Below are 70,748 nucleotides of genomic sequence, written 5' to 3'. Positions count from 1 at the left end.
GAATATATATATATATATATCTTCATTCTGCGGTGATGGATATAAAAAATAAAAAATTTCTTGTCATAAAAAGTAAACTTTCGTTAAATTAACTTTACCTAAACTTGATATTCTTTTTTTGTTTGTTTAGTTGATTTTAGCTATATTCGGAAATCTTATCACTTAGCACTACAAAAAAGCCATGCAATTTAATTTATACCTTTCCTAGTTATCTCATCTAATTAAAAATAAATGTATATTAACAGCTTGATTGTATCAATATAGACATGAAAAAAAAAAAAAATAAATAAATAACAAGAAAACTATATTCGCCTGAAGCTGACCCTTATAAAGCCACAATCATTCACTTAACATAATAACTGTCCTTCATCCAATTTTACCCATTTTCAGTATTGACTTGGGGGCAAGCATTTCCCGCAATGTTTCTATCAACGAGGAAGTGGACAAATTCATTTTTGCGAGCAGGGAATTGTCGACAACATGTACCATAAGGACGAACAGACATGGCTATGTCGATTCACAATTTGATACTGATCAAGTATATAGAGATAGGTGGATAAGAAAATAGGTGTATGTTGTTTTGTGTTGTTGTGTATTTCTCTATTTAGAGTAGGAACATTTCCATATATATAAAAATGTTTTCGGAATTATACATGTTAAGTACAAACAGAAACCTAGAAGGAGTTTAGCTCGAAAATATTACCTGTTTCCAAGTGGACTGTAAAATAGGTCTCTGTACGGAAACTTGAAAAAAACGCAATATTTGGTATTTACAGATAACCATTTTTTATAGAAATCAAGTTAGACAGTCGATAGCCGATATAACCATCATTATTTTAAGGATTGCTTCGACTCTTCGGGGCATTGATTAAAATAATTTATGGCAAGTCTCTCTCTCTCTCTCTCTCACTCTCTCTCTGTCTCCATACTTTTTGAGCATTTTCTCATAGTTCTTGTTTACCACTACAGAAGACCTGACGCTTTAGTTTCCCCCAAAAAATTCTCAACAGGTTTGAGGTCGGGAGACTGATTTGGCTATTCAGTGATATGCAAGTTATGCCCTCGGAACCACGCGATTGCTTCGTATCATTATTCTGCTGAAATTTCTGTAGCACTTGCATATTTTCTTCTATCCACCTGTGTATATAATTTACGCCATTTATTATGAAGCTTTCTTCTGAGCGTTGTAAACGTTATAACAAACTGAGTACATCCCCAGAAAAACCTAAGTCATAGATAAATAAAATTTACATAAAATTCGTTCGTCATAAGTCATTTAAAGTGTTATCGAGATGTGACTGGCAATAACTGATATTGCGCGATATTGGGAAATTCAAAAAAATATTTATAATGCAGACAACAGTAATCCCCTCCCTACAATACGGTAGTTCGTATGACCCCGTATCACGCGTTATGTACGTTTACTTTTCACATTTAACGTTTCTCGTTGAAGAGGGTTTAAATCGCATATTACGGAAAACCTATACTATGAACGAAATATGTGCGAAACGCACGCGAAGCTGATTATGAACTGTAGAAATCATTATAAATTGCGCTGGCGGGAAACACGTGCTATACGCGGGACATGAAATCGCTTAATATAACAACGCGTTACCTTATATACATAGATAATACAATGTGTATAGGATTTTTCAAATATCCGTAGCAAATAAAAATGTATTTTTAGAATTCCATAACATGTTTACGTACGATGATGGTGATGCGAGAACGATGATTGTGTGTCCATGTGTTTGTTTGCCTGTTTTCGATCTAAGTATTTTTCTGCTTATCATAGATGCACCCGTAGGCTAAACAAGCTACTTCTTCCTCGGTGGCTGTCACCTAGAAACATTATTGTGTTAACACTTAATGATCGGGGACACAACCACTCGGTTGCGGCCGTCATCTCCTTATTTGTTTCTCTCCGCCCCACTTTGTTCTGCCGCATATACCAAGGGCAAGAAAATTGCATAATACCTATAGCGAGCCCCAAATTGATAAAGATGTAAGTAACACTTGCCTGCCTATCTCTTTATCTTTTCTCAGTTCTTTCTGCGCAGACGACGAGAATAAAAGCGTAACATTTGTCGACCGGAGGTGCACTTATTGGGCAGCAGCTTTGTCTTTTTAGTTGACATAGCTAGATAAATTTCACCTCGATCAACAAGTGTGTGGTTCTGCGATACGTACTTCTGGCCACTGTATCCCTGTGTTTCGCGATGATAAATACGAGGTCTTTACTCTTAATATTGTGAAATTATATTTAAGAATTAATCAACTCTATACCTTATGAGTTGAGGGAGCGTTAGTGAAAATGGGATAACTTCAGTCTCGTTTATAATAATTTTTGTCCATTTTTGCAGACTTGCGTCTACATTCGTACATATGTGTGTGTTATTGTTGCGCTCTGAAAATCCTATTGTGTACACTTTACAAAAAAATATATAAGGGTTAACTAAAAACTTAATTAAAAAATACCCATTGGATCCTAAGGATACATTCTTGATTGCCAAGATGGGCTTATATATGTCCCGTTGTTTGTCTTCCTCTAATGGCATACACTCATCGAATTAAATTTGGAAAAATATCAAAAAATTTACAAATTAAAATTGCTATTGTATTAGTGCAATACATAGGCTTTTCAAGTCACTAGACGTAAGAGAAAACGATGTGTTTTCGTTTGTCATAGTTTTGGGTTCAGATTTGGTATTCCGGATCAATAGTCAAAAGTATTAATTCCGTTACAAAACATTGATGTTAAGCCATAAAGATAAGTGAAAATATTATAGTCAGGTCGACTATTAAATACGCTACACCATTTCTTCCAATACAGTTATTCACTCATTTTCTTATTAATGCACCAAAAATTACAGATTATGTTTATGTAAATGCGTAATTTGCATGGAAGCTTTCATATTGGAGGCCAACTAACGTTAGCCAAATTTAGCAAACTTAGACTTGCCAAAGATCTTATTATTTTCCAATTGCGTCCATCATAACAATCTACAAATTCGACCTAGACGCTATAGAAGGTCACGCTGCCTTGACAGCCCCTATATATGATGCAGTCTAAAAAATAAACCTAAGTAATCTAAATTCCCTAAGGCCAATTTACTAAGAACCAAATTCCATCGCAAAGCCTTACAAAGGCTTTTATTTATTAGAATCCTTATGGTGGGTAGGATCCAAATAATAGGCCTGCGTAGCACAAACTCGGTAAGGTTACCTTTTATGTCAAATTATTATCGTAAACGAATTTTCATCAAGAAGTATTGGAAATTAGCTCTTTGTGCCACACAACGAATCAATTTCGTTAAGATAAATATAAGACAAGCTCAAAAAGTTGCCCCATCCGATCCAAAGTTTTCACATCAATTTAGAATGCCGAAATACTAGTACCAAGTGATTTTTCTCGCGATCTTCTGAAAATTGGAGAGCGAAAAGGTCGGTCCGATCCGTGTATGGTGCGGGGTATAAAAGCGCTTTGTGATTGGTGGAGTCTCTGTAATGCTATTCACAATATGGCCCTTAAAGGAAACATTGTATACTCAGTACTAGAGAAATTGGAAGCTTTTTTTACCGAATAGTCATTCAATTCAATGAGTGATTACAAATATTTTACGCTGAGTCCCTGAAATCCGTAAAAATTTTAAATAGATATTAATATAAAAGTATATCATGATATATAAGACATAAGTTATTGATAAAAATATTTATAAAAAGTGTCATACCAACTTCCCTGGAAGGTAGCTATAGTAAATTTAGCCTCGCATACGTAACATTCAGAAATGTTCGCCTGCAAGATCCATATCTGTGCCTACATCTAATTTTCAATTAATAACGACGCCTTTTCGATTGAGGAGGAGGATTGATATATTTGTATATATGTGATATATGTAACATAATACCCTTTAATTACTTTGGATAGACTTGTTAGGAGCTATAAAATACGCTCTATGAAGTATCTCTCGGAAATTGATTAAAAAAGAAAAGTTCAAGAATGTCAGAAAATAACTTCCTTTGATCGAGAAAAGAGTGGAGAGTGTGTATATCGTACGAAACTTTCCAATCGGGTCGAGTTTTTTTTCTTTGACCGAAGGTTTATGGTTATAACTTTGCCCCTTATAAGAAGCCGTTCGAACTCAAGTGTGCGTTGATCGCATTGTTTCCTTTACTCTTGCGATTGAATATAGATATGGATAACGTTCAGATAGCTTCAAAACTCTGTCTGATGCTGACATAATTTTCGGATGAACGTTGAAAACTTTCTACATTCAGTTCACTGAAGGTTTTCTTCTGCTCTGAAATAACGTCATTTAAAATATCATTCAAAACAATGTCAATGAAGTTTCGATTTTTTGTTGCTGTCTGTCTTAGTCATAGCAGTAATCCAATATTCCTGCACTTAACCAACGATAAACATTATCGAAGTAATATTGTTCTCCATAGCTCATTTCAATAGAGGACGGGTAGCTTTACGTATTATACCCTATGCCACTTGCGGTACAAGGATATATTAAATTTGTGCGGATGTATATAACAGACAGAAGGACTTGAGATCCACCTTTTATTACACCGATCGATTCAGATACACTTCTCCGTCCGTCTTGTCTTCTTTTGCTCAAACCACTGGCCGCAAACTTTTTGTTATTTTAATGGAGTTTGGTGCGCAGGCTTTGTTTGACCCAAGACAAACGCTATTGAAACTGATTTGGAACTTTTTCGGCCACTTCTCGCATAACCCGTCATTTTGCAAAGTCCTTACATGAATAACTGTAAGGTGGTCTGAGGTATTTAATGGTGAACCGTGATTTACTATAGCACTTTTGCTTGTTATGTGTAACTGTATTATCAGGGATGGTCTACAACTATCCACATGCGATTGCCAACGTGATACGAAAATTTGGTCGGAATATTTTGAAGGTTAGTGATATCTCCTTAAAGAATAGAATTTGATTCATTTGTGAATACCGCGACTTTATAAACTCTCTACAAAATTTTTCATAAACATTTTTTATATTTATTGGAATTGATTCGATTCGAAACTGGCATTTATAATATATTTAAAACTAATTATTAATAAAAAGGAATATGATTCTATCCTGCTGTAAAGGAAGAAAATTGTTACACACGGAATTAAATGCCAGACTTGTGTAGGGTATCGAACGGTCGTATTCGACTTACCTTAATAATAATCGAATTTTTCATATAATCTATCGTTCGTACCCTTTATTAATCTTATCTTTTGTCTTAATCGTTAAGTAATTGTAATTAGTTGTGATAATGTTCACCTACCTCATCATTTATATATGTATGTATATAATCGATGATTAATATATTATTTAAATGATTCGTCTTTCTGACATTATTTTAAAAATAGTTTCAATTGTGTGTAAGGTTTTTATTACTACCGCGTAATTTAAAAATTTAAAAGAAAAAGAGATGAATTTTTTGTCATTAAAAAAAAAAAAAAAATTATTTTTTTAAAAGTTTTTCTTTAATAAATATATTGTGAGTGTTATTGATACCAAAATCAAAAATCACAATCGAAGAATGGATATACTCTTAATATATATCTCAACATTTTTTATCATCTTTTTACTGATTCCATTTGTTTTCATATTACTGCGGGTAATAATGAATATTTTTACGCAACTTACTTATTAATCAACAAAATGAGAAACATTTTAAATTAATTAAAATTAATTAAAATTTATAATTAAAATTAAAAATTTCTTACTTTAAGTTTAGTATATCTTATGGTTCATCCTGGATTCTTGGATATGTTGTCAAAAGATTCAACGATATTTTCATAGACAAAGCCGTCCAATACGTAGTGGTACGTTCAAAAAAAAGAAATAAAGAAGTTGTTTACAAAAAACTTTGAAAAATATACAGCGTAGAACACCCACCAAGGCATTGTTTTAAAACTAAACGCCTAAAAATATTCTAAAACACTTTTCGAATTGTTTTCTATGGAAAGTACATAAAAAATTGTTATCAAGTACACATTGCTTGGCGCGAGTATGTTATTACTGTTTTTCCATTTTTTTTTTTTTTTTTGTTAACGAGGCAAACAATAGTGATACATATCATTAAAAACTGCTAGCAGAATCCGAATCATTTTCAATAGCGCACGTCGTTGGGCCAAAACATGTATTGATCAAAATATCTCAACAGTACTTTGTGAACACCAGATAACAAGGAGTATATATAGGTGGGCAGATGAACTTAGGTCGATTCAGCAAACCATTCTGAAACCGACGGTAAGAGGTGGGTCTATCTCAAGTCCTTTTAAATGTTGCATACATACCTATGAACTTAATATTCCTTTGTACCACAAAAGGTATAGGGTATAAAGAAATTTCGCTCTACATTATCATGTGTCCACTACTAACTTACTTTGAGGAGAGAAAAATCAAAGTTACATTAAAAGCAATTAATGACTAAAAGATTACATAATACTTAAATACAAGTGCTGTCGCCTCATAAATTATTACATAAAAAGTCATATATTTGTTTAAATAGGGCGTTTGAAAAATAGTGCACTTTAGTAGCGTCACCTATTGATGAACGTCTGATTTGGAAAAACATTGCTCACTGCAACTTGTATGGCAACTGTCGCAATTCTAGAAAACGAGTATAGTGTCGTAAGTGATAAGAGTGTTTAAGTCGTAGAACTCGTTTGCATGACCTTCACTTTGACATGGCTTTTGTATTTATTATTAAATTGAGAGCATCAAAGCGAAGACGAAAATAATGGGAGGAAGAGTTTTAAAGCCAAGATGCCTCTTCAACGAAGCCTTTCATACATTTTTCGAGATATGCAAGGTGTAGAAGCTTTGAAACCTAGATGATGGATAGTGCATTAAAATCTATGTGAGCTGTATTCCTTATTGCATATTTTAAATCGATTTTCTAATAAACCGATAACATCTTTCGAACATAATATTTATATGTATATGTATAAGTATATATATATATACATATATATATAGGTATGTAGCCGTAGCTACATAATCTTATCTTGTAAAATATTACAATCATGTATTAGTTTTGGGAAAGAAGTGCAAAAAAAAAAAAAAAAAAAAATCAAATATGAGAACGAAATGACTAAGATAACTACGGTCACCTTGAGACGAATTTTGCATACCCACTAGATTTTTTTTCTTTTTCTGTTTTTTTTTTTTTTAAATTTGATAAAATTTTAAAACTCAATAGTTTGCAAACTTATAAAGTCAATCGCTTTTGTTTTATAATTATTTTATCTATTATGACATATTCTTATATCAATGCGGGAATCAAGTCGCATTATATAGGACCTTTTTTTATTTATATATTACATCAAACTAAAATTCTGACTCGATATAGTCGCACTAGTCGAAAACTTTATTTAACGTATATTCTTTGAAATCCGATACAACTGAAAATTTAACCTTAGTTGATATTTCCAAGTTCATATTCGCCTATAATAGGGAGCATATATTAAAGTATTAGAAAAACAAAAGCTCATAAAAGCACTATCAAAAACATCCTGACCATAACAGAGATTATCCTAGAGAACAAGTATTGCGGCTATCCAAAAGTTTGTTAGGGAAATGGTCCGATATTTAGGTAAAGCCAACGTACACATTGTACTTGCTTTGATTAATCCAAGTTAACCGCCAAAATCCACTATAAAGTCAAAATAATATTAAACGACTCGCTATTTATCTTATCTTACGAAAACCAATAAACTATTATATAAACACATGGCTAATACAAGCACTACTCCGATAATCTAAAATATATGGAGTGTAATGATAAACATGGCTTTAGTTAGTAGAGTAGGAGTGGATTGTAATTCACATTTGCCAAGTTTCGGTTTTCGATGTTCTATCTAGGCCTTCTACACAGCCTTAAAACACACACCAGGTTGTCGAGGTACTTGTATAGACTAAGATACTTGTATAGGCTGTCAGGTGCTGTGCATTTTTTTATTTTGAACTTGTTTATAGAGTATTCTACAAGATAGTCAGACTATAGTAGATCCATTTTCATAGTTGATATGAAGACATCATCTTCATAAGACTTTGTAGGCTCCCTCGTACAAAGAGCGGACAGAGTGATTCTTAGTCTTACGAACAAAGACCTAATTAAAGTTTTTTAAGTCTTTAAGGGATGTATAAATCGTTGACAAAATGGAATTTATATTCGCTTTATCTCAGTTCTTTCAGAGTTAAAATTAAAATGGCTTTGAATGTTGCGTCGAATCATGACGAGTTTCCCTAAATGTTACAAACGAAAGGGCAAATATGGTTTACCCTTATCCCTTGCTGGTGGATGATATAATTATATAAAAACTCTTTCGATTAAACGAATAAGTAACAAATCAGAAACATTTCGCTTAGTACCATTTTGGTATTAATTCGAAGCACCCACTTTGTCATATACACGACATGTGTTAAAAGAACAAAAAACAAAAAAAAAAAAAAAATAAAATAATAATAATAATAATAATAGTAAGAGCAAAGAATGTAAAGTATGTAAATTTTTGCCTAATTATCTCTTTTAAAAAAGAAAAGACGGCAGTGAAGTGTAAACACTATGCTTAGCATACTTTATTTCATGATAGTATTGGTATTGCTTTGCCTTATAATGCCAATTGTATGCTTTTATGTGAATGTGAGAAGTGCTAAACTGGAGAAAATATGCCGTCCGCACAATCGTCGTTGTCGTCGTCGTCGTCGTCCCGCCTTTTATACGCAATCCCATCAAAGTTGGCTCAATAGCTGGCAAATACAAACTACATCGACGACTAACAACAATTGTTCGCAAAATGGTATGATAAGCAACAAAAAGCAAGAAAAAAAAAAAAATAATAAATAAATAAATAGAAAATAAGAAATATAAAAAACAAAACCAAACAATGTGCGTAGAAATGCAAATATAAATACATTATAATTTGGGCTTTATCTTATCTTGATTTTTTTTTTTTTTGTTTTTAAGTGTTTGATATATATAATGCTACAAGTGCTTGAGAGTGTGTTCTATATACACGGTCTGCTTTACTCTTTTTCAATTTTTTTCAATTTTTTTTTTTTTTTTTTTTTTTTTTTTTTTTGTTCGAGTTAATTTTAATTTAATCAGTTTCATTAGCACGCACCTGTGTAGTACTTTTCAGTCTTCATAGTTGTTAGATTCGTTTATTTAAATCGATTCACCTTCAAATAATGGTAGACAGTGTTTGTTTTCTCTATGAAAGTAAAAGTTGTTCAGCCGATTTATACGCTACGTGTACGTTGTGTGCGGAGATGTCAGTCATAGAAAACTTAATTGTTTATATAATAGCTTTGGCTATTCTTTACGCTATCTATCAATTTATAATTGTAATGGATACAAAAAAAAAAAAAAAAAAAAAAACGAAAAAAAAAATCCAAATTCAAATAACAAGTGAATTGTACAAATTTTGTTTACATTTAAATTTAAATATTTTCATTTTTTTTTTTTTTTTTTTTGTTTTATTAATATTTTAGCTTATTATACGCGTGTGGAAAGTTTGTCGTTTAAAGCGTCGTCAAAGTTCAGAGAGAGGTATGATATTATTGCTACACGTTTCGTCAAATTTTTTTTCAAGACTTTTCGCACCTCTCAAGAAAACTCTAATAGAAATCTTGTAAAAACAATATTTTGTTCTCAGAAATGCACTGAGTAATCGGAAGATTATTCAATCTTTCAATCTGATAATAAAAATTCAGTTATTAATGTCAATCTATCAGAATTTTAGCAAAGATGTCTCCGCGACGTACTTGGTTTGGCCTAACGCCGCGTTTTCCGACTGATTAAATCACTAGGTGGATTCGTAGCAGAGATTTTTATATGAGCTGGGTCGATTCAAGATATAGTGCATCATAGTCAATAGAAGTATATTCTGGCGAGAAGGAGTCCATCCCTGGAAGACTACTTGCTACAGTTCCAGAGCTGATTAAAGCAAGCCCTATAGAAAACTTCAGATTCTTATTGGAGCAAGGGGCTGCGTGTACTGTAACTCCACAGTCATGCACTGTCATATCCCCTTAGCCAATTTAGGTTCAACTGTAACCATTACAAAGCACCAGGAAAGACGTTTCCTAAATATGGTCTTGAAATATACAGCATTGAGTCTAAGCTGCCAAATCCTGTCGGCAATGTAAAATTCCTCATAAAACGTTTGTCAGAGATTTTGCAATAGCTAAAGAATAGATGTCCTCGCCATTCTGCCATGCCCGTAATGCCTGGCGCGTATCTTTAGCTTGAAGACTTCCCCGTAGCAACACGCAATAAGGGAGAATATATCCTATCGGATTCTCAATGACAATTCTTTTCGATGGCAAAAAGACACAACAGGTGTCAATGTTCGATGTGTTTTTCTCTCTGATTGCTTTTGGTGAAATTAAATAAACACTCGGATAACTTGGAACCATAAATATAAAACTAGAATCCACAAAAACATAATTAAAATAAAATCCATGGCGGATCTTTACTTTTACTTTAAGGTTATCTGAAAGACTACGACAAAAATGATTTAAATTGGCATATAACCAACAACTTTTATGAGTTTCTTTGAAATAGTCTTTATCGAAGACTCGCCCAATCTTGAAGTCAAATTTCTTATTTACTATTTAGACTAGTTATCGGCCTAAATATTAATTTTTGTAATTCAGAATTTTCACTTTCTTAGAACGGGACTTATTCGAAAAACGAATCTAGTGCTTCTGAGCTATAAACCGATATAATAGTAGAGAAATGTTGACAATGTCAACATGTTTACAGATATATACTTTATCTAAAGGATGATCTTAAGAAATGAAATTTCCATTTTTTCCATGATGGTTTAATATTTCTTTTAACATCACTATAGTTTACCCAATTCTATCAATTTTAGCTTTAAGCAAAGTCTGTAGTAGCAACTCGCGATTGTGCACCTCATCATTTCATTTCATTCTATCATGTTGCGAATCAGCGCAAGCCTCGAAAGAGATCTGTAATTATACCAAAAATTTATGTTTTTCAATTCAACTTTGCGTTTGCTTAAATCTATCATATATAATTTTTAAAAATCACAAAAAATTCAGCATTAATCTAGAATAGATTTTTATCTGGGATAGTTCACTTCAAGCATATAATCTATATCTAGCAGTATTACTACATTTAGACATTATTCTTATTCTTGGATACAAAAGAGAAAAAAAAGGGAGAAGTGGAGCATAATCATCCGAGATACGAATCTTGAGTAGTGTTTCGATTGTTTCTTGGCTCAATGTAATCGGAAACGGTACTATTTTTTTTTAACTATTGGAACGAAAAAAATTACGTGAAGTAATTAAAAATCGCTTCCATAAAGACCATTCCAAACAACCACATTAAAAATTATTAATTGCATGACAATTTCAATCATTTTTGCAAATAATCTCTCAGGAATTTTACATTTTTTCAACAACCTCTCAGGAATTAGATAAATATAAGTTGTTGTATGAAATTCAAGTTCAGTCCAAAGTCAATACATGTTTGCTACGTCTAAAGCGAATACATTTGTTTCGGTGTAGGTGGGGGAGGGCAAACTAAGATATTACTATCACTAAGGCAACAGCTTCTGACGGCCTGCCTATAAAAGTTAATAAAATAATTTAGAGCACAAATTGAAATGATGAACCAGCGATAACCGAAAATAAGAAAAGATCGAGCACAACATTTGCACAAGGTTCTCTAGTTGTTTTTCGAAAACCCACTTTGGCTTAATTTTCATCCATCGTCTTGGGAAGGAAGAATCACTCAAAGAAAATTAAAACAATTAATTCTGAAGTTGCAAACATAATTTCAAAGTAAACGACATCTAAAATGACTTTTTATGTATTCTAAATCTTTTGAAAAATTTGAATTCATAAGTATTTTGATCATTACTTTTACACGTTACTCACTATGAAAAACTGCAAAGTGTTGTTGATATTTTCGAAAAAGCGATGCACGTTCATATTGAAGTTTGATGTGCGTAATTCGTTCAGAACACATGTAGGTGATTTTAATTTTCTATCTTGATTTCCGAGTTTAAGCGAATGATCACATGAGGACAAACTTTACATAACAGGGTGTATAGTGTTTAAATCAATAAAGCAATAGATAGTCCAGAAACACTTGACAATCTATCTTGTAATTACACGAATCAAAAGTGGTGCTAATGCTCCCAATAGATTAGGCTATTATCATCGTTTAACCGTCGAATAATATGTTTATACTTTTCGAATGCCTTGCAAGCATGTTTTGCAATTTCATTTTGTTTTGGGAATACTGGAATAAAATCCATTAACACTTATACCGTTTATGGGCACATAAAGTGCCAAGAACGGCGAACATAGTGTTAGAAACTTCAATTTTCAAGATTATTCCCCATTCGTAGAAGGAAACCAATGAGATTCTGTAAAAGTTGCCAAAGATTTTTGATGCAAACTGACTTCGAATAATGCGGATGTGACATTTTGCTGCCCTCATTGCCCTCATAGTCATTGCTAGGGCTCGTTGAACGGAAAATGCTTCTGAAACACAATCCACAGGATATCAAGAACGACGGTATTAAACTTCATCACTTTTCAAAGTTTTCTTAGAGCTTGTTAAATTTGGTTTGTTGCTGAAACAGATTTCACAGGATTTTACGAGCGATGAAATTAGACTTGATCGGTTGTTGGGAAAATCTTAAAGCTCGCTCAATACGTCTTGGTTCTGAAACAGACATCACAGGTTATTAATTACACGGGATTGGTTGTTGGGAAAGTTTTAAATCTTCCTGAATGCAGCTTGTTTCTGAAACAGAAACCACAGAATTTTACGAGTAATGAAGTTAAAAATTTTTACCAACAATAGCTTGTATGTCAACAATTCGATATATTTTTGTAATTGATTTCTTTATACTACCAACTCTTCAATACACGTATATGAGAAAGAATTAATTAAAATTCGGATTGAAATGAATCAGTTAATTCTTAAATAAATCCTTTCGCGCTGTTATCACTAGAAAAAATGATACATTTTATTATGTCGTCAAAGAAGAAGAAGAAGAGACCTTGACTAGATAATATCTCAAATACGTAAGCAAAGCAAATGAATGAAATAGAAGCAAGAGCTAAAAGTGCCGTTAAACTTACGTAGAGAATAGTGGTAGAATTAGAAAGTATTCCCCGGAGTTGGCAAGCAGCCAACGTTGCCGAATAATTTCAAATATCAAGTAAATCAAATTCGAATAAATCTATTTTCTCTCATTTCTTTTTTTACAACTCTATTATTTTGTACTTAATCGTGTAAAATAAAAAAAAAAAATTGTCAAGTATTTATAGCTTTTGCAATTTTATTAAAACTTTGAAGTTTGCGGGTGGTGAACTTCTTGCCTCATCGCATATTACGTTCTGTAATCTTATCTAATTTACTTTTTTTGATGCGATAAATAATAATAAGTGTGGAGATTTTCTTTTTTTTTTGCGAAAAAGCAAAGAAAAAATGTCTAAAAAAATCTTTGTTTTCTTGTAATGCTCTTGACAAAAATAAAGGGGACTTTCCATTTGAAATCCATTGCCTTCGGTGACAAGTGTTAAAATCGCCACAAAAAAAAAGAAGAAAAACACGGAAAATAGATAAAATTATCTAATGTGGAATTTTAAATGTCCGCGCGTAATAACATAATGGACGCAGTTATTAATGTTATAATAATTTATTTAACAGTAGTTGTGGTGCTTTTCTTAATAATTCTACCGATTTTATGTACGTACAGCGCTTTTTTTTTTCTTCTTTTATCTAAACATTTAAATTTATATTAATTGCGATTTATTTCTTTTATAATATACATGTTTTCTGACTGATAAAAACGGAATACAAAAAATATACTGTGTACGTGTGTGTGCGTGTGTGTTGTGTGTGCGCTATATGTAATCTTATCGTTTACTTCAAATCAGCCACGAAAATAAACCACTTTTCCTGATAACAAGTCCTCTGTCGACAAAGCGTTATTATTAGTCGGTCGGTTGATGCGATTGTCACTTCAACTGGTTATCACTCGTTTCTGTTAAATTTATCTTTTTTTTTTTTTTTATTTTCCCTCTTTTCGGTGAATTTCAACGTTTTGTACGAAATGTAAACAAACATTTGAACATTTTTGCAAAATGAACGTTGAATTATTTTATGGAGTTTCTCTAATAACGTTAAGTTGTGTTTTATTTCTAGTCCTTGTAGTGAGATGTGTATACTACTATTTTCGCAAATTAGTGGCTGAATTTCATGTTTCACCGAATAATTCAACAAGACACGGTTCGTATAAAAAAAAAGGAAAAGTGTATTAGAATTGTAAGAAATTGTAAATTAGCTTCTTTACCACTTTCAAGCAAAGTGTAACCACATTTGAAAGAGGTCAACGTCTTGAAAACTGGTTTTGTCTGAGCATACTTTCTTTTTTGTACCTACGCGATCTAGTAGTAGCATTTGTTTTGAAATCACTTATATGCATTTATTTATAAAATCCGTTCACGTAGTGCAGTAATAAGTTAAGCAAACATATTCTGATTCCATTTAACAATTGCAATCGTGCTATTGGTATTGTCATCGTTGTATATAATTGTGATATATCGTAAGCAGATTTAGTAATTCTTCTTTGCCAACCGATCTACTTTTAGCATTATGAAGCAGATCTGAAGAAATTTGCAATAGTCAGCTTAAAGATTCCTACTCCTATTTCACATTGAATACGTAGACTGCCAAAAATTGCAAACTTTTGGTTTGTTATTTAGGAAGCTAATGACCAAATCAAAATCCTCTGGAAATTGTCCGTTGTTGCTTTTTAGTTTTTAATATATTCCATTCGGTGCAAATTAAGTCTTTTGTTAAATTATTCTAAATTTAATGAAGACTGCACCAAAATCAATTTCTAAATTATTTGCGGATATTAGTTTTACGTAGCATCGATTTTAGAACGCAGAAAAGTGCGCTATTTTCCAACTTTATTTTCAATTTCGCTCACTGCGATCGCAAAAGTTATACATACGTTGAAGGTAAAGCGTTGCCCTTTCTTTTCATTGTAAACATCATTGCAAATAACGATGCGGAAACTTTGTGCAAATGTAACCTGAATGGAGCAATTGAAAGCTCTAGAAGAATTAAGGTTGAAAAATTTAATTGTGTTTGTTTACCCCTTATCAAGCAAAAATTGCTTAGAGTAGGTTTGCTTTATGCGCGAGCATACGATTTGCGTAATCAATATCTTCAGCAGCTCTAGTGTACCAAAATCAATCAATGTTATATGTTCCATCTGTTTTGAAATTTAACCTGGAGAAATAGACGCCAATAATCCATACGTTCAGCGGATTCTTCCAATTTTCTACGGGGACTCCAATTGAATAAAAAACGTGAATAGTTCAGCATTCTCCGCGTTCAGATGAATTTTTCGTGCTAAGCTAAAAGCACATTGAGTCTGTTAAACCTTTGAATATTGCAAATGGTGTACACATTGGTACATGCATCCCTCGTTTGGCAAAATGCAAGTAATTGGTACTCAGTTAAATGTAAGATAATTGCGAAACTTTTTCTTCTAATTGTCGTAGAAAGAATGTGTTTGCATCAAAGTTTTGATCTTGTAATTCTGTTCTGCAAGAAAAAATCAAAAATCTCTCTACTCTGATATCTCGGTTGTAAAAAAAGGGAACAATTCTCAGTCTCCTTTATTCCTAGAGCGACTTATGTGTCGAATTAAGCTATTAATGGATTTAATGTGTGGAGATTTTGGGTTATTCTTTTAAACAAAGATCCAAAATCGTAATCACGGGCAGAGAAAGAGAGATGGCTACATTGATTTAGTTCTGCACGACAATTAAGGAAGGTAAATGGTTATTCAATGTGTCCTGTAATGCGTAACGAGCAGAAAAAAAATTTTAATACACCTTGTGGTGGGTATAAAAAAACTTGAAAGCTTATGTTTAGTATGGGGCAACCCGCATAAGTTTCAAATATTAGAGGAAGCACGAGGATTAAAATCTCCATATTAATTTTTGCGGTTTGGAGAACTTCGAGAAAAATACATATCGAATATCACAAAAGTTGTTGTAAAACAAAAAAAAAATGTCGGACGGAGCTTCTAATAGTAACAATGCTGAGTCCAATAGCGATAATGAAGACAAGAAAAAAAGAATGTCGGACGGCGCTTCCACTGGGTCCAACAGCGATAATGAAGACAAAAACGGGGCAGTATTCAAAAAGCCCAAAGCTAAAGTTCCTCTTAACGAGAAAACCAATGATAATGATGCCAATACCAGTGCCATTTCACCAATGCACTCAGATAACAGCACCGCAGTGGAAGCTTTAATACAATCGTATCTGGAAATTACTCATGATCAGCAGTCCTTAGACGAGGCCACTAATTATATGTATGACTCTATTTTGGATGATGCTGTTATGGGCGTGTTGTTAGAAATACATCATTTGGCTAGGACTGGTAATTTGGCTGCATTAGATGGCGTAAATAGCGATGATGATGAGGCATCGTCGTCAAGAACTATTGTTAATATGGAAAATCATGACATATTTGGTGTTCCTATTGGTAAAAAACCTATGGATTGCTGCTGTCCTAACTGTGATAGGACCGTAGCGGCAGTACGTTTTGCTCCACATCTAGAGAAATGCATGGGAATGGGTCGATCCTCGGCGCGCATAGCCAGCCGGCGTATTAACGCCGCCAACGCTGCATCTTCTTCGTCCTCGTCTTCGGCGCGCCCGCAAGCAAATCAGGAAAACAAGGAAACCACTGACCCATCGTCTTCAGATAAACGTCGTAAGAAGGTAACACGTAGTACAACGAAAAAAAAATAATAGCCGTGATCAGCTGTGGTTTAAGAATTGAATACTTTCTTTCCCTCTTTGCTTAAAATAGTTCTTCAATAGATTGGTTTTTTAAAGTTCGCAAAGCAACGTGAGGACTGCGCACAAGCCTTTTTTTCTTTTTTTTTCTATCATTACACACAGGTCGAATTCGTCTTACATTTCATGAACATTTATTTCCCTTTTCCATTATTTAGAAGCAAGTTTATATAATAATACAGCAGTAACCAGATCAAAAGTTGAATAAAAGAATCGTTTAACAATTGGTGATCGTGTCTAAATTCAATTGCAAAGAGCAGGTGTATATTGCTTAAGAATACAAATGCATGCACAAGTAGGTAATGGGTTCTATGCTGCATCCTTTCATTGAAATTTAATTAATACAAATTCTTGTAGGTTCTCGAAACTTGCCGACTTTTGTATTGATTATTGTGAAATTTCGAGAAGATGTAGATTTAAGATTTGCAAAAAAGAATATGAAATGAAAAATTTGGAAGATTCAAAACATTTTCCATTCCCAAATTGTGTCAACAATGAATTTCTAGTTTACAGCGTTGCAATTCCAATAAGTCAAAGTAAAAACAAATGTGTTTAGTACGAAACAGGTTATAAGCAAATCCAATCGGGTGTATATCAAATTGTATACCTTGTATGTCTTGTACATTGAAAGTTTATGTACCATCAGCCATTTTTTTTTTTTTTTTTGGAAAGGAAGCGAAGAAAGAATCGAGCTTTTATCGTAAATCGGAATATTAGAACACAATTCTAGATTTCATGTGTCAACAAAGTGGGAGTAAAAATCAACACTTCTACAACACCTTTGCAATAGCAATAAAAACATTGATTTATTAAAATAATTTTAAATTAAATATAAAACTGGGGCAGAAACTATATGATTCGAGTCCGGTCGCATAAATTGCGACCACAATTCATTCTTTCTTTAAGCATTTTGTAATCCACGCAACTCCTAGGTGGATTCACTTAAAGTGTTTAGGTATTAGTGGTTTTATATGAAGACAATATTCGATAAAAAAGTAAGACAGTCACAGATACGATGAAAGTTAATAAGTTAATAAGATTAAACATTCACTTGTCTAGAGTGCGAACAAATGCAAAAACCTTCTAACCTTCTTTTCTCAGTCTATATGCTGACATGTCCGCTTAAGCATATCTTATTTTGATTGAAATCAAGTCAACTCTCACGAGGAGCGACAAACTTTTCTGTTAGAGGGTAACAAAATCACCACATTCTTGCCTGGCATTACAAAATCCATCATTGAGTGGTTGACTAACGTGGTGTCGATGGTATTGATAATTGGGGTCATTTCGACACTGCGCCCCCGGCATGTTATAACTTCTACTTCTATTGACCGAATATAGCATCGGTTCTAAATGCAAAGTAATTATAATTAAATGTAAAGCTTAGAGAGATAGTACGTTTGACATTAAATAAAATAGCAAGTGGTGAATTGCCGAAAAATTAATGAAAATTTCTTTAGGTGAATGAAAAAAAAAAAATGAAGAACCGCCTGAAGTCATCTTCGTATGACGTATATGACGCTACTTCTCTGCAACCTGTACAAAAAAAAAAGTGAACAAAGGAAGTTGCTAGTGATCAATCCATATTAAATTTGCACTTTAAGCTTATGGTGTTAGCCAGAAGACAAACACAACAACATTTATATAGTCAGTGAAACCCCTGCAATGGATAATCATACAGATGATATATAACGGGACCGTGGATATAGACTGCATGATCATCATTGCCCATTGGATATGCAATTTAGCAGTAAGAGGAATTCTTCCCCAATAGCATTCGTAAATAATTTCCTAATAAAATATGGCGACACCTGTCCCACGGGGAGATACTTCTCGTCTCAAAAATGAGACCGAATGAAAAGAAAGTAGAAATTTTGTGTTCAGCTTTTACTTTAGATATCCGTTCACTATCCTCAAACTGCATGAGTTAAATAAAACAATTATTGGACAACATATCATAAACTCAAGTTAAGTAATTGATGTTTTTTGGTAACAAAGCCACGAATAGTAAGCTTTTTTAAATAACTCTGTTCAGTTGTCTTGTGTCGTGTATTCAAAGTTCCGAAAATATCTGTGCATTTTTTATTCTTTATATATATCTGGCATAAAGTCTTACAAATTTTTGGTCATTATAGATCTAAATTTGTTTAAACGTCTTCTTCTTGTCTCTCCTCGTCGTTACCGCATTTTTTTTTTTTTTTTTTGGTTTTTTTTTCTTTGAAGTTTTTTTCTTTTGACATAATTCTCGTTGATGAAAAGCAACGTAACGTAATAAAAGTGTATTCAAAAAGTTAAAAAGAGAAGAAGTTATTGTAAAAATTTGAAAAATTCATAATGTCATTGGTTTTCATCCCAATTGCTATAGCGATTTCTTTATTACTGATAACGGCTTGTTGTATGTGTAGTTTTTGTTCTCTATCTCATATATTATAACATTATTTATTCGAGTTCATTGCACTGTAAGTTTGTACTAAAGTTGAGGAAGAAAAAAGTTACGTTAGCTTTGAGGCGAGAATCCTTGATACCCACAAACTCAAAGGGAAACAATTCGTTATATGTAGATGGGTCAATCGATTTGGATCGGAATCGCACTTTACGATCTAAATAGAAAAAAAATTGATCATCAATATTTCCTACCTACTGACGGTTTCGATGATTGTTTATATATATGTGAGCCAAGTTGCACATTACGTTTGAAACTTTTTCGTTAAGGACATAAGGAAACGTAATCACGTAAAACTTGAACTGTAAGCGTCAAGTCATGAAGTTCTCAACTTGAATCACGATATTTCCAGCAGCCGGGCGAACGAGGGACATATAGATTTTGATGGTTTAGTACAAATCATTCCAGAATTCAACCGTTAAGTCACCTACAAGGTGTTTTCTTTTCATATATTTTTTGTTGTTGTTGTTGTTGTGAAACGTGTGTCACAGGAGTGTAAAGATATAAAATATTTATTTGGTCAAATTTATCGGTTTTTGCGATAGTTACTCCAAGGGACGGAGATTCATTACTACTTTGCTGGACGCAAAAGCTTTTAGTTTAAATAAATCAATAAGTTCCAAAGGAAAACTTTTCAATTTTTTTGTAAATTTTAATTGGCCGTTTTTTTTGTTTTCAGATTTATTGATACAATTGCTGTGTGACATTTTTAGAAAAGGTGACGGCAATGCACGCCGTAATATTGAAATGTCTGGTTGGTATATATTATAACCTTACGATTTCTAACCCGTCGTTGGTAAATTGGTGTTCTTTAATTTCAATTTGTATGACTCACTTAAGATGTCAGGCTTAACAGATATAAAGACTTCATGTTGCAAAAAGAAAGGAGAAAACGCTTGACTTATTTTGAATTTAAAAAAAAATTTCATTTTTTTCTCTTAATTTTAGTCCATCGAAAACGGTCCATCAACTCGCACCTAGTGTTCGCGTTAAATCTTTTTGATATGACTGCTACATGGAACATGAAATTTAAGAACAAGATTTCACCAAGTTACACAATTCCCGACTCATGAAAGCCTAAGCCATTCTGTGTACAACACTCCCATGAAGTTCACATGAATCCGAACCTATATCTGTGATAGAGTTAGAGAATTAAGTCGTGAAAAATAACTAATTTTTATTTCATTTTCATGATTAAAATTTCACCGGATCTCTGTTAAAAAGTTGGTAAGAGGTATTTCAAAGCATTTTCGAAGATTTTGAATGAATTGCTTTCCGTTTTGAAACAAGAAATTTTTGAGATAAATAAACCCTAAGAACCGCTTCGATCGCCAAAACTACGGTTGGGGAAGCAACTTTATCTCAGATTTATCTACTCCTACAATTCTTGTAAGATTAATTTCAACACTAGCGACTAATGGTTCTCCTCAAGTACACTTGAGAAAAAAAATTTTATAATCTTCGTCTGTCTCCTAACTCATAGGCTAAAACTTGCAAATTTTTTTTTAATTTGGAACTTTAAAATTAATTTTATTTCTTCCTTAGAGACCGAAACTTACCTGAATCAGGTCAAAAAATTCACTCATGACTATTAAAACAATCACATATATGAGCAAAGCGCTTTAGATAATACCTTGTAGCTTCTATTTTAACGAAACATTTCAAAACCTTTTGTTAAATTGCGCAAAAATATGTTTTTGAGATATATTCATAAACGATATCTGTATAAACGGACTTTACGCTTCATTTGCAATCGATTATCAATTTAATAATAGGTGTTAAAGCGTCCATCGCAAGTTGAATATAACTTTTCCCTTTTTATATCGATTATCGAACAATTTCATCAAAACGTTCGCAAGACTTAGAAAGAGTCTTCACGGCCCCTACACAGTAAATATATTCCTGATCAATGTCAAGCATTGAACCCTTTTTAAGCACTTGCCTGTCGCTCTGCCTATGTAACGTTTGTGATGAACATTCTTCTAGTCACAAACGTGAACGTAGTCGTTTCAACTTTAGCAAGTCTTTACGCGCAGCCTTGAGAGAAAAATAGGATGCGCCTACAATTTTATTTATATTTCTCATTTCAAGTATGATCAAAAATTTATATATAGATTATGAGGTATTTGAAGCTTGTTTCTGCGCATTAGAAAAGTACTGGAAAAAAATTAAATTTTGATTCACTATAATACTGGGTGAGCGTGTTCAATTATTCCCATTGCATGCAGTTGCTACAGCATCGTGTATAGCAAATGCGTTAATTTTTGTACATTTATCTGCTACAGTTTACGAATAATGAGCGAAAATGAGCGAAAAACAGTAGTGTCTTCAGTTTGAATAGTCATGGAATTTGGCCCATTTGCAATACCAATGTGCGTGGAAGAACTTACTATGTTTCTATAACTAATAAAATAAGGGGAGCACCTATCATAATTGCATTCTTTACTCGTGTAATTTATTTAGGTTACCGGGAATTGCAAAGGGGCGCTTTGCATATGCGTCTTTTGTTACTGTTCTTTCTTTTACAATTTTTCTTTAAATTACTTCTAGCGACTTATGGTATGTGATTAGGAAAGATTATGGAAGGATTATAGGTTTAGGGAAGGGAAAAAAGGAATTATTTCCATACAATTGCAAAACTATTACGGACAGACGGACGGACATGCTTAAATCGATTTAGAATTTGCCGATTCAGAATATAAGCTGATGATGATCAAGAATATTTATACCGACCGTTGCAAACGTTTTGACAAAATCCGTATGCCCCCCTCATCCTTCGGTGCTCGGTATAAAAATACATAATTAAATAGTGCAGCAATCATGAGCTTATTGTCTTTTGTCACCTATCAAACTTTTCTCTTTCTCTCTCTCTCTCTCTCTCTTTCTCTCTTCACACTTACTTCTGACCACTTCATCTTCTCACAGGTCTTTTGTCATCTACTCCGAAATTTATTGGATAATAATGAATTTAAAATCTTAAGTGGTAAATATTTAAACCAAATTTAAGTCAATTGACGTTTATGCAAACTGAATTTTCTGACCATTGCTGGAGATAATAAATCTTATTATACTTTAGCCTTCGGATTAAATTTCAGCTTTATGTGTTAATTTTCTAAAGTGAGTTAAATATTGGTGTGATTAGGAAAAATGTATACTTCGTGGGAACCTCCGTACAACTGATCAATGGCAGTATACTCTAATAGGAATAGCCAAAGGCTTATTCGACTTTTTCGATTCATTTTCCGTTTATGTGGGTGGGGTATGCACTTTTTGTTCTAAAGTGAGTACAACATGCCTCGTAGTTTTTTTTTCCTTATAACGTTTAAAGAGGTGGTTTCTAAATAGCGAAAAGTGTTATCACATAATGCTCTGATATCGGAAAGAGTGGCAAGCCAATGGTAGGATAACTTTAGATATATTTTTACCGTTTAGTTGCTCATTTACCAACGTGAGAACGGGCGTACTTTATTTATAACAAAAACACTTCTATGTATGGAAAAACTGAAACTGATTAAACTCTTTTGATTTTTTTAGGTCGAGTGTAGGCAATAAAATACCTTCAGAACACCTTTCAATATTAACGGAGTTAGAGAGAGAATAAACGAGTTTGCATAAGATCACTGGATCAACTTTGCATACTTCAAATATGCCAGTTACAACAAAACATAAAACCAGACAAACGGACGGACAGCCAGACAAATGTACATCGATTAAGAGAGAGAATGACTCGGTCAGTAGAACAAAAGGTGGGTCTATCTCGAGTTCTTCTGGGTGTTGCACCCATCCGCACAAACTTAAAATGCTCTTAGTTCACAAGTGGTGTAGGGGCTATATAAACCGAGTAGATTAAAATCGAACCGGTTAGGAGCTAAAGCAGCAAAACTTTTCGCTTGCATTCAAGTTGATGGTTTTTCCATGCATTAAAGACGTTATTGAAAAATTTTTCAGCTTTTTTTTTTTTTGTAATTTTAAACAATCTTTGTCGTCGTAGCCTTAGGACCAACAATCTCCATGTAGAGTTTCGTAATAACTTTTTCTTCTTGGTGATTGTTCCTTAATTGTCCTTAACTGTCAATGGCAAAAATCAAAATAATTTTTATGAAAAAATTTGTGGCAATAAATCTCGAATCCAAAGATATTAAGTATATATATATTGCAAAATGCATTTTGGATCTTTTTTTTGAACTTTCAGGTAAATATAATTTGGTATTTTTGCAATTTTTCCTTTATCTTAATACAAATGCGAATAAGTTGTTAAATATTATTTCAGATTTTTAGTCAAATTATCTATGTATATACACACAATCACTAATACATTGTCAGCGGAAAGAATTTTCGTCGATATCGTCTAAAAATCAAATTCGAATTAGTTTTGTGTTAGGATGGGAAAGGAGAATAATCTGAAAATGAAAGCAGATGTAAAGCATTTTTCCTTTGCCTATGGCCATCAAGCTTAGGTCGATGATTAAGAAGGAAAATTGCATACAGTTCACCTTTTTCCACTTTTCGGCATATACATAAGTGCTTTATATCACTCTACCTGATAAGCTCCTCTTTTCTCCAAATCCGACCTTGAATTTATATGAGCCCTTTAAAGATATTAATAGATCAGACAATTTTCTTGTTCTTTTTCTTTTTTGTTATCTGTGTAATTTTATAAGATATATGGACTCGAGTGATGATAATTTGCTGGGAATTTCTTTCTATAGAGTTTCGTTGTAGAGCTCCGAATTGTGTAACCCATTCCAAGTCAATTACGTTCTTATCGGTCGATTGTGGTCGCCGGGAAGAATCGCTAACTAACACAAGGAAATTAAAACGCTACGAAACGATCCTTTAAAATGATTATTCATTTAAGAAAATATCTGCCTTAAATATTCCTAGCATCCCCCTAGCAATCAGCATGAAACGAGTAGAATTCTCAAAAATTCTCAAAAGGTTCTCTAAAGTAAAAAACAAAATTGCTTTAACATGATTAAAATTATGCCCTTAGTAAAAATAATCACATCTCATCTCGGCCGTGTTTCCATTTGGCTAGATGGCCCAAATTGGATTCATATAAGACCGAGAATAGACTGTGTGATGCGATGAATGCCGCTATAGCGAATTGAAATGAGTCAACTTTGTATTGTATATAAGAATAGAAGAATATTCTTCTAAATGAACCCTTCCTCGTATCATTTCATATTGCAAGATATGTTACTTTCAAGTCATCACATTGCTCGTAGACATCAAATAAATGTTTTTAATAAGCTTAACAGGTTTCCTCACCTCGCAGAAAATGATTATAAATAAATGAGATCAGTGGATTTCAAAACTTTTTATTCCAAGTCCTTTGGCTAACGTCTTTAATACACTTTTCCGTTTTCTTTTTTGTATGTTCTTTGTAGACCGTCAAGGCAACGTTTTTACGATACATGACGAAAATAATCAAGTGAATCGATACAACGATATTTTTTACATAGAAACGAACAATGCAGATGCAGCCCGTGCACGTGCTCAACTTGAGAAAGATGATAAAGATTTGCCCACTTATGAGGAGGTAATGCGTATCACATCTGCTGCAAACAGTGCATCTACTTCCATAATGGCTGCGACTTCTACCTCAAATGTGAATACCACAAATACCATAGATTCTACCCTAGCATTGCCACCGTATTCGGCTATATTTTGCAATGACCGGACCGGAGCGGTTAATAGTTGCGAAAGATCAGCGGCATTATCTTCACCAAATGTTGCTTCAACATCAACGGAGCATACCACAATTGCATTATCATCATCGTTAGGCTTTTCAAATACCATCTCCACGCAGACACAGACGGCGGCGCCACCATCCTCATCATCAAATGTATAACGGCGTACTAATGATAAGAACGCACTTGGTTTTACGTAATGTGTGTTCGAGTATATATATATATATATAGATATATACCTATGTCTGCTTTTTCAAAATGCTTAAAACTTAATAATAACAAAATTCCGAATATATATATATATATATATATATATATATATATATATACATACATAAATGCATACATAGAAATATATGTTTATTATCTTCATGTATACATACTTATGAATGTATAAAATATTTGGAAAAAGGTGTAAATATATTTATAACGTAGTAGAGATATTTACAATTTTTAACAATTATTTAATGTAAACGTTTTATTTTTAATCGTGTAAAACATGTTGGGCTAGAAATAGGCTTTATATTTCTAATGCACTGCAGAGAATGAGTGGTCGAGATCTATTTATTAGAAATATGTAGACATATTTTATTATGAAATTCGTAACATAATAAAGATTAATTGCTAAGATTAAAAAAAATAAATAAATAAAATATTAATATGTTTAATAAGAATATCGGCCAAGGTCAGGAAAATAGGGTTTATACATTTCATACCCAGAAATATATCTGTTAGAGACGATCATACGCAACGTAAGAAACTCAACCGAGTCAGATGCATCTGTTTTAAGAAATTACTCATTTACCTGTGAGGTAGGTGGGGATGTGATTTCTTAACTTATTAAGAATGCAATTTTTTCCTTGTTCCGGAAAATTTTGCTATTTAGGCTAACCTCCTCGACTATTCCAAGGCCTCCTTAACTTGCCTATTTATTTCCCTCAATTCAATTTCCTTTCATTAATCAACTGATGTCACTAACTAGCATAAATAGTTCGAATAATAAAGAAAGGGGTGTAATTGATAATAAGGGACATATGGACTAAAAATTAAAATGCCTGTACTTAACTTAAATAACTTATCGTCAGTAGCCGTTGAATGGCTTTCTTTTAGAATATCCCTGATCCGGTACCTATGGCTTGCAATCCCAGCGAATGGTGAGAGATTTTATTTCGGACGTTTGTGTGTTACCTCGGCAGGGCGATCCAGAAAGAGGAGGAGGATATTCAATTTTCTTCTCCATTATGCCTCTGTTCAAAATCCATTCGGTTAGCTGATCTTATTCGAATCATGCCAACTAACTTATTTCGTAGGTGATATTCCGACTCCAGTCCGCTCTTACTTATACAGCATCCTTATAATATTCACAAGAGAATAACAAACTGCTTGCTGTAAAAGGAAATGAGTGGAAAGTAAAATATACTTATCCTTAGGCATAACGTATAAGGATATGTTGGCCGAAAGAGGTCTTGCGACATTGGTCCTTACAAACTAAAGAAAATATGTTACACATCCCAGCCGTGTAAGCATAATTTTAGAACATAGCGGACCATTCATGTTCCATCCCCTAATCATTACCGCAATATGATACAGCAAGCAAAACAATGTGGATGGGGCTTGTCGAACGCCCTTCTAACATGCATTTCATTGAAACGCTTAGCTGATCAAGTTCGATAAAAATATTAATTAAGTCCTTGAACAGTACTATAAGGCTTTCTCAGCGTTTTCACCCACTTGCTCTGGAATTACTTGCATACCGCACAACGCACTACCGAAATTCGTTGCCCTTCAAGCCTACTGCTCGCTCCCTCCCTTTCTTTACAATTTTCTTCCTATAACCCACCGGGCCGCTAAGTATTGCGGCATCCCCTGAGTGATTAGTACTAGAAAGAGGTTTCGAAACGAAACGGTTATTTTCCGCAGCAGTTCACGTTCGAGTCCTAACGATTTCTCTATAAAATTCTCTTAAAAAGGTGTGCACCGCGACATATGTTTAAAAGGAACATTCGAAATTATGGCTCAGGAAAGTATCACAAAATTTTAAAAACGGATAAACCGATATGGATAGAATAACATAATGGTGGGACCAACACACGTGCTAACGTAGAGATGCTGTAGGTAAGGGATTTTAACATTGCTATTAATTTCTCTTTACTGGAACTCTTTCAAACTTTTGCAAGTTCAATCCACAACGAATCCGTTGAAACTCCGTTCCTCACAGGGTTCTAATTTAATTTTATTTCTCGTAATTCTTTCGTCCCAATACAAGAAAAATTATTCTGGATATTTTTGTACTCTACGTCACTTCTATAATATAAGGTCATGTTATGTTTGTGCGCATGTATGCAATGCCTAGAAGAACTTGTGGATAGACCCACATTTTAATATGGGTATAATAGAAGCTTGTTTGTCTGTCTATCGGTCTTGTTTCGTTTTCCTTTGCTCCAGCTATAGGCCATAAATTTGGGACATTTGAATGAAATATGGTATGGAATTTGGTTGGATAGACGCTATTAAAAAATGGTTTGAGTCGGACCACTTTTTCGACCACTCCCCTTATAAAGACTTGTCGTAAAAACTCGTTTTGTGAATAACGAAGCGTTAAAGGGTATTTGGTGGCGCTCCACGTCTCATTGTAGTTTCACTTGATTTCTTTTCGTTTTCGTAATAAGTTGAATAATAAACGATCGTCGATTCAATATTAAAAACTCAAATGCAAGTGTCGTTTTTGATCCTGTTTTTTTTTAAATTGATAAATGATCCGTAAATAATTTAATTTTTTGAAATTTTGCAAATTGCGAAATTTATTTTACATTAAAAACGAATAATCGGCTGGGATGCAATAGCATAAGTTCACTAAGATGAATTACGCAGATTGCATAGTTGTATGCTCTTTCCGAGTAATATTCGGAGATTCTTTGCATGCAAATAGTGTTCTTCGAACAGTGCAGAAAACACTCGAACTTTACATCCATACCCTTATACACTTGTGGTACTAGAAGTGCTTAAACTAAACCCACTTTTTATTACATCGGTCTGTCTATCTAAATTTACGTTCAAACTACAGATCATTGGTTTTGAGATGTTTTGCTAAAATTTGGTATACCGTTATGTTTTGGCTCAAGGACGAATGCTCTTGGAAATGGTGTGGATGGGATTGCTTTCTCGATCATTTCTCATACTACAACTCGTTATGAAAAGTCATCATGTGAATACCTACAAGGTGGGGCAGGATATTTAAGAGTAAGCCATTGCGCGCTATCGCATACCCATTTGTAGCAATTTAAAAATAATAATAAAATAAATAATTAAGTTACACTAACAAAATGTCAATTTTTAATTAAAACTTATTACAAGTGTTAAAGACAACCAAACGAACATTTAAAGTTAAAAGTTTCATTCAATGTATTTTCGATTAAGAAGCAATTTATCCGTTAGATCTTAACAAAAAAAAAAAAAAAAAACCATTCATTTATAGGAATTCATTATCTGATGCAACTCTGCATTTACTCTGTATGTGCTGTTACTTTTAATAAAAATCGTAGTTGGCATTGAAAAAATAAATATATGTTTGTATGTGTATGAGTTTCGTTTTTATTAATCAAAAAACTAAGGGCAAATATTTCAAATTTAGACGATTCGTTTGCATTAAATTGAAAAGTTCCTGCGCGATAGCGGATACGATCTATCTCTTAGCTTTTATTGTGACAAGTAAGTTGAAAATAAAATTTAGATAGAGATTCATTTTAAAAGAGCCTGATGTCTATAACGTCCAACAATACTTAAATTGTTCCCGCATTCCTATGGTTTTGTTGTTTTCTTCGAACAAAGTTTTATTTAGCTTTGGAAAGTTTATAGTAAGGAGGAAGCTATTGCTTACCTTATCTGAATTCCATGAAGTTTCGAAATTAATATAAAATTTTATGACATCCATTGGGAGAAAAAGAATATACTGCCAGATAGTGTCACACACACACACACACACACACACACACACACATCAAACACATATCCTCTGTATTGTATTAGTACAGTGAAGATGTATCATGTACTGCGTTGGATGACTTCTAGAATCAAGAGGAAATAGTCAAAAATAATTTGCTAACTGAAATTCTGAAATTCTCTATTTTTAGTATTTATTTTGTTTTTTCTTCTTTTTTTCTGTTTTTTTCTTAAGTTAACCGTAAATCGATTTCATACGAATCAGTAGTAGGTGACAACAGGGCAACAACGAGACAAAGCAAATGGAAAAGACATACGTAAATCCCGATCTCTTCAATGCATCATTAACTGCTTTAAATCTATGGCGTTCCAGTCGTCGGGTAATTAGAAACTATATGAAATCTACATACACTGTATATACACTGCTGTAAATTGAATTAAGTTTTTATTATTTAATTATTTCATTTTATTTTGTAGTATTGCGATTTTAATTTTATCCTCGAAGATGGCGAACAATTGTATTGTCATCAGAATATCTTGGGTGTCGTATCGCCCTACTTCGATGCCATGTTTAATTGTAAGTAATGCTGCGAACGAAACTTGTCTAATCTTTACATTTACACTTTGCACGCTTTGCTTACCATTGTAGCTGCAATGGAGGAGAAATCGAATAAATCGGCAAAAATGCAAGATATAGATGCAAATGTTTTCCGGCAAATTGTTGACTATTGCTATACTGGTGAAATTTCTTTAAATGAAGATAACGTTAAATCAATATTATCGGCATCGAATTTCTTTCAAATCGATTGGATTGTCAATGAATGTAAACAGTTTTTGGTTAGCAACTTGAAACCAACAAATTGTTTGGGTATATGGAAGTTAGCCGGTCAGTTTATTTATTTACTTGTTTATACGCTTTACTTTCTTTTGCAAAAAAAAAAAAAAACAAAAACTTTTAAATTGTAATTAAAATTTCAGGTATGTACTTCAGTGAAGAATTGCACAACTATTGCCAACAGTATGTCTTAAGAAAATTTAGCATATTAGTCGATGTTAAGGACTTTTCGTCATTGTCGCTCGAAGAGGTACGTTTGCACACTTGTAGCATATAAACAAGCAGAAACATTCTAGCGGGCCACGGTCCACCATAAAATACGCTGCTTCACATTTGAATTATTAATGTAACGACTTTTCAAATTGATCAGATCGATACGATTTTTATTCTTTACCGAATCGTGGAGCGACACTGAACGTGAAAAAAAATTTAATTTAGATATGAAATAATTTCCGCAGAATAAAAGAGATAGAGAGATAAAAGATATATAAAAAATCCAATCCGTACCACACGGATGATGAAGTTAATAGATTTAAAGGTAGAAAGTAAAAAGAGCGATAAAGAATTTGGATTGAGCTGTAAATACGATGTCGAATTGTGCAAAGCACGCGGAACATAGTAAATAGTTCATAGTTCAAATTGTACCAACTTTCATGAAAAGGTCCAACCTGCTTGCCTCTCTTTAAAAGAGATAAGTTAAAACTAACAACTAGAAACACTATTGTAAAACATGGCCCACCATTAAATACCCTACATAACTTTATTTAGTACACTTATCCATATAAGGGCATTTCAAGGCAAGCAGCATATGGGGAGTGTCCAAAAATGTGATCCGAGCCGAACCATTCTCAATAGCATTCGGCCGGGGTCTAAATTCCATCAGTGTACTAAATTTCATAAAAATATCTCAAAGAATACATAACGGACAGACGGGCGGACGAACTTAGATCTGTTCAGAATCTCTTTCGGTATAATCGAAGATGAGTTTACCTCAAATCCTTCAGGTTTTGGCATTTTGGCATTTACAAGAACCTATGCTACTTTTGTGTACCACAAGTGGTGTAAGACATTTTTCTTCTCATTCTCTTGCCTTTTCAGCTCATAAAGCTCGTATCAAGCGATAACCTTATGGTACCTTCGGAAGATTTTGTTTACCAAGCAATAACAAAATGGATAAAAGCTGATTTCACGGCACGTGAATCTCATTTAGCTCAGCTCATTGATCATGTGCGTTTACCGTATGTGGGCAAGAAATATTTGCTTAATCGCATTCTAACTGAAGACGTAATAAAGATGAAGGAAACAAGCTGCGAAATGTTCCCAAAGGAGTCTTCGAATTACAAGCTGTCCGGTAAAAATACCGATGAAACTCAAAATCAATTATTTAAGAAACGCAAAACTATGCGCTGTAATGTGTTACTTGCGGGAGGAGATGAGAACCGCTGCATGGTTTATAATACTTTAACTCAGGAACAAGTTAATATTGCGCCAATGAATGAAGTTAGATGTTATAATGGCGTTGTAAGATTGAATGATACCGTTTATTCAATGGGTGGACTCGACAAAACCGCATTGGAATTGAAGACAGCCGAGTCTTACAATATATCAACAAACAAATGGACGTATATTCCTCCCATGGATAAGGGAAGGGCGGGATTTGGAATTTGCGCATTAAATGGCTTAATTTACGTATGCGGCGGTTATTGTGGCAATAACAGCGTCGAATGTTATAATCCCGCTACGGCCAAATGGGGATATGTCGCAAATTTGACGGCCGCTTGCGAAGTGCGTGCAGTTGTTCTGGAAAATTGCATTTATTGTGTGATCTCTGGTAGTTTTATAGAACGTTTCGATCCAAGGGAGGGGAAATGGTATGAACTGCCAATGGTAGAGTTGCCAAATTCTTGCGGTTTCTTTGATGTGGTTGCTTGTGGCGGCCACTATTTATACCGCATCGGCGGTTTCTCTGATGAGCAAGAGACCTCATTATTTAGCGTAAATCGTTTTAATTTACGCAATTATATTTGGGAAGACGTAGCTCCTATGAATTTTTGCAGACGAGAACACTCTGCGGTGGAAATAGATGGCGACATTTATGTATTTGGCGGTTCAAATGAAAGGGGAAGTATTAGCAGTGTGGAATGTTATAATACCCGGTTTGATAAATGGTCCGCAGTTGATCCAATACAAAAGGAACTTTGTTGTGGCGGGGCAGTGGAAATCCCCTCTGTCGCTCTAAATCATTAATATACTGTGTAAGGATCGCAATAAGCGATTTTTATATCTAATTTTACTTCTCTCGACTATCTATACAATAACACAAAATTGTTAATTATATATATTTTATTAATTAAAATATTATAATTTTGTTTATTTGGTTTTGCTGATAAGGCTTTTTTAAAGCAGACACGATATTTGTCGTTTTATGTAAGCAAGCTCCCATTAAACGTAAAAAAAATATTTTGAAATTCCTTACCAAGTTTACCAAGCGAATCCAAAGTTCCAAATCCTCATCTTTAAAAATCTTGTTTGTTATCTTTTAAAGAAATCATAAATTTATTGCTTTGTGGAAAATGAATTGTACTCGAAAACCGAAAATTTTCTTCTTATTGCTGCGAGAAGATCATGGAAATACAAAAACTGCCCTGCTTAACTATGATGTAATAACGACTTTTTATTTTTGTAGCATGAATTAAATAACATAGGATTAGCTAAATTAATTTCCTATAAATTAAAAAAGCGAATTTGTTATTTTTTCGATAGTAACGCTATTAAAGGTTAATAATAACAATAATAATAATATTGACAGTTGTTATAATAGGTTGGAGGGAAAGTTCTGTCGTATTTTATTCGTGTACTTTGTTTTAACACAAACGCAAGACAGTTAATGTGGATCTCCGACAGTTGTATGATGAATGTCTAAACCCTTCTGCAATTTCTCGACTTGTTAAATGTGGATTATTTTCCAACATGGATCGTGAAACAACATTATCGATCACTTTCTTGTAGGCTCAGATCCACGGAACGAAATTTGCTACACCATCTTCGACAAGTACGAACATTTACAATATCTTTTCCAAATAGCGCACATAAATTTTTACATGCAACCGATGCGTTGCTTCCTTTTTGGAATTCATACCAAATGCAGTGTCATAAATGCACTTTATCTACTGACATGTTCTTCACTTTAAATATCGCAAGTAAATGATGAGCGGTAAAAAAAAAGACGACTTTTATATTATACACCAGCTGAAAAAAACAAAAAAAAAAAAAATCCGAATGACTCACTAGCCAGATGTTTCTTTTTATTTACAAGGAAAATTATCTGCCTTTTTAAAATACGGCAGAACTTTCCCTCCCAACCTATTAACTATAAATGTATGCACATGAAAATTTTTATAAGCCTAATGGTTCCGTTTAATCGCGTACAATATAATAATAAAAATGTTAGTAAAAGATATAAAATACAAAATAATTAGAAAAGGAATTATTATTATTATTATTTTAATTTTAGACTAATGAAATGAATTCTTAGACCAAAAAAAGGACATTGAGCACTAGCAACATAGGCTATCGGCTCTAAAAAAAAAAAAAAAAAAAAAAAAAAAAAAAAAAAGATTGAGGTTCACTTATGAACTTTCAACACTTGCGATAGTATTAGTTCTCTGTAAAAAATAAATAATTAAAAAATTAAAAAAAATCAAATGAAATTTTAAGAAGAATTAATATCTTTCCTCATTTGCTGATTGACGATTATTTTAAATATCACGCCGAACTGTGATAAAAAGACCCTGTGGAAGTGTGCAAATGTAATAACTTAATAACTCATCTACAGTTGAAATTTAAAATTCAATGCGAAATCATTTCAAAAGCGAAAGCAACAACAAAACAAAACAAATAACTGTTTGTACAAAGCAAGAGACACAAAATGCGTATTATATCCAAATGGGAAAAACAGCAACTGAAACATCTGAAAAAGTGAAACATGGCATTTTTGGAATAGGAACAACACGGAGCTCATCTCACTCAAATAACATCACTACGCACTCAGACTTCATTCCATTTCACAAACTGTCTGCTTATTATCTACAAAACTAAATAAGTGGGGACGTGAAAATCCCCGGGGCCGCAGCTTATGCCCGCGCCAGAAGTGAGTATAGTGTGTTTATCCAGATCAGAGAAAATGCTTTGCCAATAATCAATCGAACTTGGCCGAAATTTGTACCAATTATTTCCATAACTTAAGAGATCTTTTTCGTCTACAATAAAAAAATCAATTTGTACGCTTCCGGTATATGACCACATGGCTGGTGTTATTATGAAAAAATTAATAAATCGACTTAGTTGGGGTTCACTGTATTTATTTATCATTGTAAGGTTTTAGATATCTAATTTTTGCACGGATATAATTATTTTCTTAATAATACCATGAAACTAACGCACGTTTGCTGGCCTGGTTCGTCGGATGGGTTGCGTAAAAATTAAATGTAATTGGTTCATGATAAGTTTTCGTATCGCTACAAATATTTCATTATTTTAAAAATAATTTCGAATATTTTCTAAGCCCTATCCTTACTACTTCTCCCTCGCGCCTCAGTCACCCCCAGGAGGGCTTACCAGTATTTTTATATTTTTAATAATAATACATTTTATTTTTATTTTTCAAAGAAAGAAATAGAAAGAATTAGAACAAACAGAATTTAAAGGTAATTAATTTATAATTTAAGATACTCATTTTAAGGTCAATTATGTTATTTATTTTTTTATTTTTTTGACAAAAAAAACTTCTCCCTTTCCTTTTTTTTTTTTCTTGTCTATTGATTTATTTTTTTTTTTTTATACTACAGTGTCTATTACAATATATTTCCATGTAAGGAATGTAGAGAATAATTTTCAACATTTGTTCTTGTTTATCTTATGAGTAATAAGCAGCAGAGAAAGCTTTTTTTCATTTTCGACACCAATCTGCATGCAAGAACAATAATTGCTCTAAGTGCTCATCTATTACACATTCTCCATTCTATATCATACATACGCCCATTCATACTTTGCTTTATAAAAAAAAAAAATAAAAAAAAATAAAAAAAAAAAACAGAGTCTAAAAAAGCAATGGCGCATATCATATCATAAAAAATTAATATGGCGGTAAACATACTTGGTATTGTAGTGTCGCCAATATGGATAACGTAGCTGTATATGTCATGAGGTTTTAACTGAAAGTTTCATTTAATTTTAGCAAATATTCGACGCATTTTTTTTAAATATTTACTCCAAGTAATCTATTATCAACGAGAATACCTTCAAATTTCTTTCTTTTTTTTTTGGATTTACGCTTATTTCGCTAACTTCATCTGTGGATATTTTCAAGCATAATGCTCGTCTTTGGAAACTTTAACAAAGAAAAAAAAAGTCGTAGTTCGCTAATCAACTTTTGTATTATGTTGACTTTATTCGTTAATTAACTAATTAATTAATTCGTTCACTTCCGCATGCTTTCATTCATTTATTTATTCCTTCTTATATTCAATCCTTCACTCATTCAATCATTCACTCCCTCACTCATTCATATTCGCACATTCACTCATTCATTCATTCATTCATTCATTCGTGCATTCATTCATTAATTCAATAAAATCAAATGCCAATATTTTCAAAGAGATATAACAATTGCTAAGAATTAAAGAGACCCCGAAAAAGTTTCTAGACAAACTGTACGATTCTTAGATAAATCTTCTTTTCAATAGATTGTGTAAATTAATTTTATACTCTCTGTTAATTTGTTCATTTTCTTCAATTTAGAATTAACTTTTAATTTAGAGACTAAACTATCTATTTACGTATTAGCTATCGACAAATCTTAAAAAAAGTTAGTTTAACGTTAGCTGAATAAATGCTATAAATCATTAGGGACTAATGACGACGAATCATGACTTTTTTTATTTTATCGATTTTCTCAACTTGTGCGTTCATTTTTGATTGAAATTAGTTTTTGCTTTTTTTTAATTTTTTTTTTTTTTAGCCATTATTATTTTATTACTAGTAAATACATTTATTAGGGAAAAAGAATTTGTGGTAGGAAATTATGCGAGCCACCCTCAACTTCAAAAAAAATTTGCGCTTGAGAAAAGGACGCCTTTGTTGATAAACATTCAAAGTTTTCTTGTAATGTTAAGAAATTCCCTTAAGTAAAGTGTGAAGCGAATCGTATAGTACTGAAAATATTGAAAAGTATAAGAGAAATAATCACCTTAGTGAAAAGTACATAGTGTTATAAATTGATTAAGTGATACGTATACTTTTCAGGAGGCTTAATATATTATATCGTTTGTAATACAGGCAGGCAAATACGTCCATATATTCTTCATCGGCATCAGATTCTCAATCGGTACAGGTGGCATGCTTTGTTGGCATTTTAAAAGTCGAAAAGCCATTCTGGAAAGGTAAAGGTAAGTTGTCCATATATGATAGATAGTCACGCCAGAAAAAACAAGGGCGATGTTTACCAAATATATTCTCTTTTATAACGATTATATAATGCCTGTTGAAAATTCTAAAACCCTCAAGCGACTAATCTTTTCATATTTTAAATTTTAAAGGGCGCCTTGGAAAAAAAAATTGAACTGAAAGTTACATGAATTCAATATTCACTTAATACACAATGTATATCATGGCATTCAATTGTTCTAATTGGAAATTTTGCTGCAAGATGAAGAGAAACAAAAAAAATTTTCGATAATCTGTTTGGAAAGTCTTTCGAGAGGCGGTCATTTATATAAGTATTATGATATGTGCAGCTGCGTTATACATATTGGCGGCACTATAATTTATATGATATTCGCCATTGCTTTTTTAAACTCTTTCAACGTACATACATATATACATATATATATATATATATATTTATATATACAAGTAAATATTGTTCTCAGCTACTTTGTGCTACGAATCATTATTAAATTAATAAAAATTCTTTATTAAAAATGATAAGCATGTGCCGTCATATTAATTTGAAAATTTCTCATTTTATTTCTATGATATTCGCCATTGTTTTCTCTTCATACATATACATATGTATACATATATATATATGTACATATACTGTACTGTTTGCTATATCATACAACTAAGAAAACATTGGGTTCCCTTCAAATTATTGTAAAAAAAATCCATATATTATATAGAAAAACATTTAACATCAGCAGATCTACTTTCGGTGAACATACGGCTGACAATAAAACATTTTATTCATCTAATAGTCAAGCTGGTGGAGACTTACCCTAACATAACTATTGCGTCATACAGGGTAAGCCAAGACTTGTTGGAAAGGTTCTTTTATAACATGACTAACGGCGCTAGAAGAAGGACTCAATTATCAGTGGAAATTGGGGCATTAATTGAAAAACTGATAAACTTCCATGTCTCCATGTGGTAGATGATTACTTTCTTGTCAACACCATGGAATACGAACTTGGAGACAAGATCGAAGAAGAGTACTATTCCACCATGATGGGAGGATCTACATATAGCCTATCTTAGCATGAAAGAAGAAGGATACCTGCGGCTGCTCACAGGATACAAAGTCGCGCTTTACATCGGTGAGAAGCTAGTATGCCAAGCGTTTCTAAATGACCTAACCAAAGAAGAAGACGAGATTTGCGAAGAGATGAGTGATTGAAAAGTTGCAAAGGGCTAGAGAGACAACTTGACCGTCACCAGCAAATACCTAAAGCTGGCCTTTCCAAAATGAGAGGTCCACGAAGCATTCATTAAAGTCTACGACATCTTCTAAGCGGTTATGCAACAACATATGGTGGAGCGGAACATAGGTAAGCGCGAGCAAGCGACAGTGGTGTCACAGCTTGCATTCTTCATGGCGGCAGGATACTGCAGTAGCAGTAGTATCCATCCGATCAATTTACTTGGATATGCTCTGTTTACGCTACTGACAGAAAGAAGAAATTTCAGGGACATCAATGTGACCTCATTCTAAGAAATATTATTTCATATTTCAATATTTATCATTTATTCATTTATTTGTATTCTCTTTTACTTTAGAAGTGATGCAAGTCACCGGCCACCATATGTTGAACAAAGAGGAACAATTGCATATTATATACAAAATAAAGTAAAAGTATATATTACTTATTTATTAATTTCTATTTTGTTATAGGATAAAAATAAAGTACAACTCTCTGCTCGTCGCCTCTTCTTAATGTAAGATTCGCTGTATGCCATTGGTAAGTTTGAGCTTAAACTTACTTATTATTATTTCCAATTTATTCATTTCCATTTATTTTATTTTATATTAAAAAACAAGCATACGCCTCCACTATCGCTTCAGCGAAATGCTATACTCCCATAGGCCAAATCGTAAGTTTGTGGTCATCTTTATATATAAAATTCAGTAATGACAACATTTTTTCTTTTTTCTTTCGCGGATATCAGCACACTGCCACACGAGCAGCGATCTTGATTTATTTAGATGTATTAACAATAGGGCTTATTGTAGTAGGCCTACAGGAAGCCAGCCATTTAAAATAATTGGCAACGCGCCTATCACGGCACCTCAAGCTGGAGTGTAAACCGTGAGAAGAATTTTGTGTTATATGGAACTAAGTAAGGTGAGTGGTAATATACTTAATTTTATATATTATAAATTTAAACAATTCTCCCTCTATTAGTATTTGTGTCTCCCTTATTAGTTGCTATTATTCGAGACAAAAAAACTTTTAGTTAATACCTTATTAAGTTAACCGACGAAGAATCGAAAGATTTCTTATGAATATGTTGAATCTGGAGTCTCCTTATATTAATATTACAGGTGCTGGAGCTTTAAAAAAAAAGATGGGTTTGCATTAAAATAACATCATGGTCCCCCATCGTTGCTCTACAAGTGCGTTACGAACTTCATTAAATTAAAATTTTTTAATCTTTGCTAAAACAGTATTCAAAGTGAAATTTATTCACATACTTAAAAAAGGTCGTCGCTTTGTAAACCTAAGTCTCGGTTAGATAAAGTCGAAAGTTTAATGGAGTAGAAAACCTATAATACAATATTAATGTTCGTTTTATAAGCTTGAAAAAGGATTTTTGGTTTCTCTGAGAGGTATGCAATTAAGAAATACTATCTGTCATAGACGAACAACCATGTCTAAATAAAAATTTATACATTTAAGATTTTTCCGGGTGTTGCAAACGTTTGCACAAAATGAATATATTCCCCTTCAGATGTTTTGCGAAAGTGAAGCCAACTTAGAAATGCTGATCTCAGTTCTATATGAATGCTATATTTCGTATTTTTCGAATTCTTTATAAAGCGTCTATGATTGTAGGGTATCATTATTATTATTATAATAATTATTATTAATATTGTCGATTGTTATTCTTATTACAGTGGACAGTAATATACTTTATATAGTTCTAATGTTTAAGCAAATTTGTATTTGAGTTCAATTCAATATAAAACGCGAGCAATTAACTCGAAACTTAATATAAAAATAAAAATATTTTCCATTTTAATGATTATTGATATTTATATATAATTATTCGATTATTTCTAAGCGCCTTTTTTTTACGAACGAATTCTAAGATTCATTCTCAATTAAATGCATTTCAAGCAAATGTTATTACTTTTAAGTGAATAACGATTTTTTTTTTAATAAAAAGGAGAAGAGTACAATAACAGTTTGTTTTCATATTTGATCACATTTATGCAAAAATTTCTCGAAAAATTTCCATTATAATTTAATAAATGCGTAATTGCTGCCTTTTAGTATAAGTATAAAATGAGTGAAATAAAGGTAAAATCAAAAAAAAAACAAAAAAAAAATTATACTTATAAAAAAATCATATCATACACAGATAGAATTTGCTGTGGAGATGCATAGTGATAGTTGTGTTGAAATTGTACAAAAATCTTTGGATGGAATGGGATTAGTAGATATCGATCGTAAGGAAGGACGCGTTATTGTGCATACCGTGGAGCCTTGGTCAAGAATACAGGAAAAAATTGAAAACACCGGACGTAAAGCGGTATTAGCGGGCTTTGGCGGACAATCTGCTGTTTCAATTATAAATAACACTGGCAGTGATATAGATCGTACCAGCATTCAAGGAGTTGTACGATTCACAGCCATAACCAACGATCAAGCAGGTGTAGTAGTAGATGGCGTAATAGATGGCTTAACGCCTGGTTTGCATGGTATGCATGTTCATGAAATGGGTGACGTCTCCGGCGGTTGTTACTCAGTTGGTGCACATTATAATCCAAGGAATTCACCGCATGGCGCACCGCATGACGAACCTAACCAAAGACACGCCGGCGATTTGGGTAATATTCGAGCGGATGAAACAGGCCGAGCAACATTTCGTTTTGTAGACTCAATTCTCGAAGTTTGGGACGTAATCGGCCGTTCCGTAGTCATTACGCAACAACCGGATGATTTTGGAAGGGGTTGCAATGAGCAAAGTAGTATAGATGGAAATTCTGGCGAAAGGTAATTATATAACTACAATGTAAAAGTCATCTTTCCAGCTGTTAATTTCACCCTCTGCAGCATTATTTCTTGAATTATCCGAAAAAACGAGAGTTGAGCTATTTTCTAAATTGTACGAATTTCATTTGCGAGAAGCGTAATTAAAATCGTAGATTTGCAACGATATTTTCAGAATCAGCTCTTACAACTACTAACTAATTATTGCAAAACCGTTTTACACAATCCTTAAGAATAAATGGTGTAGACATTGTCAATGTGTACGGGTACTTATGTCTGCAGAGTACGCTGATTGTGGCAGAACTTCCCTTTCTAGCCGCAACAGTGTATCCTAGGCAACTCCTGCCCAGTGTTGTCATGAAAGGGGCAGACTTTGCCTCCTTTAGCCGCTATCGCTGGTCTCTTTTGCAACAATAGATCGTTCAATTTATCCAAATGAGGTCGGTAGACAGGTACAGTAATAGTTTCATTCAATAGTTTAGTAGCACTATACCTTGCTGGTCTCACCATATGGTCTTGAAGTATTGACGTATTAGATGCACTTTCCATTGCCAGTCGCAATACACTGCAGAAAACTCTTTTCGTTCTCTTCGTCTCTTGCCTGGCAAACAATGAGACCACGACGTTGAAACGGCGTTTGAGTCAATTCGTATTGTCGCCATTTTCCCTCCTTTTGAATTCTTTCCATCGCCAAAATAACCATTTTTAAATCGTTGAAACCAAAATGAACAATTGGGACATGACGAAGCAGCATAACACCAAATGGGAAACTGTTATTTTATGTAGAGAACCATTGTATACATGGATGCTACTTTATCATTTTCACCAACAGAAAACGCTGTCGAAAAGGAATCTGTCTTTTTGGCTTACAATAAGCTTTCACTAGTTCTTATCGTTACTGTTAGTTCAATTTATCCCTAAAATAATCTTTTTTTAGTCAAAATTCGCAGCCTTATTCTTACATCTTTCCACGTTGGCATTAATAGTAATACGCTTAATAAATTGGCCTTAGTTTCTTTCTGAATATTAAAAAAATATACATAACCATATTCTACTATCTGAAAAAGTAAACCATACTCTCATTGGCTTCGTCCACATAATTTCAATATCCATAAAAGAAAATAGGTTAGAAAAAGTAAAAAAAAAAAAAAAAAAAAAAAAGCCTTTATCGCTTATAAAGTCTATAAATGTTTTTAATTCTTCCAGAATTGCTTGCGGCATAATTGCGCGTTCAGCGGGTATATTACAGAATTTCAAGAAAATTTGTGCATGTGACGGTGTTACATTATGGGATGAACGTTTTAAACCTTTAGCTGGTGGTGTAAGAAATCGAAAAGTGTGAAATTAATACAAAGGATATTTAAATTTTCTTATAAGGTAAATATATTTGTGATTAGTTACTAATTTCTATAACAATACTTTCATTAATATCCACATTCTGAAGACCGTCCTTAATTTGTTTTAGTCTCTGTTTGCATTTATTTTTATAAGCATGCACTAACTTGCTGCACAGCACGGGAGGTGAAATTACGATGGTGGAATGAATCTGAAATATGGATAGATGTGTCAATTTTTTAAGTTTATATATCTACATGCAGTTAATATTATATTTATATATATATATATATATATACTTCTAAGTAATCTTCCTCCATTTCATAATCGATGCATTCCTGTAGCAAATGTAAAATAGTTTGAAATTCTTCAGTTTTTAGATAATACTTCATTTCACCAATATTTGCTTTGTACCAATCCGCATAACTATTCAAATTCTTGTTTATATCCATATCAGTCGCTGTAAATGCTCTGGCTGTTAACAGCAAATGCATTACAGCCTCTTTATTGTTTATGGAAGCGCTTTGTTTTATACGTGATTTTAAATACTCTATAAAAATTGAAAACAAAGAAACAATTAAGGGATTACTTTTTCATAAACTTGATCTTACTTTGCATGAAAGGGCCAGTTATTTTATTATTACTACTGCTTAGAGTTTGCAAAATGATGAGGAAAAATTTCCAGCCTTTAAAATTTTCTTCATTGGATAATTTCAGTAAATAATTTAAAGATTCCTCTAAATAATCAAATATTAACTGAAAGTACATTTTTTTATTTTTCATTCTCTTTTTTTTATAAAAAATGAAAAAAATACTTTCTCATACAAATCCTTGGGGAACTTTAAGTCGTTCACACCCTCATTTATCCAAGCGGAAAATTTGGAAAAACTCGTCCTAACGTCTGCCTGATGTAATTTTAATATGACAGCAATATGTGTTTGAATGGCTCCCAATAGAATCTCAACTAAATATAAATATGTGAATGAAAAAAAAAAAAAAGTAAATAAACAAGGAAACTGTTCTTCTTAATGCGAATTTTACGGGTTGCCCACCGCCTAGATTTAAAACCATTTATCATCTTCACCAAACCAACAATGTCAACTACCGATGAAGAAAGGTTTAGAAGTTAGATATATACGTTTCTCTAATCAAAATGCTTCATTTAAGCCAAGGTTAGCTTTTCTCTACACCCCTTTCTTCCCTATCTCTTTTATTGCGACACTAAGACTTAAGAAATATTGTCACAAATAAAGATTGATCTAAATTAGTTTGATATCCTTCTTACGGCCGTATTGAGTCGTTGCTCTCTCTGGTCTGGCGATTGGCATAAAAAAAATATTGATTAAATAAAGCATTACCGGGCAATTGTGTTTTGAGGCATGAGAGGTAATTTAAATTATTAAATTCTGGTTGGCTTAGCAAGTCTTTAAATAAATACTCCAAACATTCCTCCAAAAGTTCCTTAATCTCCGGATATGATTCTATAAATGATTAGTTAAAAAATATATGATACTTTGAAAATATTTTAAATCAATACTTACGAAAACTCGCGTTAATTATTAAATTCGTTATTAATTCATATTCTTGCTCCAAGAAATCATTTAGTATTAAGTGGATATTCTGATTTGTATACATACGTCTTAAATGTAGGATAATATTTAGCAAATGTGTGTGGAAAGTAAATAAAATCCGATTGATATTACCTTGAAATAAATTCTGTTGCTGTTAGTATTCTTACTTTTTGAAGCGCAGCCAACACATGCACACTGCCTACATCCCAAGGAAGCTTGCAAAAGGACGCAGCCAACAAATACTAATAAAATGATTGAAGTTACATTTAATCCTATTTATTATAAAAATACAATTTCCTATCAATATGGTATAGTGATAAACTTACCCTTTCGGTTGCATTTAGAGTTTCTAATAATTCTATAAATTCAAATTGTTGAGAAAAACAAGCAATCTGGGTATTACTTTTCAATTGCTAAAAAAGATTAAGCAAATGTTTATAGGAAGTGCAAAAAAAACAACAAGCAAGACATGCAGACAATAATATTCTAGCCTGTCATTAAGGATTGATAAGGGCGTTGAAACTACGAATTCGTATTTTAATATTAAAAGTCCAGAAGGAAAGTTGACTTTAACGCGGATTTTTGAATACGGGTTTACTTACATTAAATATTAATTTAAAACTATCGCTTATACTGTAGGACATTTTCACTATTGACTTTTTTATACGTCCAAGAATTTCTAATTTTAACTAATTTTTTTTGTCTTTGTTGTTCGAGTTTGGCGCGAATAGGTCAAGCGTAGCATAATTTGTGCTACATTTCATGAAGTCTTGATATTTTGTAAATAAGAAACAGCTGATCGCCCGTGTTAATTGACTGCAATGCAAATATGTACGAACCCTGCGTTGCAAAAATGTAGCAGTGTTTGCGAAAATGCAAATCAAATAAATTGCATTTTTCAATGCTTTTTGTGGCGCTTTAGAATGGGAGCGTTTTATGTAAATTTATTTTATATTTGAAAAGCGTCGCCAATGTTTGCTTGAAACTAATAAAAGAGACATCAAAACCGAAATAAGCAATGAAGGACTTCCCCTTTCGATTGATTCAAAATCACTTTTTGAATCTATCTAAACTTGTATGTCTGTCCCATGTTTGACCTACAGGCGACAATTTTTGAAATATTTTGATGAAATTTTGGTACACTGAAATGTTTTGGCTTACGGGCGAACGTTGTTGAAAACGATTCGGATCGGACCACTTTTCACGCTTTATTTTTTTTTGTATGAATAACTGCGGGGTTATGTAGGGTATTTAATGGTGGGACGTGACCCGCTACCGTCTTTTTACTTATTTTAGATCAAAATTTCATTTGAAAGAACGGAATCCTACATATTATGATTTAACGCATTTAACGTATTCTGTAATCAAGTATTATTAAGTTTTCAGCGATTATCGTTTTGTGATTCATTATGTAACCTATTAACAAAAAAATTTATGTGAGCGTTGCACATTCCTTGTGTGAATTTGCTCACTAACAATGTGGTCAGATACGCCTTCTTACATTAAGTTACTCCTAGAAGATTTTTTTCATTACGAATTCAAGCCGTCAAGCTGTCTCAGTTCAGGCTATATTGAAAATTCAAAAATCCCGTTCCATAACTAATATTTTGATTCCTTTAAGAAGATTAATACGAATCGAAAAATGTGTAAATGAATGTAAACAAAGATAATTAAGTATTGCAGATGAATGACATAACAATTGATCCATATGTCAATTATGTTACTGATAACACGAGAAAGAAAAATTGCTCATTCAGATAAGACCAAGTAATTTAAATCTCTTCACTTCCCGGTTATTTACATATAAAATAGTTTATATAAAGGCAAATACAAGTAATGGTCAAGAGTCGATTATAAAGTTTTGCAAAAAATGATGCGAATCTTTCTAGAATGGGAAAAATAACAAGAGCAATCAGACTATTTAGAACCCAAGATGTATAGGACCAAATATATTATATCGTAGTAAAAAAATGCAAGGTTCCCAACCTTTTTGAAAGAAAAACCGCGCTATACGACAGTTTCCTATATATTAAAGTCATTAACAATGAATGCACTTTAATAATAATTTTGAAAAGGCTTTCGAGTAAAACGTTTGCAGAAAATTCTCGCGATAGGCATTGAAGGTTATGTTTTTTTCGAAATGGCTTTCGAGTGAAACGTCGCAGAAAATTGTGGTGATAAACAGTAAAATTTCTATTTTCTTTTTAAGTTTTTAATAATTTTTTTAAAATGGATATCACCAGTGCCACATTAATAGTAACGATCACGCTTGCCTTTGCTTTATTTGTATTAAGGGTGAGATGGTTTTTTTTTTTAAAGCGATTTATCGATTTACATAAAAATCGATTGTATTTAAATGTTTTTTTTTACAGATTATATTGATAATAAGACGGTGTTATCTATTACAGCAACAATTAAAGATCAACTCAGAGCAACCAAGGGGTGAGTATCAAGATTTAAAAATTTTCTTACATAAATTTCTTATTTGAATATTGCGACAGTTTAATGGAAATTGGCATAAGAAACAAAGCAATTATTATCTTATAAACCAAAGAAATATTAACAGTTCTTATCTTCTTATCTAATCAGAACCCCTTTAGCTAAATCCTCTTTGATATTGTATCAGTTAAGATAGGCAAACGTTTGTATTTTTATACCCTACACAACTTGTGCTATAGCAGGTATATTAAGAGACGCAAGCAACATTTAAATGGACTTACCTTTCATGATGCCGATCGCTTTACAATCATTTTCTGATTGGCTTTCATTTTGTTTGGTGGTCTGATGCCTGTCCATGTAATTTTGTGTTCAAGCTACAGGCCGAAATTTTTGAGGAACCTTGATGAAATTTGGTACACTACCGGAATTTTACCCATGGATGAACGCTACTGAAAATGATTTAGATCGGTTCACCTTTTGCACCATTCCTCCCATAACACCCTATTGTGAAAAGTTGTTATATGGAAAATTGTAATTTTCAAAATTTCTCGACAAAAGTGGTTAAGTAATAATACTTCCACATTCTAAATGGTTGTGAAAACCAAAACTTTCACAGGGCAGGGGCAATTTTTTGAAACCCCTCCCGTATAACGGAAACTGAAGTTCGTATGACAAAAAGGCCTAATTTTTAATGCTGCTGGATGAAAATCAGACCATAACAGTAATTTATGACAAAAAAATATTAATTGTATTAACTTTAGGCCGTCTGGATCTATTTTTTGAATACTACTCTATGAAAAAATTTTCACGAAAATTGATCCTTCATAGAAAAGTCTAATTATAATATGTTATGATGAAACTTAACCCACAATAATAATTTAGATAAAAAAAATTCACTGTAGTAAGTTTGGACCATCCACGCTTGTTTTTGGATTATTAACACAATTTTGATATTTTAGGGCAAAAGTGTCTAAGTTGTAATATGTCAGGATAAAAATTAATCCATTATAGTAATTTAATATAAAAATTAATTCTCCAACATTTGGGTTAACCACGCTTATTTTTGCATGCTACCCTCTATAAGAATTTTCACGAACATATTTGTTTTTTACGAAGTAAAAATCTAAATTTTAACGCTTTATGATGAAAATTGATATATTATAGCAATTTGATATAAAAATTACCTAGTAGAACTAATTTTTAATGTTTATTTCCATAATAGTAAGTTCCTATAAAAGCAGGGTGTAGGGTATTTAATAAGGGGGCTAGCCCGACTATAATGTTCTCACTTGTTTTCTTTTTGTTTTCGTAATAAGTTGAATGTGAAGTAATCGTTGTTTCAATCCTAAAAACTCGAATTCAAAGTCATTCTTCTTCGCTTTTTTTTTTAATTAATAATTGTGCTGCAAGTAATTTTAAGAATTTTGCATATTACACATTTCGAGATTTATTTTCCATTAAAAAGGAATAATACGAGGGTCTCCCTAGATGAGCGTAAAGAAGACTCTACTCGACATCTTTTTTGATAAATTAAGTTTGTGCGAACATACGTAGCATCTAGAAGGGTTTAAGGTAAACCCACCTTTTATTACACACATCCATTCTGAGCTGATCTAAGCCCGTCTGATGTGTGTCCGTGCATTCTTGTGGTTAATCTGCAGGACGCAATTTTTGAGATATTTTGATGAAACTTAGTATGCGGACCTGCTTTGTCCCAAGTATGAAGGCTATCGGATATGGTTGAGATCGGTCAACTTTTTCAAGCACTTCTCATATGGTGCCTTATTTTGAAAAGTCGTTTAAACGAGTTGCAATTTTTTTAATTTTTCGACAAAACTCGTTAGTAATACGACATTTTAAATTTGCTATAAAAATTTATTTCAGTTGGGACAATGTTTTGAAAATTGGAACCTTAATATGGTGTGATGTTTAGTATTTCGTAATAGGAAATCAATATTACAGATTTTGAACCCCGTATGTCTATTTCTTGTAAAAGAATTCTTATTATTCTTATTATTATTATTATATCCTTTATGGCAAAAGGGCCTACTTTTTAAAGTTTTACAATGATAATTTTACATAAAAATTATGTAGACCAAATTTGAACCACATCGCTCTATTTCTTGGACCCTATTCCATATAAGCCGTTTTATGAGTTCTTCAGAAAAATGTTAAATTTTTATTATTTTCTGATGAAAATTAGTTCACAGTAGCAATTTAGCAAAAAAATTACCTTTGGGGAAATTGTATCCCATAGGTCTATTTCTTAGACCCTAAGATATGTAAGAGTTATAATGATAAGCAAGCCCTTATATGGAGAAAAAGTATAATTTCTTTTTTTCTATGACGGAAAATGAAAAATAATACAATTTTTAGAAACGAAATTAATTTTGCTAAATTTGGATCACGTTATATAGTGCTTCAGGCATTTTCCAATATGCAGGCTTTCTTGCAAAGTATGTATTTACTTAGTTATTTATGTATTGTTACCAAAACTAGCCAACATTTATATTAGGCGGATTGGTGTAGGGTATTTAAGGGTCGACTTTGCCCGACTACATTGTTCGTTCTTGTTAACACATCATTACCTTTTGGGGCGTTATTGAGTATCGGCAGAGATATTGTTTCCAAAAGTCTTTGGGACATAGTACACTTACGGCAGATTCTATAACAAATATGAAAGTATTGACCGCAATTTCAAGGAACATAATAAAGTGTCATAATATGCTATGGAGTATATGTACATATAACTATGGGATGAACCTTTAAGGTGGTAGTTGATTTGCTAAGAAAGCTTCTTAAGTACGCGATAATATTTCTCCCTAGAGAGTATTACTAAAGTCTCTTATTTCTAATAATTTATTTTTTGTACGTTTTTTCACCATAGCATGATTACAATAATGTAAAATAATTTACAAAATTTCAATAAATTCGTTGAAACAATAAATAATAATAAAAAAAAAAACGTTTGAAAAACATAATAATTAATATCTTTAGGTAAAAAAAAAAAAATTTGCTCTTATCTACAGAAGTTCTCTAAAAGCAGCCACCAGTCCGAAATTGATTAAACTTAAATACAAATAATAAATGTTTAATTTAAATATTTCCCATTTCTCACGTAAAATTATTGCTAATCGTGCTGTGCGTGTGGTACGCTTCGATTTCTCTTCACTATACGATGAATGCAAACAGCACTTGGACATGACCCAAAAAGCGGTCATACGATTTTGTGTGCGCAGCGTAGATTCAATTCCGCGTATTAAGTCGTTGGTTTTTAAAATTAATAACATTTGACGATCAACTTGCTCTAATACGTCCGATATATGAGGTAGAACTAAAGAGGTATTATTTTGTAATGTATCCTTCTGTAAGAAATATAAAAAAACTAATTATCGTATCTAATTATTATAAGAACGCTATTACGTTACGTACTTCTTCTTTGGTGTATTTAACTTTATTGACGCCTCGTACAACCGTCTCCCATGGCCGGCCGGTTACCATACAGGCAAATAAGCCGTATAAATTTCCTTTAATTCCTAAATTTTCGGAATATTTCTGCATCGAATCACGATCCACGTTCAATATACTTAGCCACAATTTTGAATAATTGAAGCGAAATTTATCGGTTAGATTGGCATAGAGGCCATGATCCAGTAATATTATTTCTACAGCATGCTTTGGATCTTTACGCACCAATATATTGCCGGGATGAGGATCACTATGCACAAAACCGGTATTGAATATCATTTCCGAGTACAGTTGGCCCAATCTGTTTGATATCGTCAAAGGATCGATATTATTGTTTTGTATGTACTTGAGATCATTAACCTGACCACCTTCTAGATATTCCATGACAAGTACACGAGGCGAACTAAGTTCCCAATAAATTTTCGGTACTCTCAACCATTGGTATTTGTCAAATTGTGCAGCCACCTTTTCGGCATTACGACCTTCGTTCAGGAAGTCCAGCTCGATTGGTAAATTTTTTTTCGATTCATCCACTAACCATTGTACTTTAAAATCGGGAAATATTAAAGCCAATACTTTTACGGCTACTTCCATAGTTTTCATGTCGACGCGAGAGTTTCCTTTTACATAAGGATGTTGAACTTTTACAGCTACAATCTCCCCCGTCTTTAAAGTAGCTTTGTGCACTTGAGCTAAAGAGGCTGTGCCTAAAGGTTCCTTTTCGAAATGTTCAAACATATCCTCGGAATTAACATTTAGATCTTGCTTTATGACTTTAAATAAATCTTCCACAGGATTTTGGGGTGCGTTTGAATGTAATACTTTCATCGTTTGTACAAATTCTTTCGGCAATAAGTAATCCAAAGCACCTATGTGTTGACCGACTTTAATATAAACTCCTTTATTAGTGCAGATTAATTCTAAAAGTCTTTCGGCAGCCAATGTGTGCACTTTACTCTTCTGGGCCTTATATGCGGGATCATTTTTATCCCAGTCTTTATAATAAAGCTTTTGCTTGTATAATAAGGCAACGTCGACCACAGCCACTGCTGAACGCATCAATCGTATCACTCCCACTGAATTTAAATCATAATCGTTTGTTCGCAAACTTAAAGCAGTACCAATGACACTGGCACCCAACAGACTATGCGTTAGCAATCGTTTAAACATCTCCCTTTAGCGCGCAGTGCGTAATTGTATGGCACTTTGAAAGTAAACGCAAATACTAAAAAGAAAAAAATGTACACATACATCTTATTAAAGTTTGACTAGAGACGTCGAAAACAAAGCAGTTAATGGGGTGTTAAAAATTTAATGTGATTGCAGATTAATGTATGCAAATTAAAGTGAGTTAAAGTTAATCCGAACGGATGGTGATGGACTAAAGATAACAAAAACTTTCAATTTTAGCTTAACCTTCGAATATCTTTTGGGCGAAATTTGCGATTTAACATAAAACTGGTGACTTTTTTAATTCTAGATTTACGAAAATCCGTTAATTTGATGGGTAATTTTTGTGAATCGTCACAAGTCGCAAAAATGAAGACACCAAACCGAAATTTATCAAAAAATATTCCTTGATCGATTAAGAAGACGAGGTTAAAAAATGACGTGATCTGTTCAAAGACACGCCTACAATGCGGAAGAAACTAGAATACTCAAAGGGGACCGCAAGCGATTTTTTCATAAGTCCGTCTATGACTTTCGATACCGTGACATGTGACCAAAGATGTTCATTAGAATTGTTTTAATATCCATTTACAATATATGGAAAATAAATTGGAAATACTTTACAATTTTTTCTCGTGTTCATTGTGGACGTATTAGCAAACCGATAGAGACAATTCTTACACATCCATATGTCCAGCTGGTTCTGGTGAATATTTGGTTAATGGTTTTTCGGAAATATATAAATTTAAAGATAGCGACTTGCTTATGCCGAATTTTTTAATTCAAAAACCCGCCAAAATGATGGCTGCTGTAAATCTTGTGTTAAAGACACAGGCTACTTAAAGATGACGTGTCAGTCGCGACAGCTATAAGCTTACAATATTGTTTCACTTCGTTTCCTTTATGTAAAAACACGTAGAGTTCCACAGTATCACTTAACCCAACATGAAATGTTCACACAAAATATCCTAACTGCCTCCATATCGTCAATGAACACAGCAACAATTAGCCTTATGCTGCTGGAGAATTCGCAACTACAGCTTGTTATCAATTTGTTACGGTTCCAAGGAGTTTAAACGAAGGACTTACTTATTCGCGGTAGGCAAAAAGTTGGCACTCGCTTAGTTACACTACAATGTCACTACTTTGTTATCATTTCTTTTTACAAAACAAAAGAAGACGTTGTAACATATTCGTGTCCAAGCTTTTGGGCACATGTTGCTACTTAATGTTATTATGCATGCTCTGTTTGAAGTTCTTTTTACTTGGCAGCAACCGATATTTAAACTTTCACTTAGAGTTCAAAAGTGCGCAGTGCAGGGTAATAATTTTTATGAACATGTTTGCATTGTAAAATGATGTATTACATAAACATTTATTACAAAATGTTTAGCTGAGTATTATAAATTACCTCTGCGTTTGTTCAACAAAACAGTGGAAGCAATGAAAAGACCTTTTTTAACATTTGCTACGACACCCTGAACATATTCAAGCCTCAAGCAATATTTAAAATTTGTAAGCGTTTGCCGTAACTAACTAAGTGACAACTGATAGTGAAAAACTAAAAAAAAATTAAATGAAATTTATTGTTTGGTTAACAGCCTTATTTATTCAAATAAGTGAAATCAATTACGATTTCGCATTTATTTCCTCTACGCACTTTTACTTTTGTTTACTCCGACAAGAAAATATTTCACTTTTTTGTATTAAAATTTAACATATTTCATTTGTTTATTCTCCTAATCTATGTATATTATTTCGCACAAGCTTTCGCAAAAATAACTCCTCTGCGTTGAAAGTAAAAATGTTCTTTTTTGAGAGTAAAATTTGCTTAGCTGCGTGCTTTTATTTACATTTTGCACATAACAGATGTTCCTAGGATATATTGTAATTTCGCGCCTAGTGTTGCCATAGTCTAGGAATAATATTTCGAAACAGCTGTTTAACGGTTTTTGACGAAAAAAATATTTTCGTCTGGATAGAATTCTTAATAACTTTTGAAACCAAGAAAAAAAACTTATAAAAATTATTCGCAATTTGCATTGTTTAAATAAATGCCATAATAACATCTAATGGAATTTTTTCGTTCTACTTGTAACAGCCCGAAGTGTACAGCATACATATATATATATGTCCGTCCATTAGAATTAATTAGAAAAAAAATTTTTAGCTTGATAATGTATATTCTTATTTGAGAACTACATGTAAAATAGGTAAAGGGTCGTAGATTTCAACTCGTTACAGACAGTAATCCACAATTTGGAGCAAAAGCAAAAATCGTATAAAATTTTAAGCAAAAATAACTACGATCGCCTTGTAAATGGTTCGCAAATTTTCAAAACCTTTCACTCATACCACGTAAAATATATTGACCCAATATTCTTTAAGAATAAATCGTGATGATAATTTTAATTTATTTGCTTTTTCTTTTACAGTTCACTCACCAAACGATCAACACATCGTACAGATCAATGCGACAGTTAATAATTCCCAGTTAAATGATGATCCAGCAACTAAAGAATTTGATTTACCGCCTACTTATGATGAAGTTATGAAGTCCTATTTACATATGAAGCAGAAAAAAACTTCAAATATAAAATCGTCATGTATTTACAATGAAGATAAAATAAATTTGTCTATCATACAAGTTCACAATGGAAGCACAGTTAATTTTGAGGCTGGAAATATTTCCGCAAACGCCAGAGATGTGTTAAATAATCAATTATCGGATCGGTATAACACGTAAACGTACACTTTTGAAGAGTTCCTCAAAACTCTAATATACATACTTGTTCGTGGAAATAAACCGATTCAGCATTTCAATAAGAAATTAAAATTACCATCAAAATCACCATTGCTGGAAATTCATTAATCTTAAGAAAACTATCTATCATAAATCTAAAGAAAGAAAAACCTGTATTCGTCTTGTACCGAATGAATAATTTTATGTATCTATGTTGTCGCATCATTGCGAATTATTAAATAGCTTTAAAAAACACTCGAAGTATATTTATTTTATTTATAATATATTTTTTAGATTATTATTTGACTACAATATTCTATCTTAGGTCTTAAAATCGAATCAAAAATACTTCTTTAATGACATAGCGTCTGACCAACTCTTGAAAGCATTATAAAGTTGCGCACGAGCCTTTTCATCTTTATAACAAACTAGTCCAATAGTAAAGCGGTACTAGAAAAATAATATGCGTTTTTGCCGTCAAGTTTGTATTACCGAACCTTTGAATGCTTTTTATATTAGTGTTTGCGAAAATTTTAACAGCGTCGTCTACGTATAAAAATGATAAGGAGATGGGAAATACCAATTTATATAACGGTTGAATTCGATAGTTGTGATCTTCTCTTGCATAAAATGATAGTTTTCCATTTAATATTATTGATTTACTCAGCGTACGCTGACGCTAATCGTTGAGCATTCAAAATTCTTCCTCTTTCAAATTCATTACTGTTGTTGTTTATTTGAAGAAATCTGATGCCGAAGCCCACGAAACACGTTCGAAGGCTTATGGTAATGTTGCTCTATCATATTGCAATTGTCGGTTTTGGGGTTAACAGTTTAAACGTAGCGACACGCATTCGCTAAAAGTGACATTTTTTGATCACTTGTTGCAAGAGCTGTCCAGGATGGATTATTGCAGCTCGAATGAGAAGTTTTGCCCCACCCAGCGCATGCACCAGACTTGCCGCCTCCTAATTACCACTTGTTTAGATTCGTGCAGCCTAGTATCGCTCGCACGCGGGCCCGCAAAATTAAAGATATACGAGATGGTCGGTGAGAGGATCGCTGCCAAATCAATATAATTTCTTTGGACATAATATTGCATAATTATTGTCAAAAATATTATGAAATGTAGATCAAAATTTTTGTAAGCACCTAATACATACTAACGCAACATATAAACGTCAGCGACATTTTATATTAAAAACAAGGAAAAAAGTTATATTCGCCGGGGGCTGAATCCCGCATACCCACGACATGTTTTTCGCATTCTATTCTTCAAGTTCTTTTTATTTCACACCCATATCCCCTCGTATTATTAAGAAAAGGTTAATAGCGGTGTCTATCATGTTTGTTTTAAAATTAACCCATTTTAAGGCAGATAATACATTTACGTTTAAAGAATGTCTTGTTTGCCTTGGGTAAAGACATGGAATCACTTCCGATTCCGACCGATTTGGCCCATTTTCAATATCAACCTACGTGCAGAAACTTCCGTTTCTACTAAATTTGAAGTCGATAACATTTTCGCGACCAGGGAAGTGCCAACAACACACCCCACACAGCCGCACAGATTAACATAAATGGCTAAATCGACTCAGCATTTCACGCTGATCAAGTATATATTATATACTTTGTAGGATGGGTCTGTGAAGCTTCCTTTTAGGTGCTACGTATTTTATGGAAAAAAACTAGAAATAAAGAATATCTCCATCCTACAGTAGTGGGTATAATGAAATGTAAAACATGAGACACATTTTGTATGAAAATCGAAGCTTATATCCTGGGTGGGGGCGCAATATATTTAATTGCTCTGAACAGTTAGCACAATCAATGGGTGTCAAAATCGTGCTCTAATTATTCATCAAGGCTGTGGTTTCGTTTTTTACTTTAAATTTGCACGAAGCTACCGACAGCGGTGATACATACTAACACCCAACACCTATATGTGATCTAAATTCAAAAGATAAGCCCCGGACGCAGTCGATACGTCTTCAAATGTAAGTCTATCAGTTGAATTTCATTTTCCTACCATATGCGTATCCGAAGCATTCTTTTCGCTACGGAGATCGCATCGAATAACTGAAAAAGCAGAAATATATATGTGTAATAGAAGGCCGAAAAATCCTTTATTAGGCCATTTATTGTGCAATTCCAATATTCAAATAATTTACCTTTCAAAAAGTCTACTGAAATTTTGTTTAAATTTAAAATTTTTTAAATACTTTTTTAAATAATTTTTTTTGCTTTTTAAAAAAAATCAGCACTTTTGCGAAAGTCCCTCGGATTTTCGAAAGTAAAAGTAATTTCAGGACCGCCCTTATAGATGACTTTTAATTTGTCCAATTAGTTTCTAACAGAAAATACAACCTTCGAGAAGATACAAACTTCAAATTGCTTTTATAATTCAAATTTCAATTTAACTTGTTCAACGTGTCGCCGATTTCTTTTTCCATCTATTGAAAACTTACCAGCCACATAAAATTTGTGAAATTCACGAATGATAGGTGTGTGCGTGTGCGTATGTTTTGAGAAAAAGACCAAAATTATTTATTCCTTTAAAAATTCAAACAAACAATTTCTGGGAAAAAAAAATCGACTCATATGAACGCGCACAATCTCAAACACGTATTAATTTTGTCCTCAACATACAGAGAAATAGACAATTATAAAAAGGGACCGGAGACGAACATTGTCGAACGTTCAATTATTGCTGTCACATTCACTTGTATTAAGTTTCAAGTTGTAATGCATTGCCGTTCTCGATAAGGTCGATGATGATGTAATTTCCGGATCCATGAGTTTTTCTAGACCTGAACGGTTTAGTGTGGTGCTAGATTTTTCGACGATTTTTTTTAATTTAATCAATGTTTTGCTCGTATTCACACTCTCGCGACTTTTGCTAATGCTGTACTGAGTGGAAGCATTTTTGCTTTGAGCAATCGAATTATTTTTACGTATCAATCCAGAGACTTCGTTCACCAATTGTTCAGTTTGACTGGCTGATTGCTTTTGCTTGTTCTTATTGACACTCGCATTTGAGTCATCATCCGAGATTTCAATTATTTCGTCATAAGTTTCAATCAGTATGCAGTCGTTCTCCCCAATACTATCGGAAGATCCTGGTGGTGTTACACGCATCCATTTCTCGATCGGTTCCTTTAAGTATGTAATCAATGTTTCATCGAGTGCACTACAATTAACGTCCGGTTCTGCTTTCCTTGAATATCGAATTGATTTTTCCAATCGTGTCGTTTCTTTATATGTTTGCTTTTGTTTAGTACGCGTTTTGTTAACGCGACCATTTCGAATATTTCGTTTTCCCATGTCAAACGTTATTAAATTGGTTTGCAAGGGACACCGGTCTCTTATAATCTATTTCCAAGAGTTTTTATCTTTCCGACAAAACGTGAAGGCGCGCGCTGATCTTAAAAATTATATATGTATTTTATATACGTGACTATATGTTCATTAATATATAGTTTCTAATGGTTTTTTCCAATATTTTATTAATTGTAAAAAAATTTGATATAAATTTCTGTGAAATTGATGAATAAAATTCAAAAATAATGCAAGTAGTTGTCGATGAAATCACAAAAACAAATTTTAGATACATTAGATAATTATTAGATATCCAAAAATTATAATCAAAAAAAAGGATTCAAATTTTGCTCGAATCTCTTCACATTTTAAATGAGTTGAAAAACAAAAAGGCCGAGAATGCGTGAGTTACTCTAAATAATTTCTATTTTTCTCGTTCCTTTCCTTTATTTATAATTAGTACCTTTCAATTTTAAATAAACTATACATATATATACCGAACAGCGCATACACATTAAACTAAAATGATTCAATCAAATAGCGCTTGGAAAAGGAATTATATCGCATGCAACATTAATATTAATTAATATTTGTCGTAGAAAAAGTCTTAACACATCCATCTCTTTTTTTACACGTTCTTGAAATAACACGGTTCACCAATAAGGACAAATACACTCCGTTACATGAATTTTGTATTCTAGCAGGAATTCACCCCCCCCCAAAAAAAAAAAGAAACCTTTTTTCTGAGTTCAACTTTTGACTGTGTTTTACAGACAGTGTCTTATGTATAAAGTAACCATATATCGTATTGGGGGAATACAGTCGTCAGAAGTCGTTCAGCTTCTTATGCTCACACATCTTTTAGTGATTTGCTACTACTGTTTTGAAAAATTTTTGCGACCTATACGTTGAACACAAAAATAGGTGAACAGATGACAGACGGACAGACAACCTTAATAAATGATGGATCTGTTTAAAGCTCGCTTGGATTTTATTTACGTTCGCGCAATCCTACCATAAGTCTTGTAGGGTGTAAAATGGTAACGTTATGTTATATTTTCACTGTACACTAATTTGAATTTCTCTTTTTGTAACAAAAATGAATTGGTTATTTTTTATTATATAAATATGTAATAAGCATTTCATTATTACTTGTTTTTGTTGTGGAGCATTCCCTAATTTACCATATGTTGCATTTTTGTTTTTTTTTTCACATTGCTTTCTAAAGATGGTATAGATCGTGTAAAAAAAGAGTTGGATGTAATTTAAGGTCCCGCTTGTAAAATAACTAAACAACAAAAATTCGAAAGCTAAGAAAATATAAATATCTAGACGATCAATTTTAACTAACAAAAATTCAAACAATAAACTAAAAATTAATGTTTAAGGCTTATTAAGTAACTAGGCTGCCTAAGCTCTCGCGTAAAAGAACTAAATAACATTTTTATACTTTAGAATATTAGAAAAAGTTTAAACATTTTGTAAAAATGTGGACAAAAGGTTTCTAACAACTATACGAGCACTCTGACACAAATACGTAATTCCTGACCGCTGTTTCTTAATCTTAATTAAATTATATCTTGCTGCTAATGACAAGTTGCCTGAAAGTATACTTTTTTGGTTATAAAACGAAAGACAACCAAATGACAAGATGGTCTAATATATTTTTCAAAATTCAAGTTAGCAAATTGTTACGCGCTTTTCGGTGTCTCTCTTATCAATAATAATAGTAGTACCTCTCGTAATTATCAAAAATTTGACTGCTTGTTCTATCATTTTCAAGGGCAAAATTCTGTTAATAGTTTCTTGATAAGACGTTACATTCGTTTAAACGTTTGTAAGGCAGAAGCATGTGTAATTCGATATTTTTAAGTGAACATGCGCTATGTTATTGTATGTACGAAAAAGAAAGCAAACCGTATGTATGTATGTAGCGAATATGATTTGTTTTTTTTTTTCATCGTTTATTCCATTGAAGAATTCTTCATGTTATGTTCGCCAAATGCTTCGATCAATTTTAACAAAAATAACGAGAGAAATTTTTTATTAGTTAAAAAAGTTACGTTTTAAGAATAGTCTTTATCTTTATCTAATTTGCTTAATAGTTATATATTCATTAATTTTATTTGCTTATATATATATTTAAGATATTTCTGCAATTTTCCATATCACATATGAGTTATTGTCCATGCATGACGCTTTACTAGGAAATATTTTAAAATATTCAAGAATATTTTATAATAGTCTAGAATATTATGGAATTTCTTCGTATTTCTCCATTGAAGCAATTGATGAATATAAAATTAAGATGCATTCAATGCCAAATAGAAAGGAAACGGATGAAAGGAAATTAAATCATACTTTCTACCTACCTTACTGTTTGCTTTTTTTTTTTCCTACATATATTCTTATATATGTACATTAGGCGATCTTTACTTGCAAACATAGAACTGTATATATGGTTTGAGAGAAAGCGACGTCTACTCACAGAGTCTTTGTCCATAAAAATAATGAGATTAAAAGCAGAGAGAGGAAGCAGTCAAATGGCTGCAAATTAACAACATCATCATTATTATTGATAACAGAGACACAAAAAGAAGTTCGCAACAATCTCCTAGTTTGAGTTTTGCACAAAATGTTGGACCGTCTTCTCGTTTAGTTGTCTCTGGTAATGCCATTTCAATATAAGAATACATAAAAGTATATAATTGATAAAAAACACACGGCACAGTTTATCGGTAAAAAGCTACGCTATAAAAAATACAAATATATATATATGACATGTACTATATATGTAATATATGTATATAGACATTTAATATATATATATATATAAATTAACAAAAGGAAGTAATTGATTTTACATTAATAAATTTAGAAGAAAAAGGTTGACAAAGAAAAAAAATAATACAAATAATTTATTTACATTTGAATTTAATTTTTAAAAAGAATTTAAACGCGATTGAGAATCGAACATAAAGGCGGGCCCCACTTTCCGTAGGGATCTTTCGGTAGGATGAATATATCATTACACCAAGTGTAACCAATTACTCGATTTTCAATAATCTTTTTAAACGCGGTATTTTCAAATAATAAATCGCGATAATTATCATTAGATATTATTACAGCATCTAATTCACAGGCCAATTGCAAAATGAAACTGTCGAGAAATTCCAATTAAATTATTAACATAAACATTAATATTTTCGACTTGACTTACCGATCATCATAACAGGCGCTGGCTTTACCTGGTAAATTTTTACATGGTGTTAGGACTATTTTGCCAGCTCTATGTAACCGTTCTAATTCATCCGGCTCAGTCGATTTATTCTTAGATATTCTAAATTGCGGTACAATGGCCTTCACTTCATGACCCATTTTCTCAAAATACTCAATGGCAATTTTCAGACCACGTACTGAGAAATTTTTACATAATGCATGGCTAGTGCGGAAATTAATTATCAATTAAAATGGAAATATAAATTAAAATGACAGCCAATACCCGAAGGCCACATTGCTACCGTCGATGATGATCATCCGTTTTTTTGATAACCGGCCATTCTCTGTGCCTCCGCCAGGATTATATGCATTAGAATTATATTTACTCAATTCTTTCTTCTCGCTCCTGGTAAACAATTCCGGCAAAAGTGTCCGCTTCGGCGTTCTCTCCACCTGTGCTTCAATGAGCTGCAACAAGAAGCGCAAATTTTAATTTCGATCTATTAGACCTTGTTTATCCAATTTTTAAACTTACATTTGAGCCACTTGCGGTTGTTAAAGGTAAAAAATCATTTTTATTAGTTTCGCTTACGAAAATTACTGAATCGTCTTCGGATACACTTGGCTCACGCACTTTCAGTGTGCTATCATCTGTTTTGTCTTTAACACTCGAGTCATCAAGTATTGTAATGGTACTAGCTATCGTGTTATTATTAATCAACTTAGCTTCGTGATCCTTTAACGATTCTGTATTTCGTTTCTCTTTTGACTCTTCCGTAAGCACGCTTAACGTTTTATAAATGAGAGGGGGAGTAAAAACCAGATCACCGGCGATATCTTCAAAAAATGGCGAGGCATCGTTTTCCAAACATTCAATTAAATTGAGGTTTTTCGACTGTGGAAATGTTTGAGTAGACATTTTTTGCGGTCCCTTTTGTAAAGGAGTCGACGTAGGCTTCTGACGAAAGGATATCAATAAATTCTGATATTCGGACCTTAATTCATCATCGGAAGCGTCTGCATCATCAATAACAATTTCTTCTATGTCAGGTTCTATGCAAATACAGTCGTCATCATCTTCAACCATATTTTTCTTTGCATTTGATCGGTGAATTAAGTTAAAGTTTTCTTCAGCGCAATTTATGTTAACAGGATTTGCTAGAATTTGAAAACTATTTTTCTTGTTTAACAATTTCTGCCCTCTCTTTTTCTTCGAGCGTTTTTTTGATTGTTTTTTGCTTTTTCTTTTCGGGTGACGTTTCTTTTCATTGATACTGTCAAGGGCTCTTTGCAAGATGGTTCTATTGCGTCTCTATTTTAATAAATATAACAAGTATTTTTTTTGTATTATTTATTATTTTTCAAAAATTTATTTAAATATATATTTCTTATAGTCGTACATACTGTGAGATTTTCCTCTCTCCGTTTCTGTTTTAGATTGTTCCAAATTTCCTGTTTAGATTGTTTGCTGGTCGACGGTAGATCATCACAATTAAACTTACACGAAAGAGAAGAATAAAATGAAAATAAAAATGGAAATAGGAAAAAAGTAAATCCTTTAATATAATTTATAAGAAAATGCATTTTGAAATGAATAAAAAATTGCGAAAAGACGAGAAAAACAAATTTAAATCAAAACCAATACGTATTGAAATTTTCGAAAAGTAATTATTTTGTTTATGTTGCGTTTATTTTTATATATATTTTTATATATAAAAATAATATTAAATATATAAAAATAATATAATTATATATATTTTTGTTCATTTTTAGCGAATTAGCATTCACCGAATTCATCTAATTTTCCTCTAAATGGGAGTCATCAACTTGTCACGTTGATGCGATTTCCGCAAACGGGTATATTTTTACTTTTTAGTTAGAGCTCGTCTTACGTATCGACATGTTTTTGGTCCAAGACAAACGAAACTGAGAATGTTTCGGTTCGAATCACATTTTAGATCACTGTGCTTATAACGCGTTATTTTGAAAAGTCCTCATATAAATAATAGCATTAAACGGAATGGTGTAGTGCATTTAATATGTGAACACTATAGTGTTTTTACTCTTTGTGTGGCTCAATTCACTGTTATTTTCGATTTTCATTGAGAAATATTAAAAATGTTACATACTAAAAACACCGGACAAGTAGACTTAAATTGATTCAAAATCATTTTATTATTTCTTATTGATACACCTTAAGAGATTAAGAGTCTACCTGAAGTAGTTCTAGATGTTGCATACATTTTTTATTGTAAGTATATCGTAGTCAATTTTTTGTAGGTGTGAGATTAGGGACTACAATTCCTTTGCGAGACGATTTGCAATGACCACATTAATGTAAATATATATTCGTTATCAATACTGAATTTTGAATCGATCAAGATATATCTCCCCAAAGCTTTTTGGTTGTTTTTTCAAATTTGGCAAAAATACTTGATATTCCTGCACGCAGGTTGGTACTGCAAACGATCAAATTGGTCAAAGGATGTTCGCGCATTACAATATAAACAAAGAGAATTCTCTTACTCTTAAGTCGGGCGCATGCATAAAAATTTCCACGTACCATTTATAGGTAATCCTATAGCTAGTAGAAACTGGTCAAGCCTACCTTGTAGTATAAAGTATCGAAATTCCATTCTTTTATTTCCTTTTTTGCTAAGATAACAGTGGCGAACCGGTATATATTACATTCGCTATTATCTTTATAAAAAAAAAACGAATGAAAGCATTAGAGTGGACAAGGGCCCATCATTGAATGCCCCGAATCAGTTCGCTTAACAGGCTATTATAAGACACCACTTTTCCAATAGCATTCGTTCTTGGGCAAAAACAAGTCGATGTATCAAATTTCATCAAAGTATTTGAGAATTCGCGGCCAGTAGGTTGAGCACAAAAATACAGGACAAACGGAGAAACGGGCAATCTTAGACTCATTATCTGACTTAATCGATATAATAAATGGCACATATTTCTGAAGTTCTCCTGAGTGTTGTATACGTTCACACAAGTAGCGTAAGCTATAAACGTAATAACGAAATAAAAAGTTTGAAATCCGATACTCATATATAATATTATAGAAATATAAGAGATGCGCCTATAAAGAGCCAGGTCAAGTGAGAAATGCGCAATAAATAGAATGATAATTGAACAAATAAAATATATTATTTTATGTCTTAAAAAGAAAAAAAATAATAATCGTTGTAAATTTTGAAATTTAAATTTGTTTTCCATTACTTACCTGCTAAAGCATTCATTTTCCTTGTTTCATCATAAATTGCGAAATAAAAATTGACAATTTCTTTTTTTATCAACAAATTTTATTGAAAATCAATCTGTATAAATTCCATATACAAGGCTATTGTAAAAAGGAATAAGAAAACTTTGTTCGTCTTCGGTAGAACATTAAACAACAACTACCATCAATACCTAAGTCATTTATATCAATCATCAAATATGATAGCGTTTATTTTTCAAACTTATTCTGCATATACGTGTGTGTGTGTATGTGTGTATGGCATACACATTTTAAAATTGGAAATAAGTAGTGGGGAAAATGTGACAAAATAACGGTGATAAATGAGAAGAAAAAAAACGTATTCATTTTGAAGCTTGGAAATGCTTGGAAAACAAAATTAAGCAAAGATAATGAAAACTAAACAAGCAACTGAGTAGCAAGATTAGCCGAATAGGTAAGAATCGAGGCTACTAACTCTGCTTTTGCGGATTCAGATTTCAATGCGTCTGGTAGAGTCTTTTTTTGGTCGTAATTACAGCGAGGGCTTAATCGGTAAAGGTAATAACACTTACCGATTGGGCACAAAGCCACTATGGCTGCGGCCGCTTGCCTATCGCTCTTTTTCTTTCCGACCGTCACGAATAGGGGGACATCCCCTGAGTGATTGGTCATATAATAAAAATAAATAAATTAATTGATAGAATTATGCTTGTACGCCTAGATGTTCCTCATGTTATTTATGATAAGGCTAGTATACCCATATTCTGGCGGAAATAAAAGGAAATCCCAAGCATAACAGTATCTCTACTTAGTCTTCATGATTTTTGGATTTAAAAGGTTTAGCAAGACCTATTAATTTAACTCTTTTAATTCTCGTTCAATATTATCGCGAGCAGCTTTCGCATATTTGGCACTGAATTCTTCAGTTTTATAAATATCTAAAGCCAATAAAGCATTTAAAGTCTACAAAAAGATAATGAAGGTTTATTAAAAGATTTATTTAATTTATTATTTACGATTATACTTTACCTTACGTCTTAAAATATTGTAATTACATTCACTTAAAACAGTCCATTCCTGTCGTGAAAGCTCAGCGTAACGTTTGTACACATCAGCAGGAGCTCTATATTTAAATAAATCAAATCAAAAAGATGCCCCAAGCACAACGTAGCGACTTACGCTAATATAATTAAGTCCAAATCTTGGAGAATGGCTGCATCTTCTTCCACAGTCGTTAACATAGGAGAAGTAACTTTTTCCCCTAATAGCCAACATATTGAAAATTTTATTTGTTCCTTTTATGTGCGTGCGTGTGGGCAAGAAAGAAAAAATATCATTAATCCTTTATGTAAAATTTTGAATACTTACATCTTCAAGCATGGCATCTTGACAAAATTCACGAAACACTTGACAATTTTTTTCTACACAAGCTTTCTCCAAATCGAATTCATAATATTGGAAGAATGCAGCTAAGACTATATGGGGTTTACAAAATTGTAGTTCATCGCGTTTATGCATTAGCATATCCGACCAATTATGATAGACACGATTAGTGCCACTTTCACTGAGTTTTAGGCGTATGCGGTCATACCATGAGCGTATAGTGTCTTCAGGTATATCATAATGATTACAGGCTTTACACCAAATTTCATATAAATCCTTATTATTGGCCATTTACTTAAGTAGGAAGATTAGCTTAAATTCTATTAAAATATTATTTAAAACTTATTTTAGGCAAAATTCTGACTGCATGAGTCAAAAAGTTTGCCATTTATTTTACTGGGTTTCAGGCGAGGGTTGATTTTATTTGTTATCACTACTCAGAATGCTGAGATGATTGAAATAATGTTAATGCTAGAAAGTGAGACGAGAGAAAGTGAAAGCTTGAAAGTTTTTGGTACGTGATAGGGTTGCCTCTGTAAGCCCGAAGACTCGTGAGAAAGTAGACGTAGTAAGTCTTATTAATTGCCAGCTCATTTGTGTTAATGGAATTGCGGTTATAAATATCAAGCTTTATTTTACAAATTGTTCATTACAGCTGTTACTCGACAATTTAAAGCATGAAGACAAATACAGCTTTTTGTTATATGCCATACATGACTTCTGGTACAAGAATGTATTAAATTTGTGTGAATGCATGCAACAACCAGAAAGACTTTAGATAGACTCACCTTCTATTGTACCAATGGATTCAGAATTAATTTCTGAGTGAACCACAACCGCAACATGGACATGCTTTAGCCCAAGGGCGAGCGTTGTTACAAGTGGTTCGGAATCATTTCCCATACAACACATTATTTTCAAACGTCGATATATGAATAATTGTAGGACACAGTATAGGATGTAGGATTTAATGATGGGCCACTACATTGTTATACTTGCTTTCAATGTTTTTTTAAAGGGATCACATATGTATGAACTGTAATTAGCAAAGCTATGATCGATTTGGATAGATTGGTTTCTTAAATTCAAAACAAAGTATGACAATTGCTGGTGGTCGGATCGAAAGCATTTTTGCACTACTAAAGTTTCCTTCTCTTGTAATTTAATAGCTATTTATGATATTATTATAACCTTTTCGTTATAAGAAGTATTTTAGAGATCATCGATTGCGCTCGTATGCATAACTCACAGATGCTAAGAACAAGTTTTTTACTAGTTGCGGCCATGTTAGTGGTTGGATCGATATAATTTTTGCGTCATTAAGCTAACGCGCTCAGAAATATTTCTACTGGTTTCCGTCTTTTTGTAGTTTAGTTTCTTTTTATCCGTTTTTAAGAGTTCTTTAGACCTCCTCAAATTGATTCAATTGATTCTGCCTGCTGCTCCAATGTGAGCTTATTAAGAATATTTGGTTTATCATATATAGGAAGAATCGTAATTATGTGTGCGGGTAATAGTTGAACAAATTAAATCACATGCTAAACATAAAAATATCATACCGTTTCAAACGGCCGATTACAACTTTAACAACAATGTCTTTAATAGTAAAAAAAAATTTTTTTTTTTGGATGCTGAGATTAAGTTGACTAAGCTAATAACTTCAACTTATTCTATAGAAAAAATTTAAGTCCAAAGAATTTACAAAGAAATGCGACTTTTTGAAGTGCATCTAACTTACATTTTGGTCAGTTAGCGTCAAATTATCCGCATCAATATCCATGCTATCTATAAAGTCATGTGCTTTTTCGCGCTTTTGGTGAGTATTCTTTAAATATATTTATTTTTATTATATTAACTATTTTATATTGTTTTCTTTTTCTTGGTTAGATTATTTCGAGTGCCTATTCCGTATTTTATATAAAAGTCTTTCAAAGATTATCAACAAAGATGAAAATATTCACGTTTCACACAAATTCACAATTATGAAGTAAATAACAAGAGCATTGCCATACAGAAATTATATATGTCATAAAATATAATTAAATATTCATAAATTTTGATAATAATATTCATTTTTTGAAGACTTGGAAACTCTAGCTTTAGGTAAATAAAATGCAATTTTTATTACAAAATATTTAGGAAAGTTGAGAGAAGATATTAAAGCTGATTTACGAAGATATTTGAAACAATTGTTTATAAATAATATATACATTACAACAAATGTTACGTAGGTGAAATTCTTTTTGAATACAGAGAAGACGAGCGGGCAACAAGTGGTGGACAATTCCCTTTTGTTTATTTGATCAAAAGAAGTTATTGCGAATTTCCCGTAAAATTTTGTAAAGCGTAAGTAAATACATAAATCATATAAAATTATATATAAGCAATTTATTTGTATTCATTTTCGTCATTTTTCCAGTGGATACATTACGATTTGACGACGAGGAAGTGATGGATTTGTGGAGTATTTTTTTATTCTTTGTTATTTGTTTTCTCCTAATGAGTTGCTGTGGGTATTGTTGTACAAAAAAACGTAGGGGAGCTGTCTTATCAGGTAAGTGATAAGATTACGGATTTGATGGAACTGGAAAATGTAATGATTGTTGTAAATCTAATGCTCCAATTATAAACCAAAAAAAAAAAAAAGTTCTACGAAAATTTTATGCATGAGAATTTTTGTTCATTAGCTTTCGCAAAAGTTGTGCTTCATTTCTTTGAATTGATTTTCTGACTCATTACAAAAACAATTGTCAATATATACAAACATATATCAATGCGCGCGTACGTTATCCAAGAGATATTAAAAATCTACACGAAGTAATTTGATCAACAAGCAAAAGTATGTCCGAAAAGCTTTTTAAATAACGTTTTTTTTGACGTCTTAATTTCATTGTTGTTATGCGATCAGTTCTTTCTAAACATGATCAGCTATTGACTTGCAATATTAAGAGCAGAAGGACGGGCAAGAAATCATAGCGCTTCATTTAATTTCCTCACTTCAATTGAACTAATTATAACTGGCTCTTTTTTTTCATGCCTACCACCAGGAATTGATTGCAAAAAGAAATACCTTAAGCAGTTTAGGTCAAATACTAGTCTCTTTTAATAGTTAACGATTTAATAAATCGGTGGTTGTTTTCGTTTTTTTAATTGTTTTGAACGAACTTAAAGAAGGAGTTCAGGAGGAGAAGTCTGCTCTCTAGAGGAGGCCAGATTTTAATTTTCAATTTAAATTTTTGTGGTTTTGCAAATTTAAGTAGACAAATGGAGTAAGAGCTTGGTAGACGAATCGATTTATAATCTGATCAGTCCAAGGAGTATACGATTGAAAGTCAAACAAAAATTTAAAAAAGTTTTATAAGCTGTGTAACGGACAACGGCAATTGAGTCTCCTCGAGGCATTTGCCTTTGTGCCTAAAGAAAGACATTCAGTTTTTGTCAAGAGGATTGTTTGTGTATGTAAAAGTAAGCAAATTTCATTGAAAGAACAAAGCATTGTCTGCCAAGCTCCTAAAAGGGGTATAATAATGACTGTGACCACATGTGTTCATCCGAATTGCGCCAACTGCCGGCGTATGCGATATAAAAATATAATGCAAATATTGCGTTGGATATGTGTGTGATTTAAGTGAAATCGCATATTTCACAAAATGGCGAAATTTGAGATCTTTGAATTCTATTACACTTGAAACTTCGAGAGATCGAGTGTCTGCTTCCCCATGCATACACGTAGATGGGAATTTTCATATGATCTTCTAAAAATCGCTTTAACACCTAATGTAATTTTCTTTTCTTTATTGAAAATTATTGATTTCCTTTTTTAGAGATCATACAATACTAATATATATAACATAACAAGGCGTATAGTAGAACAATATAGGTCGCATTTATCTTTCTGTTAAAATTACGATAACCATCTGAAAATGAAGTCTGATAAAACAAAACAATCTGTAAATTTTTTTTTATTTTAAATTTAAAGTTTATAAACTTACTAAATTAGTCCAATGATTCGTCTACAATTACCAAAGCTTTTTATACTTGCCAACGAATGCTGAGGTGTATATTCATTTTGTCGAAACGTTTGCAACGTCCACAAGGAAGCTTCAGAGACTCCACGAAGTATATGTATATATATTCTTGATCAACATCAAATTTTGAATCAGTTTAAGAATGTTCCCCTGTCTGTCAGCGTAATGTCTGTTGTAAATATTGTCCTGACCGCAGAAGTGAACCTATCAGCTTTAAATTTAGCAGAAACATTGGAAGTTCCTGTAGGCAGATTGATATTGGAAGTGGCCAAATCGATCGAACAATACAGCCACAGTGCCGCGTAAACTGAACACATCACAGTTTTCTTAAAAAAATGAAAAATTGGTTTTCCACTCATCACAAAAAGCTATATCAGATAAATGGATAAAATTGACCACGTCTACCCAATATTATAGTATACAGAAATTGAGTTTTTTTTCAATAAGCAGAAACAAGCTTGAAAACTTGGCCATTCTCAAATTTGGAATGTCCGTGTGTCCAACGGTGTAGTACCTGTGATAGATATTCCCACGTTCGCAATAATGAAAATATCATCTATAAATTTGCAAAAGAATTTGAAAGTGACCTGAAATGTTTAAAGGACACGCCTGCAAAGCCCAAATGCATATGCAACAATAACTGCGAAAACTTTTTTTGTTTTCCATTTTTTTACACCATATGCACGATATAAACTTTCACGTTTATTCTGAAAATAGAAGAAATCAGTCGCGATCGAATACAATTTTCTTACTTGTTTATTGTCAAAGAATATAAGATTTCATCCAAATATCTTAAAACGTATATGCTGTCTATATCTGTCGTGTCTGCCTGCAGAAAACTTTTAATTGCATTAAATCTTAGGGCAACTCAAAAGTGCCATCTTAGAAGGATTGGCGGTGTATGGCACTGATTTACGTGCCTTTGCTGAGCTAACTAGTTCGTAAGATGATGGAGGAGTGTTATAAACCTGGCCCACTGCAACCACCTAATCTGTTATCTTTAGCGAACACACGCACGGACGTAACCTAATCTAACGAACGGGCATCCGTTGTGCCCCTGGGCCTTTCTAAACCGCACTGCCTAGGGTCTACTTCGGTTCATGATGTTCATGGGACCGACATCACATATGCCAGACATGCTTATATCAAGCGCGAAAAGAATTCTTAAGTAATTAATGCAGTAAGAAGTGGAAATATCTCTTTGCACACATTCGCATCAATTTAATATATCCTTACCATCGTTTTATACGATTTCAAACAACCTAATATATTTACAATCATGAATGTGAAAAGCAAATATGAACGTTCAGAAGCTCTTTCGCATTGGAACTTGTTATACACCGTTCTTACATGTAAACTATTCGCAATATTACAAACAAATATTTGTAAGTAGGCCAAGTTTTGTGATTAAAATTTTACGTTCATAGTTGCGCTATATAAATGATGGCATAAACGCAGGAGTAGACATTAAAATGTATCTACATGTTTATGTCGTACTTCAGTACAGTGTATGTAACAACCAGAAGAACGTAAAATAAACTTAAATTCGAATCATTTTCTATTTCGATTTAGGCTTGTCCGTCTCTCCGTCTTATGCCCACAAGTAATAATTTCTGAAAGATTTTAATAAAATATATTATACCGATGTGCTCCAGCGCAAGCGCATTGAAAATTAAATTGGATCACCTTTGCCACCACTCCCCATATAATGCCTTATTTAGAAAAAGTCGTTATATGATGAGAAAAATTTCTCGAAAAAAAAAATTGCTAAGCGATAATATTACTGCATTCCGAGTTGGTATCAAAAATTTGGAACGGGCAAGTCAATTTTTTGACCTTCCCCCTCCCAACACCAGCAAATTAATCGTTACGTCTACTTGCTAATAGTTCATAGTGAAAACTTGCTTACCATTGTAATTTGACCAAATTTGGAACTTTGATTTATTTTTGTACCCCACATCATCTAAGGGTCTTCATAAAGACATAAAGTAAAGTTATATGACAAAAAGGTTTAATTTTTATTGGTTCATAGTGAAAATCTCTCTACTACTGTGCTCTGGCCTATCAATTAACTGTATCGATTATGGTCCCATTTAGGGTGATTTTTTTCACCTCATCTAAGAATTCTCCAGAAAAGTAAATTTTTATATGGCAAAAAGGTTGATTTTTCTAATGGTTGGTCTGGCCGGAATATGAAGTTTTTACATATGATTGCGTTGTGCTTTGTAGTAAGCAGATCCATTTGCTTGTTTCCTCATTATCTTTTGAAACACAAATTGTCCTCATTCTAGATTATTGGAATAAAAAAAATCGATAATTCATTGCACCAGAACTGAGAACAAATTTTTTTAGGAAATAAGCAAAGAGACGCCATGTGTATGGTCCGAAAGTGTTTGGCTGATTCTGTGGCATAATTTGCCGACAGTTGTACTTGGGAGCAAGTTTGTTGTTCTCCCTCACTCTACACTTGAGACATTATTCGGAATTCGTTTAGATAGCTTACAAAAAAATTCGCTTACTTTCAAAGTAAACAA

At 32.7% G+C, this 70,748-nt stretch overlaps 8 protein-coding genes across 22 annotated transcripts in view; 4 read left to right on the top strand and 4 right to left on the bottom strand.

Moving 5' to 3' along the window:
• The window catches only part of LOC119636885 (cell wall protein DAN4), a 29,535-nt gene extending 4,251 nt beyond the window's left edge, over window positions 1–25,284 (top strand). For 2 of the 9 annotated variants that reach the window (XM_038032577.1, XM_038032575.1), the window contains exon 3: window positions 24,736–25,278. In XM_038032577.1, the coding sequence (XP_037888505.1) occupies window positions 24,736–25,199 (464 nt within the window). In that variant the 3' untranslated portion in view covers window positions 25,200–25,278. Of the gene's footprint in view, window positions 1–5,466; window positions 5,632–5,751; window positions 5,840–8,495; window positions 8,822–9,115; window positions 9,369–9,515; window positions 9,574–13,506; window positions 13,765–14,223; window positions 14,308–20,049; window positions 20,100–24,735 lie in introns of those variants that run through there. The other 7 variants (XM_038032576.1, XM_038032573.1, XM_038032579.1 and 4 more) reach the window with 7 other exon arrangements.
• Window positions 15,716–17,128, top strand: LOC119636884 (SAGA-associated factor 11 homolog). The gene has a single exon (XM_038032570.1). The coding sequence runs from the start codon at window positions 16,108–16,110 to the stop codon at window positions 16,852–16,854; it is 747 nt and encodes a 248-aa protein (XP_037888498.1). The 5' UTR covers window positions 15,716–16,107; the 3' UTR covers window positions 16,855–17,128.
• Window positions 25,285–29,279: 3,995 nt separating the features above from the next.
• Window positions 29,280–32,059, top strand: LOC119637015 (kelch-like protein 2). Its single transcript, XM_038032789.1, has 5 exons — window positions 29,280–29,357; window positions 29,455–29,554; window positions 29,627–29,863; window positions 29,956–30,062; window positions 30,911–32,059. Exons 1-5 carry the CDS (start codon window positions 29,280–29,282, stop codon window positions 32,057–32,059), a joined length of 1,671 nt encoding a protein of 556 aa, XP_037888717.1.
• Window positions 32,060–39,570: 7,511 nt separating this feature from the next.
• On the top strand, window positions 39,571–52,811 carry LOC119636932 (copper chaperone for superoxide dismutase). 4 transcript variants are annotated; one of them, XR_005247192.1, is made up of 5 exons: window positions 39,571–39,612; window positions 39,674–40,308; window positions 41,512–41,682; window positions 45,584–45,653; window positions 52,724–52,811. XR_005247192.1 is itself a non-coding variant. In XM_038032663.1 (4 exons), exons 1-3 carry the CDS (start codon window positions 39,598–39,600, stop codon window positions 41,645–41,647), a joined length of 786 nt encoding a protein of 261 aa, XP_037888591.1. In that variant the 5' UTR covers window positions 39,571–39,597; the 3' UTR covers window positions 41,648–41,682; window positions 42,487–42,637. The 4 variants fall into 4 exon arrangements, 3 of the variants coding, with proteins under 3 accessions (XP_037888591.1, XP_037888590.1, XP_037888589.1); XM_038032663.1 differs by lacking the exons at window positions 45,584–45,653; window positions 52,724–52,811 and adding an exon at window positions 42,487–42,637; XM_038032662.1 differs by lacking the exons at window positions 45,584–45,653; window positions 52,724–52,811 and adding an exon at window positions 41,797–41,956.
• On the bottom strand, window positions 41,699–43,922 carry LOC119636934. The gene is made up of 9 exons (XM_038032664.1): window positions 43,814–43,922; window positions 43,538–43,624; window positions 43,344–43,453; window positions 43,182–43,279; window positions 42,999–43,121; window positions 42,456–42,604; window positions 42,252–42,396; window positions 41,940–42,190; window positions 41,699–41,851 (listed from the first exon to the last, which is right to left on the bottom strand). The coding sequence occupies exons 1-9, from the start codon at window positions 43,853–43,855 to the stop codon at window positions 41,699–41,701; spliced, it is 1,158 nt and encodes a 385-aa protein (XP_037888592.1). The 5' UTR covers window positions 43,856–43,922.
• On the bottom strand, window positions 48,635–52,800 carry LOC119636931 (aarF domain-containing kinase 1). Of its 3 annotated transcripts, XM_038032658.1 has the most exons (4): window positions 51,949–51,987; window positions 51,700–51,849; window positions 49,083–50,343; window positions 48,636–49,015 (listed from the first exon to the last, which is right to left on the bottom strand). In XM_038032658.1, the coding sequence occupies exons 3-4, from the start codon at window positions 50,286–50,288 to the stop codon at window positions 48,674–48,676; spliced, it is 1,548 nt and encodes a 515-aa protein (XP_037888586.1). In that variant the 5' UTR covers window positions 50,289–50,343; window positions 51,700–51,849; window positions 51,949–51,987; the 3' UTR covers window positions 48,636–48,673. The 3 variants fall into 3 exon arrangements, with proteins under 3 accessions (XP_037888588.1, XP_037888587.1, XP_037888586.1); XM_038032660.1 differs by lacking the exons at window positions 51,700–51,849; window positions 51,949–51,987 and adding an exon at window positions 52,733–52,800 and having other exon boundaries at window positions 48,635–49,015; XM_038032659.1 differs by lacking the exon at window positions 51,700–51,849 and having other exon boundaries at window positions 48,635–49,015; window positions 51,949–51,988.
• A 3,162-nt stretch (window positions 52,812–55,973) lies between the features above and the next one.
• Window positions 55,974–66,057, bottom strand: LOC119636954 (NEDD4-binding protein 1). 2 transcript variants are annotated; one of them, XM_038032714.1, is made up of 6 exons: window positions 65,925–66,057; window positions 60,973–61,065; window positions 60,104–60,880; window positions 59,852–60,036; window positions 59,570–59,791; window positions 55,974–56,455 (listed from the first exon to the last, which is right to left on the bottom strand). In XM_038032714.1, exons 1-6 carry the CDS (start codon window positions 65,964–65,966, stop codon window positions 56,404–56,406), a joined length of 1,371 nt encoding a protein of 456 aa, XP_037888642.1. In that variant the 5' UTR covers window positions 65,967–66,057; the 3' UTR covers window positions 55,974–56,403. The 2 variants fall into 2 exon arrangements, with proteins under 2 accessions (XP_037888642.1, XP_037888641.1); XM_038032713.1 differs by lacking the exon at window positions 55,974–56,455 and adding an exon at window positions 59,239–59,509.
• LOC119636955 lies at window positions 61,648–65,932 on the bottom strand. Its single transcript, XM_038032715.1, has 4 exons — window positions 64,172–65,932; window positions 63,983–64,098; window positions 63,833–63,926; window positions 61,648–63,766 (listed from the first exon to the last, which is right to left on the bottom strand). The coding sequence occupies exons 1-4, from the start codon at window positions 64,475–64,477 to the stop codon at window positions 63,656–63,658; spliced, it is 627 nt and encodes a 208-aa protein (XP_037888643.1). The 5' UTR covers window positions 64,478–65,932; the 3' UTR covers window positions 61,648–63,655.
• Window positions 66,058–70,748: the final 4,691 nt, after the last annotated feature.

Source organism: Glossina fuscipes, unplaced genomic scaffold, assembly GCF_014805625.2.
Source record: "Glossina fuscipes isolate IAEA_lab_2018 unplaced genomic scaffold, Yale_Gfus_2 42, whole genome shotgun sequence".
NCBI classification, from domain to species: Eukaryota; Metazoa; Arthropoda; class Insecta; order Diptera; family Glossinidae; genus Glossina; species Glossina fuscipes.
Note: the sequence above shows the minus strand (reverse complement) of the source record. Positions and strands in the feature narration are given on the sequence as shown.

What these genes read in the sequence shown, in the direction of transcription:
- LOC119637015 (XM_038032789.1), top strand. Translation starts at nt 29,280, where the DNA reads ATGGAAAAGACATACGTAAATCCCGATCTCTTCAATGCATCATTAACT. An exon ending in CTTCGATGCCATGTTTAATT is followed by an intron (nt 29,555 to 29,626) that starts GTAAGTAATGCT and finishes TTACCATTGTAG; the next exon opens with CTGCAATGGAGGAGAAATCG. An exon ending in CGTCATTGTCGCTCGAAGAG is followed by an intron (nt 30,063 to 30,910) that starts GTACGTTTGCAC and finishes TTGCCTTTTCAG; the next exon opens with CTCATAAAGCTCGTATCAAG.
- LOC119636932 (XM_038032663.1), top strand. An exon ending in GATGGAAATTCTGGCGAAAG is followed by an intron (nt 40,309 to 41,511) that starts GTAATTATATAA and finishes TAATTCTTCCAG; the next exon opens with AATTGCTTGCGGCATAATTG.
- LOC119636954 (XM_038032713.1), bottom strand. Translation starts at nt 65,966, where the DNA reads ATGGATATTGATGCGGATAATTTGACGCTAACTGACCAAAAT. An exon ending in GGTAGCAATGTGGCCTTCGG is followed by an intron (nt 59,792 to 59,851) that starts GTATTGGCTGTC and finishes TTTCCGCACTAG; the next exon opens with CCATGCATTATGTAAAAATT. An exon ending in AGCGCCTGTTATGATGATCG is followed by an intron (nt 59,510 to 59,569) that starts GTAAGTCAAGTC and finishes ATTTCTCGACAG; the next exon opens with TTTCATTTTGCAATTGGCCT.
- LOC119636884 (XM_038032570.1), top strand. Translation starts at nt 16,108, where the DNA reads ATGTCGGACGGAGCTTCTAATAGTAACAATGCTGAGTCCAATAGCGAT.
- LOC119636931 (XM_038032660.1), bottom strand. Translation starts at nt 50,288, where the DNA reads ATGTTTAAACGATTGCTAACGCATAGTCTGTTGGGTGCCAGTGTCATT. An exon ending in TTAAATACACCAAAGAAGAA is followed by an intron (nt 49,016 to 49,082) that starts GTACGTAACGTA and finishes TATTTCTTACAG; the next exon opens with AAGGATACATTACAAAATAA.
- LOC119636934 (XM_038032664.1), bottom strand. Translation starts at nt 43,855, where the DNA reads ATGTCCTACAGTATAAGCGATAGTTTTAAATTAATATTTAAT. An exon ending in GCAACAGAATTTATTTCAAG is followed by an intron (nt 43,280 to 43,343) that starts GTAATATCAATC and finishes CCTACATTTAAG; the next exon opens with ACGTATGTATACAAATCAGA. An exon ending in CCAAGGATTTGTATGAGAAA is followed by an intron (nt 42,397 to 42,455) that starts GTATTTTTTTCA and finishes ATGTACTTTCAG; the next exon opens with TTAATATTTGATTATTTAGA.
- LOC119636955 (XM_038032715.1), bottom strand. Translation starts at nt 64,477, where the DNA reads ATGGCCAATAATAAGGATTTATATGAAATTTGGTGTAAAGCCTGTAAT. An exon ending in TTGGACTTAATTATATTAGC is followed by an intron (nt 63,927 to 63,982) that starts GTAAGTCGCTAC and finishes ATTTAAATATAG; the next exon opens with AGCTCCTGCTGATGTGTACA. An exon ending in ACAATATTTTAAGACGTAAG is followed by an intron (nt 63,767 to 63,832) that starts GTAAAGTATAAT and finishes ATCTTTTTGTAG; the next exon opens with ACTTTAAATGCTTTATTGGC.